Raw genomic sequence first — 72,089 nt, 5'->3', positions numbered from 1 at the left:
GGTGAAACTGCTAGTCAGCTGCACGTGAGGATAAAAGATATCCTCAACGGACTTCACACAATCAGCCACCAAATGGAGAACTGGGATCTTATAAGGTATGCACTAAACGCATTTCCTTGAAATGCATTATGGGCATCCATCGTGGATGCCTATAAGATTTCGAGGAACTTATCCAAGTTAAAGTTAGATGAACTTTTTTGTGAATTGGAGCTACACGAACAGACTAACGCCAAACCCGAGAAAAGTGTTGCTTTTATTGCAGAACATCAAAAGAAAAGACTAGAACCAAACCGAAACCTAAAGTTGAGTCTGACCAAAACTCAGACAATGAAGAATACCTGGTGAACTTAGTAAGGAAGATGTTCACTAGGAGAAAGAAGAATTTCACAAAAAGGGACCTGCAGAAGATCAACTCAACCTCAAACTCCAGCAACAACAAGACGAACGTCACATGCTTTGGATGCAACAGAAAGGGAACTATGTGATGTCCTCACCGCGTGCCGTCCTGAAGCTACCCCTTACGAATCCTAACTGGTTAGACCAGAGTTTATTTATTAAGTTCAGTGAATAGAACTATTTGGAAAACCTCGAAGGCATGATTACTCTAATCATGTCCAGGTGACTCATCATATCCTAGAAGTTTATCTGAAGAATGCATATTTGTTGAACTCAAAGCTAAACTTGAATCTAACATAAAGTTAAACCCCAACCCTAAAAATTCCATCTAGACTCATCTCATAAAATTATAGGATATCCTGATTGAAAACATAGATCAGGTGAGATGACTAAGAATCAAAAATTAAATAAATTAAAATAAATTAGAAATAAACTAAATTAAATAAATTAAAATAAATTAAAGTCAAATTAAATTAAATTAAACTTAAATTCAAGTTAAAATTAAAACAAACTTAATCCTTGATTTAGTTAATAAGTGGCACCTACTTTTTATAGAAAATCAAGTGGATATTGGATAGTGGTTGTTTCAGACACATGACTGGAGATCACACCAAGTTAACTCATCTAACATACAAAAGCTTAGGAATAGTTGCCTTTGGAAACAACGGCAAACTCAAGGTAATTGGGATAGGTAATATCGAACTCAAAACTGACTTTATTGTTAAAAAGGTGTTATTGGTTGATAACTTCAAATATAATCTACTTAGCATTAGTCAACTATGTGATTCAGGATATAAGGTTAAGTTTCTATCATCTGAATGCTTAATCAAGAACTTAGAAAACCCTAACATAAAAGGGTTCAGGAAGGACAACATCTATGCAATCAACCTAACTGTCTCTTCACTTAAGTGTCACCTGACACAAAAAAAAAAAGAAACCTGGTTATGACATAGAAGAATGTCCCACACAAACTTTAGAAACTTAACAAAATTAAATGGCTTAATTAGAGGATTACCAAAATTACTCAACTTAGATTCAATAATCTATAATGCTTGTCAACAAGGAAAGCAACTCAAATCAACCCACAAATCAACTAATCAAACACAAACCAATTCAATACTAGAATTATTGCACTTGGACCTATTTAACTCCCATGGAATCAAATCCATAAATGAGAATCTCTATTGCTTAGTAATAATAGATGATTACTCAAGATTTATTTAGGTAAAATTCCTAAAAAAATAAAGATGAAAAGTTTGAAGTGTTCAGTAAATTCTGCAAACAAACTAAAAATGAAAAAGATTAAAAAATTAAAAGAATCGGAAGTGATAATGAAGGTGAATTTAAGAATCATAACGTTAATCTATTTTACCTTGAAAATGGTTATCATCACAAATTTTCATGTCCTAAAACACCCCAACAAAATGGAGTAGTAGAAAAAAAAAATAGAACCCTACTTGAAGCCTCCAAGACAATGTTAAATGAGTATAAACTTCTAAAATATTTTTGGGCAGAAGCTGTTAGCATAACCTACTATGTACAAAATAGAACCACAATAAATAAAACTTATAATAAGACCTCATTTAAACTCTATTATAATAAGCAACCTAATATTAAATATTTTAAAGTATTCGGATACCTAGTTTATATATTAAATACAAGATAACACTTAGGAAAATTTACCTAAAAAGTAGAAAACAACATTTTTGTGGGTTACTTATTAAACAGTAGGGGGTACAGAGTATATAATAATAATACACTAAAAATTGAAGAGAAAACAAATGTAAAATTTGAAGAATCTAATCTAAACCTAGAACAAACTCATATTCAATTAATTGACTTTATTAGAGGTAGCACTAATCTAGAGGGAGCAAGTGATGAAGAAGAACATCAACCTCAAGAACAACAAACTAGAACCATAAGGGGTAACCCAACCATCCACTTGATCAAGTAATTGGTGACCCAGACCTTAGAGTCCAAAATAGATCATCCTTTATAAACTTAAGTCAAATAGCTTTAATCTCTAATATCAAATCCAAAACAATAGAAGAATCATTAAGTGATCCAGATTGAATCTTAGCCATGCAAGAAAAACAAGCCCAATTTGAAAGAAATAAAGTATAGGATTTAGTTCCATTACCAGAAAATAAAAGGATAATTGAAACCAAATGGGTCTTTAGAAATAAACTAATGAAAAAGGGGAAGTTGTTAGAAACAAAGTCAGATTAGTAGCAAAAGGATTCAGCCAAATTGAGGGACTTGACTATGATGAAATCTATACACCAGTTGCTAGACTCGAATCAATTAGAATGTTACTGAGTTATGCAGCCCATAAGGGATTCAAATTATATCAAATGGATGTTAAGTTAGCCTTTCTAAATGGACTGATTAAGGAAGAGGTGTATATAGGGGGTTTGAAGACTTAGAATACCCGAATCATGTGTTTAAATTAAAGAAATCCTTGTATAGCCTAAAACAAGCCCTTAGAGCTTAGTATGAAAGGTTGACCAGATACTTAATCTCAAAAAGCTTCAAAAAAGATCAAATAGACCCAACCCTTTTTGTAAAAGTAATTAATCAAGATCTATGTATAGCTCAAGTATATGTGGATGATATAATATTTGTATTAACTAACTTAAAACTGTTACAAGAATTCATAACACTAATGGAACAGGAGTTTGAAATGAGTCTAATAGGACAACTAACATTCTTCCTAAGTCTACAAATCAAACAAACAAATGAAGGTAACTATGTTTATTAACAAAAATATACACTTGAATTACTTAAGAAATTTGGAATGGAAAACTCCAAAGTTATTAAAACGCCAATGGCTACCAATACAACCCTAGATGGTGGACCAAGTGGAAAATCTATATACCTCAAATATTAGAGAAGTGTCATAGGAGGCCTACTGTACCTAACTATTGTTGGAACCCCAAGGTTGTTTTGGTGTGATCAACAAGTTAAGTTAGGTCCTGCGTTGTTTTAACCTTGTGTCTAAGTGTGCAGGAGCTTAGGAGCATAGGTACTCGAGCGGAAGACGCAGCTAGCGAGAAGGACGACACGCGGTGTGTCCGAGGGACGAGGCGCTGCGGAAGAGTACCCCGGTGGACGAGAAGGAAGCGTACGATGGTTCCGAGGGACGAAAGCCGGAGTGGAAGATTGCTCGGGGAGCAAGAGACGCAACTAGCGAGAAGGTCGGCACGTGGTGCGACCGAGGGACGAAGACTGCGGATGAGTACGCTGGTGGACGAGAAGGAAACACGCAGCGATTCCGAGGGACGAGAAGCCGGAGCGAAAGGCTGCTCGAGAAGACCGGAAGTTGGGTTCGGGTGAGCCCTTTTCCGGATGGCAGAGATCACTCAAGAGAGCGGATCCGGAGGAGAAGAACCGGACCGAGGCGGGACTGAACCAGAGAAGAAGTCCCGGATGAAAAAGTCAACAACTGTTGACTTTGGGCTCCGGGGCGCCCGGAGCAGTCCAGGGCGCCCGAAGCCCTCCGGGGCGCCCTGAGCAGTAAAATTGACCAGATCGAGTTTTGACTCGATCTGAACGTTGGGGGATAAGTTTTATCCCCCCCAGGGCGGCCGAAACCCTTCCAGGCGCCCCGACCAAGGCTATAAATATAGCCTTGGTCTAGAAGCTTTTCAACGAACTCACTGATTGTAAATCCAGTGCTTGCACGCTCTCTTTTAGTCTAAGCTTCTATTTTCTGCGCTTCAACATTGTAAGAGGCTTCTCCACCTGAAGGAGTTTTATTGAGCTTAATCTTCCTTGGATTAACAACCACATCGTTTGTAACCAAGTAAATACTTTTGCCTCGCTTTTTCTTTATGCTTTTAATTTACCGCTTAGTTTATTTATGCAAGTGTTAGCTTAAAGAGTTCGAGGAGGGTTTGTTTTTCTTTTGTGTTAGCAGGATATCCAACAACCCTCTCCTAGCCGGCCCAATGGTCCTACAAGTGGTATCAGAGCCGAGTACACCTCAGAAGGACTAACCGCCGTCTGAAGCAATAAAATAATGGCCAGAGCTAGCGACTACCCACCAGCATTCGAGGGGGAGCTTGCTTCTTGGAAGCAACAAATGACGGTATTTCTTAACTCTGATATTGGTATTTCTCTAATAATGAAAACAGGTTAGGAAGCACCAAAGACAACGAATGGAGAAGAACTCGATCTACGCCTATGGAACAAGAAGCAACGTGATGAGTCAATGGCAAACGGTCGGGCAGAGTTTCACATTTTAACCGCAATACCAAACGAAGACTTTGATAGAGTTGGCGAATACAACAGCGCAAAAGAACTTTGGGAAAAGTTCTTAAAACTCTACGAAGAACCGATTGAAGCCGTCCCCTCAATAGACATCGAGCCGTCATCAGAAGAATCCGAGACGGAAGAAATTACCGAGACAACCCCAATAGCCGAAGTATATCCCGAGATCGATGAAGGGGGAGAATCTTTGGAAGAAATTAATTCAACAGGGGGAGAACCAACGGCCAACGAGGTAAGTAAGGTATGGTCTCTACCTTCTGAACAACTGGTTAATTCAATAGAAAATTTGCCTGAAGATTTTTGTGATTTAAAAATTGAATTACCGAAAAAGTTTTTTGAATTAGAAAATCAATTGTCAAATTTGTCTTGCAAATTAGAAATATTATCAAAAGAAATTTACAAATTTAAAAATATTTTGACAAAAGAATTATGCAAATTAGAAGAATTTTTCGAATTACAAATTTCTCTCTCGAAAGAATTTTACGATTTAGAAATTGAGTCACCGAAAAGGTATTTCGGATTAAGAAATCTGTTAATAGATTCCTGTAAATTAGAATTTTTGTTGTTAAAAAATTCTTGCAAATTACAAAATATTCTTTTGAACGAATTTTGCACATTGCCGAAAGAATTTTTTATATTGTCGAAAAATTTTATCAAGTTAGAATCTATGCTATTTGAATATTTTTGTGAAGTTGCAATTCAAAAAATAATAGAAATTAACATGATACAAATTATTGCATGTTTAATATCTGTGGCTTTAAATTTGAAAAAGTGTAATTTGAGAAGTTATGAAAAATTGAAATGGAAATTTAAAACTTGTTGATATAAGTATCAGTATAAAATAAATAAATAAATGCATAGAAATTTTTTTTTATGCTATCAATTTTCTTAAATTTTCTTGCATAAATTTTTGGGCTTAGAAAGATTTATTTTTGGTGAAAACTTAGAAATTTTTCAAAAGTCATTCTTTGACATAGAAATTTTTTTCTTTAACTTGGAAATATTTTTTCTCCGAAAAACATTGAAATATATTTCTATAATTTTTCTAAGTGTCAAACCATTAGATTGTTTTTCTTGAAACCTCATTTTTATTGTGATCAAAGGGGGAGAAGGGAAAGTATAAGTCTAGGGGGAGGTAGAAAATTGAAAATTAAAATTTGAAAATTTTGAAATTCAATTTTTTCTATCATGTTGCATGTTATTGCAATAAATTGTTTTTATTCTATGTCTATTTGTAACCCTAGCTTAACTTGGGTTGATCACACTAAAAAGGGGGAGATTGTTGGAACCCCAAGGTTGTTTTGGTGTGATCAACAAGTTAAGTTAGGTCCTGCATTGTTTTAACCTTGTGTCTAAGTGTGCAGGAGCTTAGGAGCACAGGTACTCGAGCGGAAGACGCAGCTAGCGAGAAGGACGGCACGCGGTGCATCCGAGGGACGAGGCGCTGCAGAAGAGTACCCCGGTGGACGAGAAGGAAGCGTGCGATGGTTCTGAGCGACGAAAGCCGGAGCGGAAGATTGCTCGGCGAGCAAGAGACGCAGCTAGCGAGAAGGTCAGCACATGGTGCGACCGAGGGACGAAGACTGCGGATGAGTACGCTGGTGGACGAGAAGGAAACACGTAGCGATTCCGAGGGACGAGAAGCCAGAACGGAAAGCTGCTCGAGAAGACAGGAAGTTGGGTTCGGGTGAGCCCTTTTCCAGATGGCAGAGATCACCCAAGCGAGCGGATCCGGAGGAGAAGAACCGGACCGAGCCGGGACTGAACCAGAGAAGAAGTCCCAGACGAAAAAGTCAACAGCTATTGACTTTGGGCTCCGGGGCGCCCTGAGCAGTAAAATTGACCAGATAGAGTTTTGACTCGATCTGAACGTTGGGGGATAAGTTTTATCCCCCCAGGGCGCCCGAAACCCTTCCAGGCGCCCCGACCAAGGCTATAAATATAGCCTTGGTCCAGAAGCTTTTCAACGAACTCACTGATTGTAAATCCAGTGCTTGCACGCTTTCTTTTAGTCTAAGCTTCTATTTTCTGCGCTTCAACATTGTAAGAGGCTTCTCCTCCTGAAGGAGTTTTATTGAGCTTAATCTTCCTTGGATTAACAACCACATCGGTTGTAACCAAGTAAATTCTTTTGCCTCGCTTTTTCTTTATGCTTTTAATTTACCGCTTAGTTTATTTATGCAAGTGTTAGCTTAAAGAGTTCGAGGAGGTTTTGTTTTTCTTTTGTGTTAGCAGGATATCCAACAACCCCCTCCTAGCCGGCCCAATGGTCCTACAACTATAAGTCAACCAGATATCTCATTTGCAGTCAGTATGTGTGCTAGGTACCAAACTTATGCTAAGGAATCACACTTGGCTTGTGTTAAAAGAAATTTTAGATACTGAAAAGGTAGGTCCTGTTAGAGTGTATATTAAAAGTCTAGCTTTTTGTAAATAATTATTTTAAAATAAGAATCACATTGGTCAAATGTGTACATTTATGTTAAGTGTAGTTGTCCATTTAATTTATATTATATATAACATGGTGTGAGCAGACACACAAAAGATTATGTTATCAGTTCCTTATAAATTATAAATAGTTGCTCACAATCAAGATGGAATGGGACAAACCATTGGAGTGGTTGTAGTGTAATTAGGTATTAGTTTATCTTGACTAATAAATTACACTAGTACACTATGAGTGTATTGAGCAGGACTATCTGAAGTAGTTTCTTTTTATACTGACTATATAAAAGAACAAAACCTCTATTATTATGGAAGTACGTACTCTTAATCATGATATAATAACAAGCATGTATACTTAATATTTATTTTTTTTAATTTATTAAAGGGTGCGATTTAGTTCGTTAAATCAATAGGCCCGATAAGTTGGGAAATGATATTATTTATATGGTGTGTTGTTGATTATAAAATGAAACTGTGTTCTAGTAATCTAGGTTGATGATGTCCCCTTGAGGAGCTCATAAGAATTGTCATATAAACCCTGCAGGTGGACTTAGTCCGACATGACAATAAGGTTGAGTGGTACTACTCTTGGAGCTAAATATTAATTAAGTGAGTTGTCAGTAACTTATTTAATTAGTAGACATTCAATATCTCAAACACAGGGAGACTAACATACTCATAATAAGAAGGAGCCCATATTGTAATATGGGATTGGTGAGGTAGTGTAATAATAACTCTTTAGTGGTATGAGTTATTATTGATGAACTCGAGTTGGGTATTTGGGGTGAACACGGGAAGCTCAAGCTCATCGGGAGACCAGAACCAATTCCTCCTCTAGGTCCTTATTGTAGCCTCTTATTTATAAAGTCTTATATCCACCTAAAACCCAACTTCTTACCCATCTTGAAGTGGTCAGCCAAGCCTAGCTTGGAGCCCAAGCTAGGGCCGACCAAACCAAACCAAGATGGGAGGTAAGTTGTGGCCGGCCACATTGAAAGAGGGAGTTTTAAATTTTGAAATCTTTCCTATTGTGGGAGCCATGATTTTAAAAGAGAGTTTTAAAATTTTTAAATCTTTCCTTTTATAGCCTTCTAAAAAGGATTAAAAGAAAGGTTTTTAATCTTTTCTTATTTGTAGTTTAAAAGGAAGAGATTTTAATTTTTGATAAAACTTTCCTTTTTTGTAATCAACCACATGTTTTAAAAGAGAGATTTTAATTTCTAAAATTTTCCTCTTATAACCAACCATGAAGGGATTTAAAAAGAGAAATTTTTTAATTAAAATTTCTTACTGGAAACAAATAAGGAAGTTTTAATTTTATGTTTATAACTTTCCTTATTGGGAGCACAAGGGTGTGGCCGACCATGACACGTATAAAAGGAAGTTTTAATTTTTTTGTTTTAAAACTTTCCTTTTTAGTTATTGGCAAGGAATATAAGGAAGTTTTAATTATGTTTAAAACTTTCCTTTTTTGCCAAGACCAAGGATTATAAAAGAGAAGGAGGGGGTGCCTCACCCGGATATACATCTTCTAATCCTCTTCTCTTATTCCTTGTGGACGGCCCTTCCTCTTCTCCTATTCTTCTTTGTGGCCGGCGGCATCAACTTCTTGGAGAGACTTTGGTGGCCGGATTTTTGCTTAGAGAAGAAGAAGAGAAAGGAGACATTGTTTCCTAGCATTCCTTGGAGATTGGTTGGTGGCCGAAACTCATCATCCTTGAAGGTTGTTGGTGGCCGAAACATGGGAGCAAGAAGAGAAGGCTTGGGTGGATTTCATCTTGGTAGATCATCGCTCGCACGACGTCCAAGAGAAGGAGAGGAATACAATAGAAGATCAAGAGGTCTATAAGCTACAAAAGGTATAACTAGTTATTAGATCCCGCATCATAACTAGTTCATCTTTTGTATAGATCTTGAAAAACCAAACACAAGAGGTTATTGGTTTTAAGTTATCGTTTTTGTTATCGATTATATGTTTTTGATTTCATGTTTCGATAATGTGTTTCTATTGAGGTCTCTATAGTTAAACCTAGTTTACTGTAAGAAGTTAAATATCCGATTTCTTTGAAAGGCTTTGTCTAGGAAGTGGTGGATGATCTCATACCCAAGAAGGCCTAGTGTCTCGCCATGTTTAACTTGGAAGCCGATCTTTGAAATAGATATTTGATAACTTCTGTAATATGGTTTAACTTAGGAAGGTCACATCGGTTGAGCTTAGAGTAAGAATGTTAAGTTTCGTTCTCAATCCAAGTAAAACTTCTAAAGGGAAATTTGGATTAATAATGTTAAGCATCATTTACAATCCAAAGTTAACTTTAATAGAGCACATGGTTAGCTAGGATATTTCTATGCTTGTACAAATTTTGTACAGGGAAACTAGGACGGTATTCTGAATAGCAACCAACAATTGGTACAGAGCTAGGTTATACCTCTGTGTGTTTGGTTTTTAGTTTAATTATGCACATGTCATACATATTTTAGGCAGGATAATAGTAAGATGTGCAAATAGATTAACTCTGTGATTGCAGGCTCTGACTATTATGACCTATTGTGATTGTGTGTGATTGAACCCTCGGACATGTCGAGGGCATTTTATATGTGTGCATGATTGTATTTATTAAATACAACAGGAGTTGTATTAGATTTAGGATTTTACATTTTGTTCGATCTTGATTTTATGTACATTCCTTTGTGGAATATAGGATCGATATATGTAAAATTTTATTTTTATCGCGGATCGTATCCTTGCGAGGTGTGGTGTTATTTTAGGACTAGAGATGCAGCAAAAAAGGAAGCTCGATGGGCATGACGACATGAGCCCTAGGGCTGGCGGCTAGTTTTGATGACTGCTAGGGTTGGCAGCACACGGAGGACAGTGATGGAAGAGGCCATAATAGTTGGAAAATTATTTTTATATATTTATTGCTTTTATTTGTTGTGATGTGTGTGTGTGCATATTAAAATCCTCATCTTAAATAACTAAGTGGGAGAGGGATTTATAAATAAATTCCACGGTCTCCATTACTGGTTTGTAAGTGATGCAAATAAACTTGTGTGTTGGCTCTGAGTGCCTTCCTCCACATCAGATGAGTTTGTTTACAGATCACTAGATCAAACTTCCTTTATGGATGGTTATAGGAAATTATTTAGGAGCGTGTGATCTTCTCCAATTGATGGAGCATAATCCTATTTAATGGACTAAGTATCAAGTAATGGTATACACTTAGGCGCATTTAATAGTATCCTCCCCATTGGGGTCACTGCTATTATTTGTGTAATCAAAGGAATACCAACTATTAATTTTATTTGTCATAAAGTTAGGTTGACAAGAATAAAATTAATGGGTAAAACCTCCTCTTACAAATGTTTGAATTTGTATACATCCACACTATCGTGGCATACAAAATTCAAGGTGTTTTGAGGTGTTGGTGAATTTAAATAATATTGTTTGAGGACTCAATATTATTCTAAATTCTAAAGTTTTGACCAAAACTTATTTTGTGATTCTTAGGATGACTTTCAACCCACTGGCTATTATTCTGAAAGAGAACAAATTTACTGGTCCTAATTACATAGATTGGAAAAGAAACCTGGACATTGTCCTAACTGCTGAAGGCTATAAGTTTGTACTGTTAGAGGTCTGTCCTAATGAGCCTAATAGTGATTCTAGTAAAGTGGAGATTGAGTATCATAAGAAATGGGTCAAGGTAGATGAGATGACGCGGTGTTACATTTTGACTTCTATGTCAAATGTGTTGCAACATCAGCATCAGTCCATGCCTACTGCCTATAATATGATGTACAATCTCAAGGAACTCTTCAGACACCAGAATTGGGCTGCTAGGCAAGAGGCTATGAGAAATTTAATGACAGCCACCATGGTAGAGGGGACACCCGTAAGGGATCATATCCTCAAAATGATGGCTTACTTGAACGAGATACAAATCCTTAGAGCTGAAATCGATGGGGAAACTCAGGTCGATATCATTCTCCAAACGCTACCCAAAAGTTTTGAGTAGTTCCGCCTGAACTACAATATGAATAAAAGGATTTATTCATTGGCGGAACTACTGATAGAACTTCAGGTAGTAGAAGGGGTATTTCATCATAATTCTCAAATTCACTTTGTTGAAAATGTTTCTACTTCTAAGTCGAAAGGCAAGAAGAAGAAGAAGAAGAAACAAGCTGGCTCGGCAAAGAAAGTGAATCGATCTCTAGGTACTGGACTAAAAGCAGGAATAAAGAAGCCGAAGGGCAAGTGCTTTATTTGCAAGTAGTCTGGATATTGGAAGGTGGACTGTCCTCGTAGGAAAGAGAACAATAAAGGAGCCACAGATCTTATTCTCTAGTAGTTGAAACATGTTTAGCGGTGTTATCTACCAATACCTGGTGTGTAGATACAGGAGCCACTAATCATGTCTGCAATTCATTGTAGGGGTTCCAGGAAACCCGACGACTATATGAAGGAGAGATAACCGTCTACATGGGCAATGCTATGAAAGTGACAGCTGTTGCAGTGGGAGATGTCTACTTATCATTTGATAGGAATAGAACTTTGATTTTGAGAAATTGTCTTTATGTACTAAGTTTTAGAAAGAATTTAATTTCAGTTTTAAACTATTTTTGGATGGATATGTTGTTTCTTTTGATGACAAAGTGGTTATCAAGAAAAATAGGGTTATTATCTGTTCTGGTACATTAGTTGGCAATTTGTATACTCTAAATCCAATAACTCTCGTAAAGCAATAAATGGAAATTAATAACACATCCTCTAATTCAAATAAGAGAAAGGAACCTTCGAAAATGAACCAAACATATCTTTGGCATATAAGACTTGGTCATATTAACTTGAGTAGGATTCAAAGGCTAATAGTCGATGGACTCTTGGGTTCATTAGTGTTGGAAAACTTTCCAACCTGTGAATCTTGCTTGGAAGGTAAAATAACCAAGAGACCTTTTAAGGCCAAGGGGTATAGAGCAAAAAATATGTTGGAATTGGTTCATTCTGATTTGTGTGGACCTATGACTATCCAGGCGAGAGGTGGTTTCGAATATTTTATCTCTTTTATAGACGATTATTCGAGATATGGGTACATTTACTTGATGTGCCATAAGTCTGAGTGCTTTGATAAGTTCAAAGAGTACAAGGCTGATGTGGAGAAACGTCAAGGTAAAAGTATCAAGACACTACGGTCTGATCGTGGTGGCGAGTACCTCTCAGGAGAGTTTAAGAGTTACTTATCAGAGGTAGGGATTCAATCCCAATTGTCTGCACCTGGTACACCCCAACAGAATGGTGTGGCAGAACGAAGGAATAAGAATCTTATGGAAATGATTAGATCAATGATGAGTTATTCAGAATTACCAAATTCATTCTGGGGATATGCTTTAGAAAAGCAGTATATATTCTGAACTTGGTACCTTCTAAATTAGTACCCTCTACTCCCATGGAATTATGGAATGAGCGTAAACCTAGTCTGAGTCATATTCGGATATGGGGTAGTCCAGCACATGTGCTAAAGGGAGATATTGATAAGGTGGAATCTCGTACAGAAGTTCGCCTGTTTATAGGTTATCCCAAAGGAACGAAAGGTGGTTTGTTTTATAGTCCTAAAGATCGGAAGGTCATTTGCCCGATTTTTAGAAGAGAACTATGTAATAAACCATAAGCCCATAAGTGAAATTGTTCTAGAAGAAATGAGAGAGGACACGTCTACTTTAGTACCAACAGTGAAAGATGAAATATCACAAGAAACTACAACACGTATCACAAATGATACACAATTACAGACAGTGCCTTGTCGTAGTGGGAGGGTTGTGAGGCAACCTGAAAGATTCATGCTTTTGGGAGAGTCTTCGGACTTGATCCCAGGTAAACATGAACCTGATCCCCGAATATATGACGAAGCACTCCAAGATAAAGATGCAGCATCTTGGCAAAGAGCAATGAATTCGGAAATAGAATCTATGTATTCTAACAAAGTCTGGGAGCTCGTAGAACCATTAAATAGTGTAAAAGCTATTGGTTGTAAATGGATCTACAAAAGGAAAAGAGGGACAAACAGGAAGGTGGAAACCTTCAAAGCAAGGCTTGTTGCGAAGGGGCATACTCAGAAAGAGGGAATCGATTATGAGAAAACCTTTTCGCCAGTAGCTATGCTTAAGTCTATCCGGATACTCTTATCTATCACTGCTCATATGGATTATGAGGTTTGGCAAATGGATGTCAAGACAGCTTTCCTTAACGGAAGTCTTGAAGAAAACATCCATATGAAGCAACCAGAGGGGTTTATTACAAAGGGCAAAGAGCATCTAGTATGTAAGCTCAATCGGTCTATTTATGAACTGAAGCAAGCTTCAAGGTCATGGAACATCTGGTTTAATGAAGTAATCCAGTCCTATGGATTTATTCAGTGTCCAGATGAGTCTTGTGTATACAAGAAGTGTGATGGAAACGTGGTGGTATTTCTTGTACTATACGTAAATGACATTTTGTTAGTTGGCAACAATATCAAATTGTTATTGGAAGTAAGGGTATAGTTGTCCAAGCAATTCGATATGAAGGACTTGGGAGAATGTGCACATATTCTCGGGATCAAAGTAATAAGAGATTGCAAGAAAAGAATGTTGTGCTTATCCCAAGCTTCATATATCGATACAATCCTATCTCATTTTAACATGTAAGACTCCAAGAAATGTTTTCTACCTTTTAGGCATGGAGTATTTTTATCTAAAGAAATGTCTCCGAAGACATCAAAAGAGATAGAAGAAATGAAGGCAATTCCTTATGCTTCAGCTGTAGGAAGTCTAATGTATGCTATGTTATGCACGAGACCGGATATATGTTTTATCGTGGGCATGGTTAGTAAATATCAAAGTAATCCAGGACAGGGGCATTGGACTGTCGTAAAGCATATATTGAAGTACCTGAGAAGGACTAGAGATTATATGCTGGTTTACCAGGCAGATGACTTGCTCCCTGTGGGTTACACGGATTCAGATATCTAATCAGATAGGGACTATAGTAAGTCAACCTCAAGGTTTTGTGTTTACTTTAGGAGGTGGAGCCATAACAATGGAGGAGTGTTAAGCAGAAATGTGTTTCAGACTCCACCATGGAAGATGAGTATGTGGCAGCCTCTGAGGCAGCCATAGAAACTGTATGGCTCAGTAACTTCATGATGGATTTAGACGTGATTCCTGGTTTGTCCAAAATTATTACAGTTTATTGTGATAATAAGTGGTGCAGTAGCAAATTCGAAGGAACCGCCCAATACGAGACATCGTATAACGAGGAGAAGTTGTTGTCGCCTAGATTGTATCAGTAGATAACCTGGATCTTTTCACTAAGGTTCTTAAGGCAAGAACTTTTGATGGGCATGTTGAGCGGATGGGAATCAGATGTATGGCAGCGTTTATGACAGCATAGTCTTTTAGTATATGTGGGAGATTGTTAGAGTGTATACTAAAAGTCTAGCTTTTTGTAAACAATTATTTTGAAATAAGAATCACATTGGTCAAATGTCTACATTTATGCTAAGTGTAGTTGTCCGTTTAATTTATATTGTAGATAACATGGTGTGAGGAGACAAACAAAAGTTCATGTTATCAGTTCCTTATAAATTATAAATAGTTGCTCACAACCAAGATGAAATGGGACAAACCATTGGAGTGATTGTAGTGTAATTAGATATTAATTTATCTTGACTAATAAATTACACTAGTACACTATGGGTGTATTGAACAGGACCATCTGAAGTAGTTTCTTTTTATACTGACTATATAAAAGAACAAAACCTCTGTTATTATGGAAGTATGTACTCTTAATAATGATATAATAACAAGCACCTATGCTTAATATTTATTTCTTTAATTTATCAAAGAGTGTGATTTAGTTCGTTAAATCAATAGGCCCGATAAGTTGGGAAATGATATTATTTATATGGTGTGTTGTTGATTATAGAATGAAATTGTGTCCTAGTAATCTAGGTTGATGATGTCCCCTTGAGGAGCTCATAAGGATTGTCATATAAACCCTGCAGGTGGATTTAGTCTGACATGACAATAAGGTTGAATGGTACTACTTTTGGAGCTAAATATTAATTAAGCGAGTTGTTAGTAACTCATTTAATTAGTGGGCATTCAATATCTTAAACATAGGGAGACTAACGTATTCATAATAAGAAGAAACTCATATTGTAATATGGGATTAGTGCAGTAGTGCAATAATAACTCTTTAGTGGTATGAGTTATTATTGATGAACTTGAGTTGGGTGTTCGGGGCGAACACGGAAAGCTCAAACTCATTGGGAGACCAAAACCAATTTCTCCTCTAGGTCCCTATTGTACCCTCTTATTTATAAAGTCTTATATCCACCTAAACCCCAACTTCTTACCCATCTTGAAGTGGCCGGCCAAGCCTAACTTGGAGCCCAAGATAGGGCCGGCCAAACCAAACCAAGATGGGAGGTAAGTTATGGTCGGCCTAGCTTGAAGCCCAAGCAAGGGTGGCCGGCCACATTGAAAGAGGGAGTTTTAAATATTGAAATCTTTCCTATTGTAGGAGCCATGATTTTCAATAAGAATTTTAAAAATTTTAAATCTTTCCTTTTATAGCCTTCTACAAAAGATTAAGAGAAATGTTTTTAATCTTTTCTTATTTATAGTTTAAAAGGAAGAGATTTTAATTTTTGATAAAACTTTCCTTTTTTTGTAATCATCCACATGTTTTAAAAGAGAGATTTTAATTTCTAAAATTTTCCTCTTATAACCAACCATGAAGGGATTTAAAAAGAGAAATTTTTAATTAAAATTTCTTACCGGAAACAAATAAGGAAGTTTTAATTTTATGTTTAAAACTTTCCTTATTGGGAGCACAAGGGTGTGGTTGGCTATGACAAGTATAAAAGGAAGTTTTAATTTTTTTTGTTTTAAAACTTTCCTTTTTAGTTATTGGCAAGGAATATAAGGAAGTTTTAATTATGTTTAAAACTTTCCTTTTTTGCCAAGACCAAGGATTATAAAAGAGAATGAGGGGGTGCCTCACCCGGATATACATCTTCTAATCCTCTTCTCTTATTCCTTGTGGACGGCCCTTCCTCTTCTCCTATTCTTCTTTGTGGCCGGCGGCATCAACTTCTTGGAGAGACTTTGGTGGCCGGATTTTTGCTTAGAGAAGAAGAAGAGAAAGGAGACATTGTTTCCTAGCATTCCTTGGAGATTGGTTGGTGGCCGAAACTCATCATCCTTGAAGGTTGTTGGTGGCCGAAACATGGGAGCAAGAAGAGAAGGCTTGGGTGGATTTCATCTTGGTAGATCATCGCTCACACGACGTCCAAGAGAAGGAGAGGAATACAATAGAAGATCAAGAGGTCTATAAGCTACAAAAGGTATAACTAGTTATTAGTTTTCACATCATAACTAGTTCATCTTTTGTATAGATCTTGAAAAACCAAACACAAGAGGTTATCGGTTTTAAGTTATCATTTTTGTTATCAATTATATGTTTTCAATTTCATGTTTCGATAATGTGTTTCTATTGAGGTCTCTATAGTTAAACCTAGTTTACTGTAAGAAGTTAAATATCTGATTCCTTTGAAAGACTTTGTCTATGAAGTGGTGGATGATCCCTTACCCAAGAAGCCCTAGTGCCTGGCCATGTTTAACCTAGAAGTCGATCTTTAAAATAGATATTTGATAACTTCTGTAATATGATTTAACTTAGGAAGATCACATCGGTTGAACTTGGAGTAAGAATGTTAAGTTTCGTTACCAATCCAAGTTTAACTTCTAAAGGGAAATTTGGATTAATAATATTAAGCATCGTTTGCAATCCAAATTTAACTTTAGTAGAGTGCATGGGTAGCTATTGTTGGTGCGGTTAGCACTAACGGTCTAACTCAGGTTTTGGTGCGGTTAGCACCCCCCCTCTATCGAATCTAACGGTCCTACAGCTAGGATGTTCTATGCTTGTACAAATTTTTGTACAGAGGAACTAGGACAGTATTCCAAGTAGCAACTAACACGTCCAACATAGGAATGTGGTACCCTCGGGTAGGAAATTTTGAACTCTTAGGATACTCTGACTCCAATTATGCTGACTATAAACTTGATTGGAAATGTACAAGTAGTGGTTGTCAACTACTTGGATCATCACTTGTCAGTTGATTTAGTAGAAAGCGGCACTGTGTTGTTTTATCTACTACTAAGGGATAGTATATTGCAATAGGAGAATACGTTGCACAACTATTATGGATGATGCACACCTTAAAAGACTACAATCTAAATTTTAAACACAAAGGTGTTAATTGATAATATTAGTTCAATCAACTTAATAACAAATCCGCATCATTCAAGAACTAAACATATTGAAATAAAACACCACTTTATCAGGGATCATGTCGCTAAAGGAGATATTGAACTCAATTATATTGATTCTAAATCCAACTTAGTTAATATCTTCACACAACCACTCCCTATAAAAGTGAATTTAGTAACTTACAATGATAAGTAGGAATGTGTTTCATAGAATAGGACTGCTATTTTTACTTTCTTTAAAACAGTTTGAAAATTCTAAGGAAAAATCTTTACTTTTATTTTCTTAAAATTCCCATTTCCTTAGACTTTCATAATTGATTTTAGCCTTAGTCTAGATCAGATCCATAGAAAGTATGTTCCTATAGATCTAGGACTTGAGCATCTCATAAATACACTAGAACTCCCTTGATTGTGTATTCCAAAACTTAGAACGACATGAGATGCGTAGGCCCTTTACCTGGACTTAAAATGCTTATATTTGTGCATCAATACAAGTCTGGGCGAGAAGTACCAAATTACAGTGATCAGGTTAGGTAATCCATCTTAGTTAAATACTAACTGGACATAGATACTTAAATTGACTAACCAAGTGAACACTGCTATCTTCTGATAGTTAGTTAATAACTACCGGTTAGACATGGAAGGAGACTTTCTAGGTCTTTAGATTATTTTTAATATCAGATTCAGGGGGAGGATATTTAAAACTAAATTTTCAAAATAATTTTAAAATACAAAGTGTCTTTGAAAGACTACTTTAAATATACTTTGAAAAATATTTTCAAAACCACACTCAAACTTTTCCAAAATTCTTTTTGAAAAGTATTTTGAAAAAATTACGTTTCCAAATAATGTTGACTACATTTTACAAGTAGGTTGAGAAATATAATACAACTTATCTTAAGATATCTTGAAGAAATTATAAAAATGTTTTCAAATTCTTGTTTTGAAATTCCTTATTCAAAACTTATTTTAAAATTATTTTTTTTTACAGAAGTACTTTTCAAAACCACTATTATGCTATTTTTGAAAATTATCTTGAAAGTTTCTTCAAAACTATTTGAACTTTAAACTTTACCGTTAGTTTTGTAAAAGTTATCTTTCAAAACCTAGTATAAAATTCTAAACTTTCTTTGCACAAAATTTTGATATTTTTTATATAAAATACAAGTGTTTTGATGAAAGTTTTTTTTTAAAGGTTTATAAAACTCTTTTAACTCCTTTCCCCAATAATCCTAAAAAAAATTTGTTGAAAAATTTTATTATTCTCACTGATTACTTTACTTATCACATATTTTTTCTGTTATCTACTCATTTTTTTTATGAATGCCAAAGAGGGAGGGTTAAGGGTTAAGTTAGAAAACAAACAAAAGAATAACTTAACTCCAAAAATGATAAAGAGAAACGAAACTATCTCATTTTTTTGTGTTGCTTCTCTTAGAATAATTTTGTGTGTATTTGTTGTATATTTTTCCTAACTTAACCGAGGTTGTCATTGCATCTAAAATGGAGAGATTGTTGGTGCAGTTTGTACTAATAGTTTAACTCAGGTTTTGATGAATGACGAGTTAAGTTAGATATTTTGTGATCTAATTACTTTACCTAGTGTGCAGAAATTGACGAGTCCAAAAGACCAGACACCAGGCTAAAATCTAGCTAGGTCCACAGGACCAGATAGCTGTACGAAGTCCAGGTAGGTCAACGGGTCGACCAGATTTCTGACAAAAGGTCCGGTTGGGTCTGAAAGACCGGATAATCGGTAGAAGTCCAGTTACCGGACAACTTACATGAAGACCTGGTGGGTCAGAATACTAGTCAACCAACTGCAAGATGGTAAGTAAAGGTAAGTCACTGGAGGAGAGTGACTTTGTGAGGACGCATCCCGGTTGAGGGATAGTAGGCGTTGGTCCAGGTTAGGTCCATTTTGGATCCCTAATATGAGACCTTGACTAGTTTCTGGTCCTACGAGGACATGAGCTAATTACTACTTCTTATTTTCACTGTGCTAACTTTGTTTTGCATGTTAGATATTTTAGTTTTGGACTAGCACAACTCGCAGGGCAAAAGAAGCAAAAACCCTTCAAATAAACAGTACCCGAAGGCGCCTTCAAGCATTGGAAGGTGCCTTCGCACTGTTCATGGAAGGTGCCTTCAATGGCTTAAAGGCACATTCTAAGAGATAAAATTTGGATTTCAGCGCAGATAAGGCACAACAAAGTCGGGATAAAATTTCTCTCATTAGAGGTGCCTTCAACACTAATGGAAGGCGCCTTCCATGCCCTGTTTAAGGCAGTCTCGACCAAGCTTCATTCAACAACTACTATACGAGCTATTACGCGTCTATTTGAGGTTCTGACTACTCCGGCATCCTGTTGTGACTCTGCTGTGAAGGTGTTGTGCCTGACTACTACTCCGAGGACTTCCAATCACGGCCGGCACATCAACACCAACACTCGAGCGCTCTCACTTCGATTCATACGTGTCGATAACGAAAGCTATTTTTTTGTAATTAATTATTGAAAAAGAACAAGTGAAAGGTGTACCTTTCACTTGTTCTAACTTTCTTTGTACTTGATTCCCTCTTCTAGAGGTACCGAAAGAGATATTTTAGTGGATTATCCATCGATAGGTCCACGGGACCTAGGTCTTGGAGTAGGAGTCGCCAAAGGCTCCAAACCAAGTAAAATCGAACGTGTGCTTTCTTATCTATTTTTATACTTTACTTTCTAAATTCTTTTTCCACTGCATTAGTACTTTGATTTGAAAACTAAAAAAATAAATTTTGAAAATCACGTTATTCACCCCCCCCCTCCCCCCTCTCACGTGCAGTAATTAAATAACATTAAATTCATATTTAATTCACCTAAATGTTTTCCATACAGTAAGCATGAGTTATCTAATTTTAAGGGTTATTATATGCATCAAAAGAATGAAGAAACTACATAAAATGTTAAAACTACAAACCATGTTCCGATTTCATGAAATATGAAGGAACCTAACATTTTCACCAGAAATTTAATGACATTAAATTCATATTTAATTCATCTAAATGTTCTCCATACAGTAACCATGAGTTCTATAATTTTAAGCATCATTATATGCATCAAAAGAATAAAGAAACAACATGAGATATTAAAACAACAAACAATGTTCCGATTTCATGAAGTATGAAGGAACCTAACATATTCACCAACAAGTAAATGACATTAAATTCAGATTTAATTCACATAAATGTTCTCTATATAGTAACCATGAGTTATCTAATTTTAAGGGTCATTATATGCATCAAAAGAATGAAGAAACTATAAAAAATGTTAAAGCTACAAACCATGTTCCAATTTAATGAAGTATGAAGAACCTTAACGTTTTCACCAGTGATTAAATGCCATTAAATTCAGTTTTAATTCATCTAAATGTTCCCCATATAGTCCCTTAATTTTTCATATTGTAAGTAAGATTTAGAGTATCTAGAAGACAAAGAACATGAACAAACTTATAAAGTAGAAGCATTATGGACAACCTTTAACATTTAGTGAGGAAATTATCCCTTCAAGAAATACAAAACCCTCTATTCATAAAAACCATTTGGGGCTTAGGAAAAGAACATAAAGAGATAGTATCATGCTCCCAAAAATAGCCAAGAATATCAAACTATGGTACCCGAAATACACAAACTATAAAAACTAACTAGAGTATTAACAAGGTGGGAAACATGCCTTTGAATCTTTAGCTATTACCCCCACTTCTTGTCTTCCCTTGGAGCTATGGAACCATGGAACTTGGTGAGGGTGAGAGGCTTAGGGCTAGCGGAAATCGAAAAGATCCGGTGGAGTTTTATGTGAGGGTTTTATATAAGGTAGGGGTATTAGGACTTGTTCTAAATCTTATTCACTAAATCATGTAAATTTTCATACTAGATAAATTTTATAAATGCTAAGTCTTATATATTTTACATGTTATACACGTTATGTATATAGCTACATTAATCCTTTATTTAATTTTATGTACACAATATAAATTTAATACTTGACTTCTATATTGATTAGATATAAAATTTTATAAGTCTCTAATAATTTTATACATATTTATATCCTACTATTTTCTTAATATAATTGATTAATAAATTTATAATTAAATGTAAATTATTCTTAATTGAGCTATTGGGTTTCAAAGAGATGGAGCTTAAGACTTTATCTAAATTTTATCCACTAAGTCATATAAATTTTATTATACTAAGTCATAAAAATTTATATTCATATGTTATATAAATTTTTATCTACATACCAAGTCTTATAACTTTTATAATGGTAAGTCTTGTATAATTTGTTTTTATTATATATATAAAAATTTATATCCCTATGTTATATAAATTTTTATCTACACACTAAGTCTTTATAAATTTTATTCATAATAAAAATTTATTATAAATTGGGTTATATAAATTTTTATATATTTATTTAAGTCATATCAATTTATATAAAAATTTATATACATGGATTATATAAATTTTTATATACACATTTGATTTTTAATTAAATTTTATATATTTATATTCAAATTCCATAAATGTAAGCTAACTTAATTAATTAAATCTAACTAACTACATCTATTTAAATTAAATAAATTCTTAATTAAATCTGAAATAATTAAATAAATCCTCTTAATTAAATAGATTCTAAATTTTAATTAAATTACAATTAATCTAATAAATCTACTTAATTAAATAGATCTGAATTCTAATTAAATTATAATTAATCCAATAAATGTCCTTAATTAAATAAATCTAAATTCTAATTAAATTATAATTTAACCCAATAAATCTCCTTAATTAAATAAGTAGTTTTGGACACTACAAGAGGTCAAAAGAAGAAATCTATGGATGAGTTCCCTAATATTATTGATCCTTCTTTAGTAAGAACAAAGGGATGTGGGAAGATAATGAAATCATCAAAGGAAAAGTCAATCTCAAAGTTCAAGTTATGTCATGGATGTGGGCATCGAGGTGTGTCACATGACAAGCGCAATTGTCCAATTTTACAACAAGGGTATACATTGATTAATTCTTCATTTGTATTATAGTTTTATTTGTAAATCAATTACTTTTATTAAATTGTATAAATATGACGATATGTTGATTGTCATATCAACTTTGGATAATCATCATAACAGTGATGATGACACATATGAAGAAGAATTAGCATCAATAATAGTCAAGTACTATCAAAGTTTAATTTAAAATTAGTGGTTGATTGATTGAGATATTAAAATTAATAATTGTCTTTATTATTGTAGGTTATAACAATAAGTGCTAGCCAATAATTCAATGGGGTAATATTAGACAGAGTCTAAAGCTTGGTCAATATAGGAAAATTCATGTTGAAGGTTTCTTTTTCACTTTTGTTAATTATGTCTATTTAGTTCCACATAAGATGTCTGCATAATTTATTTTTGATTTGTTAGCTATAACACTTATGTTAGCTTGATTTGTGCTTATGAATACTCTTATTAACATTTGAGTGAACATTTATTCACTCAATCCTTATAATCTAGAGAACTTTATGAAGCTCACAGAGCCGTTGCAGAGACAAGCATCTAAATCTAAAGTTGCAGCACCTAAAGGTGGAGAAGACGATAACGTCCCAGACCTAGTTGTTGGAGAGACATTTGAACAAGCTTCATATGTTTCACATTTGAGCAGACTGTTGTGAACCCTTTAATACTTTCTATATCTGTTTAAGATTTGCAAATTCTATCATTTTTAACGTGGTGTTCAAGAGTTTGATGGTCGTGTAATCTAGGTTATTGAACTGCTAATATCTTTGTTTGCAATACTCTGAATTATTAAGAACATGAGTTCTTTGGTCTCATTTATATATATATATATATATATATATATATATATATATATATATATATATATATATATATATATATATATATATATATATATATATATATATATATATATATATATATATTTTGATGCAATAGATTGTATTATCTCGTTCCCAATGCCATTCTGATGCTTGGCCATAAATTCTTTCAATAATGATATGGTTGATTGAGGTGTTATACCTATCAGATCAAGATGATCAGGCAAAATCAGGAACTGGATGCATGTCACTGTCTGATGTTAAAACATTATTTGCTAGGAGTTGGATGCATGAGAGTTTGGTTAGGAATGAGGGTAATATGAGGACATGAGTTGGATGGAGATGGTTCCTGAGGAGTTTGATCATGTTTAGTCTTATTTTATGTTTAGCTGAGGTAATAATCTAATGTGTGAGTTTAGCAAGGTTGGTGAGCTTTTAAATGGTTGTGCAATTGATATTGAGAATTGGGCTTCGCTATGCAATGTTCGCTCGGGTAGGCAAACCTGATGCGTGATAATTACTAGCTGTGTTGACCTAGATGGTGAGGCATAATTTAAATGGTCGAAGGGTCATTAACTAAGTGAAACACGATTATTGAAAGAATGTAAAGACACTAAAGTTCTTGCACAAAGAATAGGATCAACTGCACTCTCAATATGCAAAAATCAACTGTATACAATGACAACTTAAGCATTTGAGGAAGCTCTTTGAATATGATTTTCAAGCACATCCCATGTTAGTGCACTTGTAATACCTCCTGCATTTTGCAAAATCCACAACTTAATCATATTACTTGTAACAACTTAGATAAAATAATTTAGATTAAATCATTGTTTTAATTTCGATACAACACTTGCAACCACTCAAAATAAAATCAATGTGTGAAATTCAACTCATATAACAACTTGAAACATGTCTAATCATCATTATCATCACTGATCATAAGAGAATCCAACTTATGTCTATCTCTTTCAATGCATCTTTCAACTTAATAAATGTTTTAGTTTTCAAAAGTTTTCTCTTTAAATTTGAACTTGACCTTGAACTTGAAGTTGCACATGATATTTTATTTTGACTAAAGGCAAAGGAAGTTCGTGCAGATTTTTTGTCTGTGTCAAAAGCTTTTTGTGTCTCATCTCTAGTTTTAAAAGTTGTGTATAGCGCCCTTAAAGCTATTAACATGATCAGAAGCTTCTGCCCACGTTTCATAAATTATCGGTTCATGTCCAACAAATACAACATATGTTTTCCCCTACATTAAAAACAATATCCAGAATCTATATAAACAAAATATTAAAACTTAAATGAAATGATTTACCATGGATTGTATATAAAGAGTCGAAGTTTTGTCAGTTTTCTATAAATTGTAGAACCAAAAGAATATAAGTTATCAAATAAAAAGACGTTCAAATCCAAATTTCACAAATTCTAAAACAAATAGACATAAAAGTAAATTAAAATGATATTTGAGCTTTGAATTCTCATAATTGATGACGGTTAAAATGTTTGTGCACATTTTATAGAAAATATAGTTCGTCACAAAACTCACCAGCCGAGTGCATCAATATTATCCATTAAACTAATAAATTTACTATGTGCATATAAGACATGTCAACTTTAGAGGAATTGCATAAATAATTGATTGGTATAATATTAATGCATCCTATAGACAAAATCATAACCTCTCCCACCTTATACAATTGAATTTCCAACATCTCAATTCCTATAATTAGAATAGTTGCATGGTGTTAATTTTAATTTAACATTTCTCTATTATTAACTAAATTTCATTCATAACACTTCTTTTTTTTAAAGAACATTCGTAACACTTCATTTTGATTAAGGAACATCATTCATTACACTTCATTTGTAGAAGATAAAAATAAATAAATAAATAAATAATTTATAATTTGTTCAGCCAGATAACCTATAAATATTGCAACTTTAACATATGACCATTATATTATATGTTTTAACTAATCAAATTAAAGCACTATGTTGTGACCAACTAATTCATGGTTAAATTATACACAACAAGAAGACTAGTGCCATTAGAAAAATGTAATTATCGTGGACAATCTTTGCTCATGGAGGATTTTCAAGAACATGCTAGAGGAATTCATCCTCTAAAGGCTCATGGAAATAAAAATGAGAATGACCATTTTTTATAAAATACTTTAAGACCAAAGATGGGAAGAGAGAAAAAAAATATGAGCAATGGGAAATAGAAGAGGGACCCAGGAAAGATAAGGAGTCTCACAGAGAGGGGTTGCAGTGGCTAGAGGTCGACAGCCTTGAAGGATGGCATCCCACAGGAAACCCTAAGATGGGGTGGTGAGGGGCGTAAGGATCTAGAAGTTTCGCGTTCGCACGAGGATCTAAGAGTGAGGAACATCAGAGGGGGTGAGGATGGGATCGCAGTGGAGAAATAGTACTGCCCTAGCTTCTCTTCAGAGGTTTGATGAGAGAGACGATGAGGAGCTCGAGAATCTAGAAGCTTCACAACCGCACGAGGATCTAAGAGCGAGGAACATCGGAGGGACGAGGATAACGTTGGACAGTGAAATAGGGTTGCCCTAGCTTCTCTACAAAGGTTTGATGAAAGAGATCGGCTTTGGTTGCGGAGACAAATGTGTTATGTAAAAAATCCAAAAGCAAAAGAAAAGCAAAACGTGTTATGTGAAAAACACAAACGCAAAAGAAAAGCCATGCACACAAGCCAATGGAGTCATCGCGTACAGGCACGTATTATAAGTCCCATATGGTAACGACTGTTATGTGAGGTTGAAGACGCCGATGAAACTTTCCCAACGCTGCTGTGAGGTCCAACAGACGACGGAGACAGAAGGAACGAGAGAGAGAGAGCGAGGGAGGGAGAGAGAGAGAGAGAGAGAGAGAGGGGCAAGGGAGAGATTTTAATATTAACCTTTCCCAACAACTTGTGAGGTCGACCGGACTTTGGACAACGGAGACAGCTGGAGCGAGGGGAAGAGAAAGAGCAGAGAGGGAGATTTTAATTTGGGTAATTTTCACCGCTAAAGTTTTGACCAGAGGCCCATAGAGGAGAAAGAATAAAAGGAATATTTTATTTGTAAGGAAACCGAGCTAGCAACGCCACATCTGCGCGTCGCTCACGGTCGCGCACAAACCATCGCCCAACATATATATATATATATATATATATATATATATATATATATATATATATATATATATATATATATATATATATATCACCATATTTCTATAATTATTATATGTGGATCAGGTTCAGCACAATCTATCGTTTTTTTAAAAAAAAATCTTGGATTTAGAAAATTAAGTCAAATAACTTTTAAGAAAATGTGAAATAAAACTACCATATTTCTAATTAATTCAAATAAAGAGGTGAAGAGACAGATTATTACCACCAATGTAGCTTTAGTGCTCCTAAGAACTCATCCATTGTATTTAAAACTACATTGTTTTGCCCCAAAACCAAGGAGCTTCAGTCTCCGTAAGCATGATCACTCCGACCTTGTTCACAGATTTATTCAAAGATCTCCATGACACATATCTCATCCTCTGAGCAATTGTTCAAGGAGTCGTATATCGAGCATCGGAACCTGTAGGAATTAGGTGCATCCGGATACCTTGTGGCCAACTCATTTCTGTCCTGGTTAAAATGCACATGCTGCTCTGGACTTGCAAGAAACTGGAGTTTATCTACTCGTCCGGCTATTCTGTTCAAAAGCCTCATGGAAAATATAATGTCGAATTCCTCCTCCCCTCTGCTGTTCTCAACCACTTTGATCCCTACATCTGCTCTAAGGGAACTGACTAACCCAAAGAATAAGGGATGTCCACCTGTTGCCCTATCATTCAAACTGCAGACCTGTGGAACCAATTAAACTGAGAATAAGCACTTACTGAATTGTTTTGGTATTTAAATCGCGGACAAGATGAAATTTTTTTTGTTCAATGTATCTAACGAGACACTAGATTCAAATCCTAAGATTGAGCGTCTGCATGAATGATAATAGGTAGGAAACCATTATGAAATATAATCTGAACCAAAGCTAGGAATCCAGCCTCGAACCAGGTGACTCAAAAAGAACAAGAAACTCAAGTTCAAACAAAAATCACACTACTTGGACTGCTTCAGACATAATCCCAGCCAAATCTTTTATTGAATGATGCATGACCGAGCAAGTAAGCAAAGGAACTTAAACATTTGAACAATATGAGTGAATCAACAATTGGTGATTATATAGTACATTGACAATAAGTTTTCAAAACATTACTAAACCAATACCCAAGGATTATAATCTCAGCCAAGTTTCCTTGAAGAAAAAATGATTTTGGCAACCCTATTCCTACTCCAGTGGAAGAAGGCAAAAGGCGAAACATGCAAAATTAAATCTGGGATAACATCGCAAATGGAGTATGTGAATGTTTTGTATGTGAGAGAGAGAGGGAGGAGAAAAGTGTTTTAACATTCAATTTGTTGCTGTAAGTACAGCTTTCTGTTTCCAAAAATGGTTACAGGTTTTAAGGAGACAAAATCCAAGTGGAAGGGGTATATGTGACTTCATATCCTTCCTCTAAATTTTCAGTTATTTTACATTCCTTTCTCCCCTAAAACTGGCCCAAGATTAATTGGTGTGTTTTGTGATTTTTTATTGAGACCAAAATAAATATTTCACATTTCTAATTTACCTTATTCTAGCAACATCAGAATTGCAAACAAGATCCTTATCTCTCTTAGCCACATTATTTGTTGGTACATATCTTTTTTTCTGTCAACACTTGATTCAGTTAGAGTAATCACTTATCACCTTTGTCTCTGTTTTGATTCGTTCCTATTTGCTTAAGTTTCTACATACTAGCGTCAACAAACAGCATATACATGGAACTTTTCTACATCCACTCACCTCATTTAGATCAATTGTACATAGGTAATGATTTGAACACGCCAGTATCAAAAAATCTCCTAAAGCACGCCAGATTGATCTGAACATTGATAATCATGACCTTTCTAAAAGCCTTATCATGGTTTAAGCATCTGGAATTCAAAATATTTTTTTGCAAAATAAACAACAAATGACTCTGGCCTCTATCTTGATCATACTATTGGCAAAGGCATTGGATCTTATTTGAGATCAAGGACCACCTTCTATAAGATACAAAATAATCTCTTATTTGAAAAATAGGAGCAAAGTTCACAAAAGGAATGGTCAGAATCCAGGATAAGCTTCTTGACTGTAGAATTTTCCTCCAGTTTCCTCTCAAAAGGATAGGCTTATTGATATATGATGATTAGGTAAGACAATTGACAGTACTTGGGACTAATATGTTTTAGCATTCAATGTACAATTGTTTGTTTAATGCCATGAACATGTGGCCATTCAGTATATGCCATAGGTGAGTACTTGTCTCTCTAGATTCTATGATTCCAAGATGATTTTAAATAATGATCCAAAAAAGGTTTAAGTATAGCACTTAAAAGGGTTAGAGAAATGATTGTCAAACCTCGACAAATTCAACACCTATTTCACACAGCTGAGCCAGTATATTGTTTGATAACAATAATCTGAAAAATCCTCCAGAACCAATGGGTGCTTCTAGTAGTTCCCATAAAGACTTCAGGAGAATCTTGCTGCCATTTTGATCTACAGGCATGCTTACAATTGGTAATTGTACTTCTTCTAAGAACCAAACCTGAAACCGAGAGAACAAACGTCACCCTGTCAGCACATCATTCATTACATTAACCATACAGTCAAAACTCAAAACCTTTAAACAACAAAAGTGATAACACAAGTCAATACTAAAGGAAAATCTGCCAAGACCTGTGTGGGATACGTTGTGTTAACCTACCAAATTGAGAAGGCCCATACAGGGTCACTAATGGAAAGAAAGGAACTACCTCGGACTTTGGAAATAACCAATCTAAGAAAATTTAATTTTTTATTAACTATGTTAAGAACTTCACTTTTCATGGTTTAGAATGTATTTTTTTTTTCTTTAAGACTGTTACTCGTAAAGAATTTCACTTTGAGTCACGAAGCATGCAGTCAGATTGAGCCAAAGGAATAAGAATGGTAGTCACTTCAGATAAACTGAACAAGTGTGCCGATAAATTTGGTCAAATTGAATGAGTTTCAATCTGTTCAACTAAAGTAAAGAAGAAGAAAAAAGAAATCATAAGGTGCTAACCATAAAGGGTCAACCTCATGAAAATCCTAAGTTCCTACTAAAGCTAAAAGAAACAGTGACGTATAAGCCATAAATGGTCAATCTCATAAACATCCTAAGTTTCAACCAAAGTCAAAAAGGAAACAGTGAGCTATAAAACATAAAGAACCTATCCATAATGATAATAAGTTCCAACTGAAGTAACAAAGAAGCAGGTGAGCTATAAGCCATAAAGAGCTAATCTCATGAAGATCCTAAGAACCTACCAAAGTGCAAAAGAAACAATGAGCTATATGCAGTAAAGAGCATCTTATAAAGATCCTAAGGGCTTACCAAGTGCAAACAAGAGCTAGAAAAGACATTACCTTCTCACTGTTCATGCCAAAATAGTTATTGTCCTGTAGACATTTTTCATAGGAATTGATTAAATGAGCTGGAGAAACCACAATGAGAGGAGCAGTCTTATCTTCTTCTACCTGATATGCAAACAAAAAAAAAAATATCAAACCATCAGTCAAATGTGGTGTAAAAGCATGTTGATATTGATTTTGATTCAATATGATTTCCCACAAAACCGCAAAAAGAAAGGTGCAAAAAACAACCCAGTAAAAAAATAATAATGAATTCAAATACATTTTTCTAATAACAAAAGATTGGTATCATTTCAATATATATGAGAAAAAAGAAAAACAATGCAAATTAAGATGAATGAACTGATCCACCAAGGTTTTGGGCGCATTAATATGGATCAATATATGAATAAGTTAATGCAAAACAAGTTTTGATGAGCTAATGCAATACAAATTTATAACTTCAATAAAGTTTCCTAACCATCAGAAAAATCCAAGTATTTGTCTTTCAAGTATAATACGACCTATTCTAAACTACAACAGATTATTTGTCGCAGTATCCTAATTCAATAACTAATCTTATCTCCTAGAAAGGGGCAGGCAGGCAGGCGATCAATGAATTTAAAAAGTATACCTTCCTGCATTTCTTCACCAATATCAGTGCATACACGTTCATCCAACTTTTCCATTATATCATGTCACATGAGTATGGTATACTTGTGCAGTATAAAGAGAGACAGACAATTTCATGACAAAATCAAAGTTTTTTTCAGACAGGAAACAGCATTTTCTTTACACTACGCAAGTAGGTAATATTATTATTTAAGGAAGTCGTGTGTTTTAAGTCATGCACATAACAAATCAGTCTTTTAAAGGAATAAAGTTATTATTCTTCTGCAAAATTGAATAGGTTTGCCTACAAAACAGTCAGATAAATTAATATGAAAATTTTGAATGTTGACCATAATCCTTTTAACTAAACAAAGTTGAGCAATGAGCACCAACCCAGAATTACATTTTACATAATGGATGTATTTGTTGAATATATTTTTCAGGGCTGCTAGATTCCTGTTAAACATCAATTTTTTTCCAATGTTAGAAAAGTTTCTTGTAGAAATGATTTATTTTAGAGGGCAGAAAAAAAAAGTTCTTAGATTTCAGGTTCAAATTGGTAGATCATACTTAGGCAAACATCATTGGAAAATTCAACTCTGCATATCTCCATGTACAAAAATTTGCACATACCAAAGTTATAACTTTGAAGAGACATACGAAACAGGTCAGCCACAAGAGATGGATATTTTAAGTACTAGTTTAAAGTTTAAACCTTGTTGCACAACATTACAACCAGGACAGAAGTACGCAAAATAATGATAAACTCATGAATAAGAGAATATGAAACAATGGAAATCAAAATGATACATGAGAAAAGTATCAGATATCTCACCTTCCAAAACTTACTGCATCCAAGAAGCACATTCTCAAACTTGCTAAGAGAAGATTTAGAAACTCCATTTGTCTCAATAGCTTCTCTATTGTTTCCCTCTTCACTTACAATAAAAACAATAGCAGTTTTAGATTTTGAGAGTAGTTGCAGACCCTCTTTTTGGAATATATAGTTTGAATCTTCCTTCTCTTCACTTGCACAATTCATGAGGTACTCTAGAGATACCCTGATTGGACTCTTAAGAGAAGTAGCTGAGTTAACACTTCCAAACTCTTGAAAGCTGTAATAAGTTACAAATCAAAATTACAATACTTGAAGGCCCAGTGAGAGTTGACGTGCGCAAATAAGTCAACAGCCCTTGTCAAGAGCATAGATTGAGCAGTGGTCTGCTGATTTAACCTTGGGGAATGTCCATGCATGCTTATATAGAGTAATATTGTTACAGATTTATGCATAACCACCTCTATTTAGGAATGATAACTTGAACGCGTGACATGATTTATTTACAGTCACTATTAGTTGTTATGATCGACCGCTCAAACTTGACTGCGGAAATAAAATGTTCAGTTTGGAATGGAAGAGGTAAACTGGAATGGATTCACAACAAGACAATGCCTGCAAGGGTACAAGGGTGTTGCACAAAAGAGTAAGCCAACCAGAATATTTGCAATTTAGAAGGAATTAAGCCGACTTTATAGTGTGATTGGCGGTACTGGAGCAACACTATTCTTCGAGCTCCTAACTAGATTATTGCAAAGGAAGATAGGAAATATATAGGTAGAGAATTGATCATCAAGAGAATCAACGAAAAATCTACATCATGATAAGTATGCATAAGTGCATGGGTAATGCCAAGTAAAAGATGATATCACTCACCTCAAGCGGTTCAGTATCACTGGCCCCGCGACAAGATACAAAAAGGTAAATCACAGAAGGTATTTTGCCCTAGCAGAGCGGCCCTTTGTATGAGGGAGGTCAAGCACTTAATGAGGCATTTTGCACCCACTAGGAATTGCCCCCAAGACTTATTGAAGCAAACACTCATGTAGGTTGATCATGCTCCAAGATCCTCAAAGCTTACTCGCCGGCTTACTCGTAAGAAATTTGACCATTCATGAAGAGATTGTCGTCAGGGACACCCCCAAAGATTGATCCCCTCTTTAGAAGAGAAGTTATCCTTTTATACCTTTCTTGTGGACTTTTCTTCTTCCTCTTGTTAATGATGTTGCATTAAGTATAGAGGATCTTTGTTTATTCTTCTTCTATGTATTTAATGAAGCTATAATAGATGCATAATTAATGAAGGAGACTATTGTTTTACTTTTCCCCATGCACTAAACAATTAATAATAGGTATTTTGTAGGCGGCATTAACTCACAGAAATAGTGTCAAAACAACATTTTGTTAGTTAGAGCCCTAGAGTCAATCATTTGATGATTGTATTATGGACTTATTGTATCATATTCTTATATATAAATAAAGGCATTTGTTTTGGTTATTACACTTACTTGTATTTGTGCCAAATAAACTAAGTATAATAGCGTCCTTGAGTAGAAAGTTCTCACCTATATCAATCGGTTAGTTGAACCGATAGTGAGATGATATAGGGAACACTACTCTTAATCATTTCTAGTCGTGTATTAACATTCAGGGACAATGTTAATGCAATAAGACTAGCATGTAGGTCAACTCGATGACTTGATCTCACAAGTCATGGATATAGAGATATCAAGTTGACACATGGATATGCATTGGAGAATGTATACTGAATGACCCGCCATGAGAAAGTATCATGGATCGTTATATGAGTGTCATATACTTTCTCATGTGGCTATTAGTATGACTACTAGTCCTTGGACCTGAAGTCATCATGGATCCCTACATAAGAAGTTATGTACTTTGGTTTCGTCAAACGTCACCCATAACTGGGTGGACTATAAAGGCGATTACTGGGTATGTAACGAATTATGTAGAGGGATGTGAGTGATGTAGATGGGATCTATCCCTCCTATATGACGAGAGCGACATCGATATTCTTGATAGAGTGAGACCACAAAGTGCATGGTCATGCCCAAATGAGTCAATATTGGAGTTCAAGATTTAGATTGGTCAGAGGATGACATGGTCTATGCCTCACATTGATCAATCTAGATGTCTAGGATAGAAGGACACTTGTCATATATTGTGAGGAGTCACAATTAGTAGTCACAAGGTGATGTTGGATCTCAACATTCTTGTAACTTGGGTAGTAATGATGTGTTGCTAGATACCGCTCATTACTTATGCTCCTAAATGAGTTTAGGGGCATTGCCAACGTTACAAGAACCTATAGGGTCACACACTAAGGACAATTAGTTGGAGATTGGTTCATATGATGAACCAAGAGGATTAAATTCATATGATGAATCAAATTGGATTAAGAGTAATCCTAATTAGGCTAATTGAGTTAGACTCAAGTTGATTCATGTGTTCAATGAGTCTAATTTATATTATGACTCATTGAATAAATTTAATTAAATGAATTAGATTCATTATATTAAATTGGCTTGAATTAAATGGTTGGATTAGATCAACCATGAGAGAGATTAAGTCAAGTTTGACTTGATTTGAGAGGAAGAGGAAGAGTTAAGTTTGACTTGACTTTATGCCACATCATTTGTGACTTGGCATTAAGTGGCCAATGATGATGTGTCACATCATCATAGTTAACACATGAGTGTGCCACTTAATGGATGTTACATCTTCTCCTTTGCTTTAATGTGGTCGGCCACATTAATGAGAGGAGTTACATTTGATGTGGCCGGCCACTCAAAATGAATGGGAATTCATTATTTTTCATTTAAGGGCTAATTGACATCTTCTTCTTCCTTGAGTTCTTTCTTCTCTCTCTCTCCTCCTACCTTGGCCGAACCCTCCTAAGGTGCTAGCACACTTTAGTTTGGTTTTTCTCCCTCTTTGTTCGTGTGGATACGCATAGAGAGTTGTCTACCTTGACAACTTAAGATCCGACACCTTGGACGAGCGGGATTCGCTAAAGGCACGCATCAAGGGTAAAACTCGTACTCTAATGTAGATCTAGAGTTTATAAACTCGTACTCGTAAGTTTCTCGAAAGTTTTATTCTTCGCACGGATCCGGTGGCGGGGCTTTCGGGGTTTCCGCGACACGAAAAAACTGTTTTCGCGGCCCGAAAAATCCAACAGTGGTATCAGAGCAAAGTTCGAAGAGTTGTACGAGTTTAGTTTGTATTTTTATGAAAAATATAGATTCTGTAACATTCTGTAATTTTATGATTTTTAGAGTTTTTATGGGTATTTTTCTCGTAGAAGCGAAGCACAAGTGTTTCGACACTTGTAGGCTTCGACTACCGAGAAGATTTTTCCGAAACGGCAAAGTTTCGCCCCAAAACTTTTTGGGACAGTGGACTAAGGCGCTGTAGGATCGCTAAAGGACACTCGCGATGGTTAGATCACGGGTAGGGGCGCTGCCCCTGGCCCCGCAAGGCGATTCGTTCCGCGATTGCGCCCGAAAACCGTTAAACGGGACCGCCGGGAAATTTTACTTGTAAAAATTGTAAAAATTAGTATTAAAATTACAGAAAATTATAGAAATTACATAATTTAGAATTATGTATAATTTGTGATGGTCATGGCCCAAAACGACCCAATCTGATTGGAAATGTGTTGTAATTCATATTACGGCCTGCGCGCCGTCATTTGTGTTGTGCGTGTTGTACATTTGATTCGCGACCTGCGCGTCGTGCCTTTTTCTATTTATTCTTGTTGTAAATTAGTTTAGACTCGAATGTAACTCGAGTTTCAAAATTGTAATGTACAAAATTGGAGCCGTGGAAGGTCCACTCGAGACGGAGTTACGAGAAGGGCGCAAGCAACACAAGGTGGTCAAAGGGAGGAGCTTGAGAAGCTGTTGACCCTAGGTTGACCATCCGATCTTCTCATTGGCTTGAGAAGATCGTAGTAGGGCCATGACTAATCACAAATAAATTTAATTAATTGCTTGTGTGTATGTGATGCATGATTAGTAATTAATTAGTGCTTAACGATTAGATTAGATCTAAATCGTGTACAAAATGCACCCTCTCGATTAGATTAGATCTCAATCGCATCAACTCTAATGCCTACCGTGCCGTGATACCTATCACTACCTCGATCACATGTGTTGTTGAATCTGCCAAAGCAGAGCAACACATATTATCTTGGTAGGGTACGGAGGGACAATCTTGGTCCCACTTATCAACGCATGGGCGACTACAAACTCAATTAGATTGAGTATTCCTAGTTAACTCGGTTGGATCCAGTACAACTATAGGCATTCTTCCAATGGTTGGAAAGATAGGGCATAAATCACATTTATATTAATTCTTGGGCGTATTAGCCAAAGCTAACTCAAGTTTTAATATAACTGCGGATAATGATCCTATAAACAAGAGTTGCATAGAGATGTAATTGGTAAATCGTTACCTACCGATCATACTAAGTCTTGGGCGATTTAGCCAAAGCTAACTCAAGGCGTAGTATGATGTGGATCTTGTTCCACATGAATTATAGAATTCAGTGGGAGCATCATTTAGTTAAAGGCCTAATTAAATGATTTAAAAGAACATGATATTTATTTTCTGGATTTTTCTGTTGTAGATAACCATGACGTCGAATACGAACACCTTCTCTCTGCGTTCTGTCCTTGAGAAGGACAAGCTCAACGGAGCAAATTTTCTGGACTGGTACAGGAACTTGAGAATAGTTCTCACCCAGGAACGTAAACTGTACGTTCTGGAGCAGTCCATTCCGGAGGCTCCTCCTGCCAATGCCACGCGAGCAGACAAAGATGCTTATAAGAAGCATCAAGATGACGCATTAGATGTGTCCTGTCTAATGCTCGCGACCATGAACTCTGAGCTTTAGAAGCAACACGAGTTGATGGGCGCTTACGATATGGTTGAACATCTTCGTCAACTGTATCAAGGACAAGCGCGGCATGAGAGATTTGAGATCTCAAGGGCACTATTTCAGTGCAAGATGTCAGATGGGGCTCCCGTAGGCCCATATGTACTCAAAATGATTTGGTACATAGAAAACCTACAGAGGTTGGGATTCCTGCTTGGCCAAGAGCTGGCCACTGACCTGATCTTGCAATCCTTGCCAGATAGCTATAGTCAATTCGTTCTAAACTACAATATGAACGAAATTGACAAGCCGCTGCCCAAGCTGCTTAGCATGTTGAGAACTGCTGAGCTGAATCTTAAGAAGGCAAAGCCCCACTCTGTTCTGATGGTTCAGAAACACAAGGGCAAGGGCAAGCCCAAAGGCAAAGGAAAGTCCCAAGCCAAGGGTAAAGGCAAGGCACTGAAGCCTAAAGGAGGGGTCGCCAAGGATGCTACCTGCTTCCACTGCGGTCAGACCGGGCACTGGAAGAGGAACTGCAAGGTGTACCTGGAAGTTCTTAAGAAGAAACGAAGTGAGACTTCCACTTCAGGTATATATGTTATAGAAGTTAATCTATCTATTTCTTCATCATGGGTATTGGATACTGGATGTGCATCTCACATTTGTACTAATGTGCAGACGCTGAGAAATAGCAGGGCATTGGCGAAGGGCGAGGTGGACCTACGCGTAGGCAATGGAGCACGGGTTGCTGCTGTTGTTGTAGGGACTTATTTTCTATCTTTGCCCTCTGGGCTTGTATTAGAGTTGGATGATTGTTGTTATGTGCCTGCATTAACTAAGAACATAATTTCAGTTTCTTATTTGGACAAGAAAGGTTTCTCTTTTATAATTAAGGACAAATGTTGTTCTGTTTATTTAAAAGATATGTTCTATTATAGTGCACCTCTGATGAACGGACTCTACATTTTAGACCTTGAAAGCCCTATCTATAACATAAATACCAAGAGGTTCAAGTCAAATGACCTGAACCAAACTTATCTCTGGCACTGTCGCTTAGGTCATATAAATGACAAGCGCTTATCCCAGCTCCATAAGGATGGTTTGTTGGACTCATTTGATTTTGAATCTTATGAGACGTGTGAGTCATGCCTACTAGGCAAGATGACCAAGAGTCCCTTTAGTGGGCACAGTCAGAGAGCGACTGACTTGTTAGGTCTTATACATAGTGATGTATGTGACCCTTTCAATGTCGCTGCTAGAGGCGGTTATAGGTACTTCATCACATTTACTGATGACTTCAGTAGATATGGTTATGTGTACTTGATGACACATAAGTCAGAATCCTTTGAAAAGTTCAAAGAATTCAAGAATGAAGTACAGAACCAGCTTGGCAAGAGTATTAAGATACTTCGATCAGATCGAGGTGGAGAATACCTTAGCCATGAGTTTCGTGACTATCTAGCTGAGTGTGGGATTCTATCCCAACTCACTCCTCCTGGAACACCATCCGAAAGGAGGAATCGTACCCTATTAGATATGGTACAATTTATGATGAGTCACACAGATCTTCCGACATTACTTTCGGGCTATGCTCTAGACACGGCAGCTTTTATACTCAACAGAGTTCCATCCAAGGCCGTGATAAAGACACCATATAGGATATAGACTGGGAGAGATGCCAGGTGTCTTTTATGAGGATTTGGGGTTGTGAGGCTTACGTTAAACATCAAGTCTCAGATAAATTAGGACCCAAATCCGACAAGTGCTACTTTATTGGATATCCCAAAGAAACTAAGGGATATTACTTCTACATTCCCAGTCAGCACAAGGTAGTTGTGGCAAAGATTGGGGTCTTTCTAGAAAGGGACTTTGTTTCTAGAAAAACTAGTGGGAGCACGTTCGATCTTGAAGAAGTTCAAGATGCGAACAATAGCACTGAAGCCTCGATGGAAATTGAACTGGAACCACAAAGTGTTGTGGATGATGTTGCTCCACAAGGAGTTGAGGAACAACAACCAGTTCAAGTAGACATACCTCTTCGCAGGTCTGATAGGGTACGTCGTCAGCCTGAGAGATACTCATTTCTCTTATCTAACCATGATGACATTGTGTTCATAAAGGATGAGCCTACCACCTATCAGGAAGCTGTGATGAGACCTGATTCCGAGAAATGGCTAAAGGTCATGAGATCCGAGATGGAATCCATGTACACCAACCAAGTATGGACTTTGGTTGATCCACCTGCAGGGGTAAAACCCATTGGGTGTAAGTGGGTCTTTAAGAGAAAGACTGACGTGGATGGACTTATCTATAAGGGTCGCTTGGTAGCTAAAGGTTTCAAGCAGATTCATGGTATTGACTATGATGAAACCTTTTCTCCAGTAGCAATGTTTAAGTCCATTCGGATCATGCTTGCTATTGCAGCTTACCATGATTATGACATATGGCAGATGGATGTCAAAACCGCGTTTCTGAATGGAAACCTGCTCGAAGATGTGTACATGACACAACCTGAGAGTTTTGTAGATCCACAGCATACTAGCATAGTATGCAAGCTGCATAGGTCCATTTATGGACTAAAGCAAGCTTCTCGGAGCTAGAATCTTCGATTCGATGATGCAATCAAATAGTTTGATTTCATCAAGAACGAAAATGAGCCTTGTGTCTACAAGAAGGTTGTAGGGGATATAGTTATCTTCCTCATATTGTATGAGGATTGCATACTACTCATTGGGAAGGGCATCCCTTTGCTTCAGTCTGTCAAGACCTGGCTAGGGAGTTGCTTCTCAATGAAGGACTTAGATGAGGCATCCCGCATTCTAGGGATACAGATCTATAGAGATAGATCTAAGAGATTGCTTGGCCTAAGTCAGAGTACATATATTGACAAGGTACTCCTTCGGTTTGCCATGCAGAACTCCAAGAAGGGATTTCTGCCGATGTCACATGGCATGAGTCTTTCGAAGACTCAAGGTCCCTCTTCTAGAGAGGAGAGAGACCGCATGGATCAGATCCCTTATACCTCAGCCATAGGATCTATCATGTATGCCATGCTATGTACTCGACCTGATGTCTCGTATGCTTTGAGCATGACGAGCAGATACCAGTCAGATCCAGGTGAAAGTCACTGGATAGCGGTCAAGAATATTCTTAAGTACTTGAAAAGGACTAAAGAATATTTCTTGATATATGGAGGTAATGATGAGCTAGCTGTAAAGGGTTACAGTGATGCGAGCTTCCAGACCGATCAGGATGATTATCGATCGCAGTCAGGGTTCGTGTTTTGCATTAATGGTGGTGCTGTGAGCTGGAAGAGTTCGAAGCAGGACACAGTAGCTGATTCTACGACAGAGGCCGAGTACATTGCTGCATCAGAGACAGCAAAGGAGGCAGTTTGGATCCGCAAGTTCATCACTGAACTTGGGGTGGTTCCTAGTATCGCTGACCCTATTGAGCTCTATTGTGACAACAATGGAGCTATAGCACAGGCGAAAGAACCTCGCTCACACCAGCGGACCAAACACATACTACGGCGCTTCTATCTCATTCGAAAGATTATCGAGAGAGGAGATGTGAAGATATGCAGAGTACCTACAAAGGCTAACATCGCAGATCCCTTGACCAAGGCTTTGGCACAGAGGAAGCATGATGGTCACACTAGGTCATTGGGGCTTAGAGCCTACACTGATTGGCACTAGTGCTAGTGGTAGACTGTTAGTTAGAGCCCTAGATCCAATCATTTGATGATTGTATTATGGACTTATTGTATCATATTCTTATATATAAATAAAGGCATTTGTTTTGGTTATTACACCTACTTGTATTGGTGTCAAATAAACTAAGTATAATAACGTCCTTGAGTAGAAGGTTCTCACCTATATCAATCGGTTAGTTGAACCGATAGTGAGATGATATAGAGAACACTACTCTTAATCATTTCTAATCGTGTATTAACATTCAGGGGCAATGTTAATGCAATAAGACTAGCATGTAGGTCAACTCGATGACTTGATCTCATAAGTCATGGATATAGAGATATCAAGTTGACACATGGGTATGCATTGGAGAATGTATACTGAATGACCCGCCATGAGAAAGTATCATGGATCGTTATATGAGTGTCATATATTTTCTCATGTGGCTATTAGTATGACTACTAGTTCTTGGACCTGAAGTCATCATGGTTCCCTACATAAGGAGTTATGTACTTTGGTTTCGTCAAACGTCACCCGTAACTGGGTGGACTATAAAGGCGATTACTGGGTATGTAACGAATTATGCAGAGGGATGTGAGTGATGTAGATGGGATCTATCCCTCCTATATGACGAGAGCGACATCGATATTCTTGATAGAGTGAGACCACAAAGTGCATGGTCATGCCCAAATGAGTCAATATGAGATATTGAGCTCGTTTGATTTACTGAGTCTACTTGGAGTTCAAGATTTAGATTGGTCAGAGGATGACATGGTCTATGCCTCACATTGATCAATCTAGATGTCTAGGATAGAAGGACACTTGTCATATATTGTGAGGAGTCACAATTAGTAGTCACAAGGTGATGTTGGATCTCAACATTCTTGTAACTTGGGTAGTAATGATGTGTTGCTAGATACCGCTCATTACTTATGCTCCTAAATGAGTTTAGGGGCATTGTCAACGTTACAAGAACCTATAGGGTCACACACTAAGGACAATTAGATGGAGATTAGGTTTATATGATGAACCAAGAGGATTAGATTCATGTGATGAATCAAATTGGATTAAGAGTAATCCTAATTAGGCTAATTGAGTTAGACTCAAGTTGATTCATGTGTTCAATGAGTCTAATTTAGATTATGACTCATTGAATCAATTTAATTAAATGAATTAGATTCATTATATTAAATTGGCTTGAATTAAATGGTTGGATTAGATCAACCATGAGAGAGATTAAGTCAAGTTTGACTTGACTTTAGAGAAAGAGGAAGAGTCAAGTTTGACTTGACTTTATGACACATCATTTGTGACTTGGCATTAAGTGGCCAATGATGATGTGTCACATCATCATAGTTAACACATGAGTGTGCCACTTAATGGAAGTTACATCTTCTCCTTTGCTTTAATGTGGCCGACCACATTAATGAGAGGAGTTACACTTGATGTAGCCGGCCACTCAAAATGAATGGGAATTCATTATTTTTCATTCAAAGGCTAATTGACATCTTCTTCTTCCTTGAGTTCTTTCTTCTCTCCCTCTCCTCCTACCTTGGCCGAACCATACTAAGGTGCTAGCACACTTTAGTTTGGTTTTTCTCCCTCTTTGTTCATGTGGATACGCATAGAGAGTTGTCTACCTTGACAACTTAAGATCCGGCACCTTGGACGAGCGGGATTCGCTAAAGGCACGCATCAAGGGTAAAACTCGTACTCTAATGTAGATCTAGAGTTTATAAACTCATACTCGTAAGTTTCTCGAAAGTTTTATTCTTCGCATGGATCCGGTGGCGGGGCTTTCGGGGTTTCCGCGACGCGAAAAGCGATTTTCGCAGCCCGAAAAACCCAACACATTTCCCCTAATTAAAGAAGGTATATGTCTCCTGGTTAGTGACTTAGCTACAAGAGATTGGTCATACCAGCGCCTCAAGAATTTCCTTTGGGCATATGAGAACATGTTGTTCATGCCCAAGCAAACCAATCAACTTGATGAACGCCCAATCGGGAGGTGTAACTAGCAATCGGCTAGAATCCCGATCTACTTGAGGAACACCTGATCGAACAGTACAACTACCGATCGGCTAGAACCAGGGCTTGTATTAATCGTGACCTTGATGGCCTTAATCAGGAGGCACTATAGCTAGTCGGCTGAGCAAGGTTTACATTGACCGCGGTCGTGATTCTCACTGTCAAGTCATTCCTTATGTTGATTGCCACGTCATCTGACGTCACAAGCCTCTCCCTCTAGTCCAGTCGAAGGAGGTGTGAATCTACTTGAGATATTGACTTGGTCTAAAACCTAAGTACACTTACCATGTGGAGAGAGAGAGCGCGCGGAAACCTTCTGTATTTATTGAAGCACATACCGAAGGATTGTACATTTATGAGGTGTGGCACTTATTAATGAAGCGTGCCACGCTTCGTAAGTGATTTGTGACGTCAAATCCTAGTTGGGCCAATAGCCTTACTAGGATTGTGTACTTGATTGAGGTCACATCTGTTGGTATCCCAAGATAGTTTTGATGTGATCAAACAAGTTAAGTTAGGTCCTATTGTGTTTAACCTTGTGTCTAAGTGTGCAGGAACTTAGGAGCACAGGGAGTCGAGCAAAATGCGCAGCTAGCGAGAAGGACGGTACGGGAGAGAGCCGACGGGCTCGATGAGTCTGAGAGACGAGGTGCTGCGGAAGAGTACGCGGGCGGACAAGAAGGAGGCGCGCGACATTTCCGAGGGACGAGAAGCCGGAACGAAAGGTTGCTCGAGAAAGCTGGAAGTTGGGTTCGGGTGAACCCTATTCTCGATGGCCGAAATCACCCAAGCGAGCGGAAAAACCCGGACCGAAGCAAGCGGAGCTGAAGCTGGAGGCCTAGAGAAAGTCAACAAAACCCCTTCGGGGCTCCGGAGCAGTCCGGGCACCCGAAACCCAAGTTTTAACCATTTCGATGTAGTTTTTGACCGTTGCGTCGGGGATAAGTTTTTATCCCACTCCAGGCGCCTGGAACCTTCCAGGCGCCCCGACCAAGGCTATAAATACAGCCTTGGTCCCAGAAGCTAAAAACAAGCATCTTGAGAAACAATACTTGTACGCTTCTAATTTCGTTTAGCTTCGTCTTTTTGTACGATCATTGCTGTAAAGAGGTTTCTCTGTCTGAAGGAGATATTAGTACGCTCCACTTCCTTGGATTAACAACCTCCCCGGTTGTAACCAAGTAAAAACTTCTGTGCCTCTGTCTTTTTGGTTTCCTTATTCTTTTTTATGCAAGTGTTTGTTTAAGTTATAAGTTAAGGAAAGTATTTTTATTTAATTTGTGCAGGGGCTATTCACCCCCCTCTAGTCGACCGCCAAGAGTCCTAACAAGTGGTATCAGAGCAAGGATGCTTCAGGAGGATTGACCGTCGATCGAAGCACTGAATCGATGGCTGGACCAAGTATTTACCCACCGAACTTCGAAGGGGAGTTAGCGAATTAGAAAAAGAGAATGCAGGTATTCTTTCAAATCGATTTTGAATTGCTTTTAATAATAAAGTTCGGTTTTGTAACACCCGAAGGTAAGGAAGAATACCAGTGGACAAAGGAGCAGGTCGACTTTGTGGCAAACGGCAAAGCAGAGTTCCATCTGCTGAGCGTCCTACCACCACAAGAAGTCAACCGGATCGACGCCTACAACTCAGCAAAAGAACTTTAAGAGAAGTTCTTGAGCTACACGAAGGGACGTCCAAAGCCAAGCTCGCGAGACGAGATCTGCTAAGGAACCAACTGAGTAACATAAAATTGGAAACAGAAGAAACCGTTGCACATCTTCACTCGAGAATGAAGGAACTAATCACCGGGCTCATAAATCTCGGAGAAAAGGTAAGCAACCGAGATTCGCTAAGGTACGCTCTAAATGCTTTCCCTAAAAATACGAAATGGGCATCATTAGTAGATGCCTACTATATCTCTAAGGACTTAGAATCTATTATCTTAGAAGAGTTATTTTCAACGTTTGAAGTCCATAAATCGAGATGTGCAGATTTAAAAAAAGAGCCAAAGCACAATATTGCCCTCAAGGCGAAGATGGATGAACAAGAGTCAGAATCTTCTTTTGACGACGAGGAAACGACGATGATGGTAAATCAATTTAAAAAGTTATTTAAATTTATAAAAACTAACCATCTGTAGGGTAGAAAGAGAAGAAAAATCAGATGCTACCACTGCAATGAAGAATGGCACGTTAAAGACAACTGCCCTAAATTGAAGAACAAGACAAAGGCAAGAACAAAAAGCCCGTCCAAATGAACAAACACAAAAACCTGAAGACGACGTGGGACAAAACGTCGTCTGAATCAGAGATTGAGGTTTTCTCTGACTCGCGTTAATGGCAAGCTATCAAGACGATGAAAATGAAGCAAACTCGTCTGAAATGAGCATCGAGAGCATTGATGAAGGGAGAACGACATCGGAAGAAAGCAGCACTTCAGGGGGAGTTACGGATAACGGGATCGACAAGGTAAATCAGGTACGATCTCTTCCTCCTGATAAGTCATTTAAGTTTATAAAATATTTATCAAAGAATTGTTGCAAGCTAGAAAAAGAAATTAAAGAATTAAAATTAATTCTGGCAAAATCTTGTCCATTAGAACAATTTCATAAAATAAAATTGGAAAATGATAATTTACAAAATGAAATAAAGAACTAGAAAAATCATTCATGCTTGAATGTTAGAACTCAAAATTATAATAAACTAAGCTGGCATCCTAGATTTCATAAGGGGCAAATTAGAAAATTTTCAGAAATATGTTCCTAAAAAATTCTTAATTAATCCAGTTGGCTGGAACCTATATTAGGTTCCGAAGTCTTGTCTAACTTGAACTTTAATTAGACTTAGCGCTTTCGGCGAGAAAATTAAGCGTTTGAATTTCTTTAAAAGACTTTGTCTAGAAAGTGGTTGTTGCTCCAATAACCAAGAAGGTCTAGTGCATCGCCATAACCTGGAAGTCAATTAATGAAATAAAATATTTAATTGACTAACTGATAAAGCATTTAATTGTAATTAATGCTTAAAATAATTAATCAAATTTTTTTAAAAAAAAAAACTTAAAGTTTTTTTACTTTACCAAAATTATTTCTACAAAATTAGTTTTTGCAAACTTAGAAAATTATTGATATTTTTTTTTTGGTGATATCAAAAAATTTTTTACTTAGAAAAGTTTTTCTAAAAATTATTGCAATTTTTTTAGTGCTATCAAAATTATTTTTTAAAAGTTTCAAAAACTTGATAAGTTTTTTCAAAAATATTTTTTTAAAAAAAATTTACTATTTTTTGAAAAAGTTACCCTTAGATTTTCTTTGGTACCCTATTTTTTATGTGATCAAAGGGGGAGAAGGGAAGATTAAGTCTAAGGAGAGGTAGTTTAACCTTTTTAATTTTTTGCACTTTAATTGCAAATTTATTACTTTAACTTTATGTTGGTTTACCCTAACTTAACTTGGGCTGCTCACATCAAAAAACGGGAGATTGTTGGTACCCCAAGCTAGTTTTGATGTGATCAAACAAGTTAAATTAAGTTTTGTTGTGTTTAACCTTGTATCTAAGTATGTAGAAACTTAGGAGCATAGAGAGTTGAGTAAAAGATGCAGCTAGCGAGAAGGACGACACGGAAGAGAGTCGACGGGCTCGGTACGTCTGAGGGACGAGGTGCTGTGGAAGAGTACGCAGACGGAAGAGAAGGAGGCGCGCGACGTTTCCAAGGGACGAGAAGCCAGAGCGGAAGATTGCTCGAGAAGGTCGGAAGTTGGGTTCGGGTAAGCCCTATTCTAGATGGCCGAAATCATCCAAGCGAGCGGAAAAACTGGGACCGAAGCAAGCGGAGCCGAAGCTGGAGGCTCGAACCCCTTTGGGGCGTCTAGAACAATTTCGGGCGTCCGGAACAATTTTGGGCGCCCTGAACAATCCGGGCGCCCGGAACCCAAGTTTTAGCCATGTCGACGTGGTCTTTGACCGCTGCGTCGGGGATAAGTTTTTATCCCACTCCAAGCGCCTGGAACCCTTCCAGGCGCCCCGACCAAGGCTATAAATACAGCCTTCGTCCCAGAAGCTAAAAACAACAAGCATCTTGAGAAACAACACTTGTACGCTTCTAATTTCGTTTAGCTTTATCTTTTTGTGCGATCATTGCTGTAAAGAGGCTTCTCCGCCTGAAGAAGATATTATTGCGCTCTACTTCCTTGGATAAACAACCTCCCCGGTTGTAACCATGTAAAAACTTATGTGCCTCTGTCTTTTTTATTTCCTTATTCTTTTTTATGCAAGTGTTTGTTTAAGTTATAAGTTGAAGAAGGTATTTTTGTTTAATTTGTGCAGGGGCTATTCACCCCCCTCCCCCTCTAACCGACCGCCAAGGGTCCTAACAACATCAAGTGATATGACAAATGGAGGTTTGATTTACAGATAAGAATAATGTTTAAGGGAAGGTTCCTCGATAGCCACGCCAAATCCAACAGACCCAAATTAATCCCGCACACCATTGACCCCTAATCCTACAGTTACCATCGAAGAACCAAAGGTATATTAGTTTTTTAGGGCATTCTCTTCTCCCCTTCTCCCAATGTCAATCTTCGGCTACAACTTCAGCAATCCTTTCCTCTCCATCTTCCTTACCCCTGTCTTTAATCCTCGCGTAAGTCTCCTGTTTACTCTTCTTATTTCTATAGCTTTCATCGCTTAGACTACATTTAGCACTCGCACCCTTCCGTATTCTCTAATGTCCTTCATTCTGTGGTACAAATCCACCCATTCACCCATGACTAGGGAGCTTCGAGAGGGGCTTAGGCTAGATTACGGCATCCCCCTGAATATGTAATCCGAATACCTTGAGGGGACTAAGTACCCTCTGTTAGGACGCTTGACGGTCGGCTAAGAGGGGGGAGGGTTGAATAGCCCCTGCACAAATTAACCAAACAAACCTTTCTCGACTTATAACTTAATTAAAATAACACTGGCATAAGAATAATAAAGGAGACTAAAAGGAAAGAGACACGGCAAGTTTAATTAGTTACAACAAGGGAAGTTGTTAATCCAAGGCAAATGAAGTCGCACTAATTTCTCCTTTAGGCAGAAAAGTCTCTTTACAGCAATGAATGCATAGAAACAAAAGCTAAACAGAAAACTGAACGAGTACAAGTGTTGTTTCTCTTTTTCTTATTGTTTTTAGCTTCTGGGAGCAGGGTTGCTTATATAGCCCTGCTCAGGGCGCCTGGAAGGGTTCCAAGCGTCTGAAATGGGATAATATTTTATCCCCAACGCAACGATACGTGCCACGTCGAATGTGGCTAAGTTTCGAGTTTCAGGCGCCCGACTCCGAGCACCCCAGACTGGTCCAGGCGCCCCGAGCCCCAAAAGTCAGCCTTTGATGACTTTTGGTTCCGACCTCCTACTTTAGTTCCACTCGCAACGGTCCGGACCTTCCGCTCCGGCTCCACTCGCTTGGGTGACTTCGGCCATCGGGAATAGGACTCACCCGAACCCAACTTCCGACTTTCTCGAGCAACCTTCCGCTCCGGCTTCTCGTCCCTCGAAAACGCAGCGCGCCTCCTTCTCGTCTGCTCGCATACTCTTCCGCAGCACCTGTCCTTCAGGCGCACCGAGCCCGTCGACTCTCTCTCGTGTCGTCCTTCTCGCTAGCTGCGTCTTTTGCTCAACGTCCTGTGCTCCTAAGTTCCTGCACACTTAGATACTGTGTTAAATACAACATGACCTAACTTAATTTGTTTGATCACATCAAAACTACGTTGATCTCCCCCTTTTTGATGTGAGCAACCCAAATTAAGTTAGAGTAAACCAACATAAAGTAAAAGCAATAAATTTTGCAATAAAATGCAAAAATTAAAAAAGTTTAAACTACCTCCCCCTAGACTTAATCTTCTCTTCTCCCCCTTTGATCAAATAAAAAATGGGGCACCTAAAAAATCTAAGGGTAACTTTAAGAAAGGTTTTAGTTTTAAAAAAAACTCTGATTTTCTGATAATTTTGAAAAACTTATCAAGTTTTTGAAACTTTGAAAAAATTTGAAAATAATTTTAATATCACTTAAAAAATTTGCAACGTAAATAAGTTTAGAAACTTTAAGTTTTGAAAAAAAAATTCTAAGTAAAAAAAAATGTTTGAGTAACTATTTAAAACATTAATTACAATTAAATACTTTAACAGTTAGTCAATTAAACATTTTATTTCATTAATTAACTTTCAGGCTGTGGCGAGGAATTAGGTCTTCTTGGTTATTGGAGCAACACCCACTTTCTAGACAAAGTTGCTTAAGGAAACAAACATTTAATCTACTCTCAGAAAGCCCTAACTTTAAAGTTTTAATCCAGGAATAATTTTGGAACCCAATATAAATTCCTTCCAACTGGGTTGATTAAAAATCTTTTAGGAATATATTCTTAAGAAATTTTTCTAACTTGTCCCTTGTGGTAATTAAGGTAGCAATTTAGACCATTAAATTTTCTAATACTTGTATTATATGAGCACGTATGATTTTTCAAGTTCTTTATTTCATTTTGCAAATTATTATTTTCCAATTTTATTTTGTCAAATTCTTCTAATGGACAAGATTTAATTAGAATTAATTTTAAGTCTTAGTTTTATTTTTCTAGCTTACAGCAATCCTTTGACAATAATTTAACAAACTTGAATAATTTATCGGGACGCAGAAATCGTACCTGACTTACCTTGTCAATCCCGTTATTCGTAGCTCCCCCTGAACTGCTGCTTTCTTTCAATGTCGCTCCACCGTTATCGATGCTCTCGATGCTCATTTCGGACGAGCTTGCTTCGTTTTCGTCTTCTTGATGACTTGCCACTAACACAAGTCCGACGATGGCTTTAATTTCCGATTCGGACGACGTTTCGTCCCATGTTGCCTTTAGCGTTTTGTACTTGTTAGATTGGACAGATTTCTTATCCTTGCCCTTGTCCTTGTTCTTCAACTTAGGACAATTATCTTTAACGTGCTCTTCTTCATTGCAGTAGTAGCATTTGATTTTTCTTTTCTTTCTACTCTGCAGATGGTTAATTTTTCTAAATTTAAATAATTTTTTAAATCGCCTTACCATCATTGTTGTTTCGTCATCGTCGTCGAGAGAGGATTCTGAATCTAGTTCATCCATCTTCGCCTTAAGAGCAATATTGTCCTTCGGCTCCTTCGAATCTGCACATCTCGTTTCATGGACTTCAAATGTTGGAAATATTTCTTCTAAGATGACAAATTCTAAATCTTTAGATATATAGTAAGCATCTACTAATGATGCCCACTCGGTAGTTTTAGGAAGCGTATTAAGCGCGTACCTTAGCGAATCTCGATTGCTTACCTTTTCTTCGAGATTTGTGAGCCCATTGATTAGTTCCTTCATTCTCGAGTGAAGATGTGCAACGGTTTCTTCTGCTTCCAATTTTATGTTACTCAGTTGGTTCCTTAGCAAATCCCATCTCGCGAGCTTGGCTTCGGACGTCCCTTCGTGTAGCTCAAGGAACTTCTCCCAAAGCTCCTTTGTTGAGTTACAGGCGCCAATCTGGTTGACTTCTTGTAGCGGTAGGACGCTCCTTCTTCGTCCACTGGTATTCTTCCTTACCTTCGGGTGCTACAAAACCGAACTTCATTATTAAAAATAATTCAAAATCGATTTTAAAAAATACCTCCATTCGCTTTTTTCAGCTCGTGAACTCCCTCTCGAACTTTGATGGGTAGATGCTTGGTCCGGCCATCTCATGTACTTCGTTTAGCGGTTAGTCCTCCTGAAGCGTCCTGCCTCTGATACTACTTGTTAGGACCCTTGGCGACCGGTTAAGGGGGAGGGGTGAATATCCCCTGCACAAATTAACCAAACGAACCTTTCTCGACTTATAACTTAATTAAAATAACACTTGCATAAGAATAATAAAAGAGACTAAAAGGAAAGAGGCACAGCAGGTTTACCTGGTTACAACCAGGGAGGTTGTTAATCCAAGGCAGATGAAGTCGCACTAATTTCTCATTCAGGCGGATAAGTCTCTTTACAGCAATGAACGCACAGAAACAGAAGCTAAACAGAAAACTGAACGAGTACAAGTGTTGTTTCTCTTTTTCTTGTTGTTTTTAGCTTCTAGGAGCAGGGTTGGCCCTGCTTAAGGCACCTGGAAGGTTCCAGGCGCCTGGAAGGGTTCCAGGCGCCTGGAATAGGATAATATTTTATCCCCAACGCAACGATACGTGTCACGTCGAATGTGGCTAAGTTTCGGATTCCGAGCACCCCCGGACGGGTCCAGGCGCCCCAAGCCCCAGAAGTCAACCTTTGCTGACTTTTGGTACCGACCTCATGCTTTGGTTCCACTCTCAACAATCCGAGTCTTCCGCTCCGGCTCTACTCGTTTAGGTGATTTCGACCATCCGGAATAGGGCTCACCCGAACCCAACTTCCGGCCTTCTCGAGCAAGCTTCCGCTCCGGCTTCTCGTCCCTTGGAAACGCCGCATGCCTCCTTCTCATCCGTCGCATACTCTTCCGCAGCATCTCGTCCCTTAGATGCACCGAACCCGTCGGCTCTCTCCCATGCCGCCCTTCTCGCTAGCTGCGTCTTTTGCTCGACGTCCTGTGCTTCTAAGTTCCTACACACTTAGACACAGGGTTAAACACAACACGACCTAACTTAATTTATTTGATCACATCAAAACTACCTAGGGATGCAACACCCTCTATGCCTTTGTCGGGATTTACCACCCTTTTCCACAAGCAAATTGACAGTGGACTTCGATTCTCCGTTCTTGAATTTTTCCATGATATTTCTGTATATTTTGGCATCTCCTTGCACCAGTTAGCTCCCAATGTCAATAGGATATTGTACGGTGCCGCTGTAGTTTTCCGATTGTATAACATCCCTTTGACTCCTACCTTTTTCCATTACTTTTTCCACCCAAAAAGGGTAAAATTAACGGTATTCTTGAGCAGGATGCAAGTTTTTAGACAGAAACTCATCCTCACACAAAGGCTGGAAAAATATATTCTTTTATCTGAAACCTTCAACCCCCTTCACTTTCCCAATCGGCTGGAGAGGAGAGCTCCCTGATCAATCACCACTCGAGAAGAATAAAAAAGACCCAGGATATTTACATGTTATGGAGACATTGATTGGCTTGTGCTTCAATTGCACTACCATCGTCTAGAATGAAGGTTTGCTCTACCAAGCTCATTTAAGCCCTACTGCGACCTGTTGGGGTTCAATCAAAGTCCCACATTGAAAAGATTTAGAAAAGATCATGGGTTTAAAAAGGATGTAGGATATCTCCATTGACATAAGGCCTTTTGGAGAGAGCCCAAGAGCAAAGGCATAAGGGTCTAGGCCCAAAATGGACAATATCATGTCATTATGGAGATATGTGGACATCCTTTGGGCACAACAAATGATATCAGAGTCATGATCCAGACTCGATGCAATGTGGGGTGGCCTTGAACGAAGTTGAGAGTGGGCCCGGAGTAGGTCAGGGTGACCGGATGCTTACAAAGAGACCCAGAGTAAGTCAGGGTGACTGAATACTCGCGGGGAGGCTCAAAGTAGGTCAGGGTGACCGGATGTTCGCGGAGAACCCGGAGTAGGTCAAGGTGACTAGATGCTTACAGAAGGCCTAGAGCAGGTCAAGGTGATCGGATACTTGCGGGGAGGCAAGTAGGTCAGGGTGACCGGATGCTCGCAGGGAAGCCCGAAGCAGGTCAAGGTGACCGGATGCTCACGGATAGGTCCGAAGCAGGTAAAGATTGACCGGATCCAGCTGCTTACGGGGAGGATCGGAGCAAGTCAGGGTGACTGAATGCTCACGGGGGGCAGATCATGAGAGTAATGGTGGTCCTTCGTTTGAGGGGAGGATTGTTGGGGTTCAATCAAAGTCTCACATTGAAAAGATTTAGAAAAGATCATAAATTTAAAAAGGATGTAGGATATCTCCATTGGCATGAGGTCTTTTGGGGAGAGCCCAATAGCAAAGCCATGAGGGCATAGGCCCAAAGTGGACAATATTATGTCATTGTGTTGATATGTGGACATCCTTTGGGCACAACACGGCCGACCTAGAGAAATCGCTCAGTAAGTCTTCCTTTTTACTCATTTTTTGTGAGAACTAACTCAAGTTTCTTGTTTGCTTGCAGAGAAGAACATATTGGGTGCCTCAATGAGTAAACTGTCGAAGGTGGAGCGAGCACCGTTTCGGGCGTTAGCGACAACTGAAGTTTCCTTAGATGTCGCTGATGGGGCATCCACTTAAATCGATCTACCCCCTCCTCGAGGGCCCATGAGTGTGGGCGTGGAGGTGGGATCCTCTAGCCGAGCGAGAGCAATTGAGGGAGGCTCTTCAGTGGTGTCTCCTTCAGCTGAAAGTGCTCCTCTGATCGAAGAGGTGACAAAAGAGCCAATCGAAGGGGACACCGAACCGCCACCTCCTCTTCCACTAATAAGAAAACATAATGTCTCACATTGTCCGATCGAGCAGTGGTCTCCCCCGAAGAACCATCTTACCAACCAGGCGTAGGCATTATAATCAGAGAACCTTCGGCAAGCTCTCCACTTACAAGTCCTATACAATCAACTTCTGAGATACCAACCGACGTACCATCGAACTCCACAGGAGGCGAGTCTATTCCTAAACTAGAGGTATCCGCCTGATCAGCCTTTCCCTGCATTCCCCCGAGTCTAAGTCGATCTAAAGAGTTGTCACGCCAAGCCGGTGCTAAAGCTTTTTAAGACTGGTGATTATGCTAAGTCTCTGTAGAATTTAGATGTAATCAAGGTCAGCCGCGACTCTAATGCATCCATGCTTAAGCTACACATGTGAATTTAGCGCCACTAATTTCGTTATGCGTCAATTTAACTAACGTATCCTTTGTAGCTATGGACAAAGTAGCTACACGTCCATAGCTGCATCCCAAACCTAGTGAAACAGATCGAGCAATTGCTGAAACGAGTTGCCAATCTGGAGGAACGATTATCAGAATCATCCCGTTCATTGGTGGAGGCCACTCGAGATAAGGAAAGTCGTTTACAAGCAACCTTAGCCGCCAGTCTCCATGAAAAACTAGAACTATCCAGAGCACAAGTATTCTCCATACAAGCTGAGCTAGACGAAGCTACGCAGAGAGGAAAAGCCTCTAACTTACAAATAAATTCGTTGACAACTGTACGGGATGAACTTTCTACAAGAGCTACTGCTCAGGAGGCTCGACTTGCTAACCTGGGCAGAGAAATTTCCAACCTGCACGGCCAACTAAACCAAGCGAAAGAAGAGGCTACCTCTTCTCAACAACAAGCAGCGGTAGCCATCCAAAGTTAAGTAATAGCACAGAAGAGCAACTTGAACTGTCCTCCTACAAGGATTAAGAGGAAGAACGTCGAGCGAGCTTCACAGCAAAGTTCCTAAAATTAGAGGAGTGTTATGAGTTGTTAGTTGCTCAAATTTTGAAAAGAATGAAACAGGGCTTTGAAGGAGCTACTCGTCAGTTTATCCAAGTCGGACTAGTACCCCAAGGTAATGAACTAGAGTTCTTGGACTTAGGCAAAGTATGGGAAGAATTGCCCGAGTCAGAGAAGACTTTGTAAATGCTTGATAACTCTCTCGAACTTGATAAGCCATAAGGCTTTTTGATTTTTTTGGTAGATCAATTGTTGTTTATCTACTGATCTATTTATTGGGATTTTTCATTCAAATATGTCGATAAATTGTTGTTTCATGCATCTTAATGTCTGATTGGGAATAGTACAATATTCTTGATCAATATCACAGCCACCATCCTGAGGGCAGAACACTTAGCCACATTTGGGCCTTATAGGAGAATCCTGGGAGGGTTGAACCCTCGCGTAGGCGGATAACTTTGTTAGCTTCCACTCGGAAAGGTTGAACCCTCGCGTAGGAGGATATCTCTATTAGCTTCCGCTCAAGAGGTTGAACCCTCGCGTAGGAGGATAACTTTATTAGCTTCCGCTCGGGAAGGTTAAACTCTCCCGTAGGAGGATAACTTTATTAGCTTCCGCTCGGGAAGTTGAACCCTCGCGTAGGAGGATATCTCTATTAGTTTCTGCTCGGGAGGTTGAACCCTTGCGTAGAAGGATAACTTTATTAGCTTCCGCTCGAGAAGGTTGAATCCTCGCGTAAGAGGATAACTTTATTAGCTTCCGCTCATGAAGGTTAAACCCTCGTGTAGAAGGATATCTTATTAGCTTCTACTCGGGAAGGTTAAACTCTTGCTTAGGAAGATAACTTTATTATCTTCCACTCGGGAAGGTTGAACCCTCACGTAGGAGGATAACTTTATTAGCTTCCGCTAATCTATATGTTGATTAACCCAATAGAAGCTTTTATTTTCATATGATCAAACATTCTTACAAAAGTAGACAATAAAAATAGGATATTAACTCTTATGAACCTCTGTAAGGCAGCAAATGATTAACACTAGGGTCGAGGTATCTTGCTCGATTAAGCTCTTCCAGATAATAACTCCCCGTGCTCAACTTCTTGGTAATTCGGTAAGGGCCTCCCCATTGTGACTCTAGCTTATTGACATTGCCAACTAGCTTAACCCTTTGCCACACCAAATCCCTGACTTGGAATAATCGAGGAATCACTCTTTTATTATATGTTTGCATCATCCTCTGTCTATAGGTTGTAAGCCGAGTGACAGCTTTATTTCTGACTTCAGTTACTAAGTCAAGGTCGATGAGGCACTATTCGGTATTATTTGCTTCCTCAAAATTTCGTCGCCGAACAGACTCTTCTCCAACTTCTACTAGTACAACAGTTTCTCCTCCATATACTAAGTGAAAAGGCGTTTCATCAGTACCTTCTCGTGGAGTCATACAATATGCCCAAACGATGCTTGGGAGCTCCTCAACCCAGCTGCTTTTAACCTGATCCAGCTTGATCCTGAGACCTCTAATGATTTTCTGATTTATCACTTCAGCCTACCCATTGCTAGTAAGCTACAGATGTGAAAGCTTATTGAATAGCCAATCCCTCACACTATTCTCGGAGCTTAAGTCCCTAGAATTGTCTTCCATTATCTAATACAAGTTTGTGAGGAATTCCGTATTGGCAAAACTGCTTCCTCTGCAATTCACGCTAGAGCTTCCGCTTCTACCCACGTTGAAAAATAATCCACTATGATCAATAGAAACCTTTTCTGCTAGGGGCCGATCAGGAATTGTCCCACTATATCCATTCCTCACTGATTAAAGGGACAAGAGAAAGTGGAGGTTTTTAACAGTTCAGTAGGGCAAAGGGATAATGGTTGATGCCTTTGACAATGTTCACAAGTAGCAACAAATTTAGCTATATCTGCCTACAACGTTGGCCAAAAATACCCGGCTAATAGAACTTTCCGAGCCATAGCTCTTCTGCCTAGATGATTGCCACAGATGCTTGCATGAATCTCCCGCATGACATAATCAATGTCATTGGGCCCGAGACATTTGAGAAAAGGGCGAGCAAAAGCTCGGCGGTATAAATGCTCCCCTATCATTGTGTATCAAGGGGCTCTTCTTCTTAATAAACGAGCTTCAAACGAATCAGCTAGTAATGCTCCATGTTGGAGGAATAAAATTATAGATGTCCTCTGGTCTTCTTCCTGTCAGTTTGGTCTATGTGCGCGACATATAAGGTGTGAGCGATTGTATCCTCTAAAGTCCAAGTGGCCAAGGCACTTGCCATCTTTGCCACTCATCTTCCTTGAGGTTGTTCGACGGGAGTATTTTCTTAAGGATTACTCCTTGAAAACCAGTCTTTAACAGTTCATAAACTTCCACATACCGTTTCAGTCACTCGTTTCATATTTCGAACGTACCCTCCAATTGTTGAGCTACCAGTTATGAATCAGAGTGTATAATTACCCAAGTGGCTCCCACTCTTTTTGTTGCTTGAAGACCGACCAATAGGGCTTCATATTCTGCTTCATTGTTGGATGCTCGAAAGGCAAACCAAACGGCTAATTACAGAATGTCCTGTCGAGGAGAAATCAGCAATACTCCCACACCACAAGCCAGCCGATTGGAAGAATCATCCACATATACTTTTCAAGTTTTGTTTGAGTTGGTATTGGAATTTCTACCATAAAATTGGCTAGAGCTTGTGCTTTGCTTGTCATACGGAGTTGATATTGAATATCATATTCCTCGAGCTCCGTTGTCCATTTAACCAGCTGTCCCAAGACTTCAGGGTTTACCAAGATTCGACCAAGCTGACTATTTATAAGGACAATTATGGGATGAAAAAGAAAATATGGCTTCAGCCGCCAAGTGGTTAAGACCAATCCTAACACTAACTTCTCTAACACAGGATATCTACTCTCTGCATTTTTTAATAAATGATTAATAAATGACTATAAAAATAAATAGGGTATTGAATCATACCTTCTTCCCATAATAAAGCTGATCCAACGGCTTGCTCCGTTGATGATAAATATGAGAATAATGTTCTCCCACTATAGGCTTGGATAGTACGGATAGACCAGTTAAATATTCCTTGAGCTCATTGAAGGCTTGATCACCTCTGGCGTCCCACTCAAACTTAGATGCTCTATAGAGGACTTTGAAAAATAGTAGACTCCGATCGGCCATTCAGGAGATAAATCTAGACAGAGCTATTATTTGGTCCACTAATCTGAGTTTCTTGAAGATTCTGTGGAGGAGTCATACGTTGCAAAGCTTCTACCTTTTTTGGGTTAGCCTCAATGCCCTGTTCGATCACCATATACTCCAAAAAAAATTGTCTGCTCTTTACTCCAAAGACACTTCTTTGGATTCAATTTGACCATGTGTCTCCTCAGAGTATTACAAATTTCTTGAATGTCTGCAATTAAATCTTCGCCCTAGATTGTTTTATGAGTATGACATCCACATAGACTTCCAGTTCCGGTCGATCTGGTTTTTAAACACCCAGTCTATCATTCTTTGATAAGTGACTCCTGTGTTTTTAAGACTGAACGACATAATAGTGTAGCAAAATGTTCCGTCTACAGTGACGAAACTTACTTTTTCTTAATCACTAGGGGCTAACGGGGCATGATGATAGTCCTGATACGCATCCAACATACAGATATACTCACATCCAAAGGTTGAATCTACCATCTGGTCTATGCAAGGGAGGGAATAACAATCTTTCGGGCACACTCAATTGAGGTCCCGAAAGTCAATATAGACACGCCACTTGTCACTTGGTTTTGGTACCAACACGATGTTTGCCAATCAGGTTGGAAATTGCACCTCTCATATGTCCTGCCTAAGGGTTTGTTTACCTCTGCCCGCATAATCTTGTTTTACTAAGCACTAAAATGCCTCCTTTATTTGACCGGTCGGGAATCGGAAATATATTTAATTTATGCTCCATCAACTCAGCAAAAATACCCTTGATTTCATTTGCTGACCAGGCAAAGACATCATAGTTTTTCCTTAGGCAATCTTCTAGCTTTTGCTTTAAGCTTGGTTCTAGATCGACAGAGATTTGGGTGACACCATCTTCCCACTTAGGTGGATGCAAATCTCCTCTTGTTCATCTTCCTTCAGTCGGTGAGGTTTCTCCTCTTCAGTCGGTCAAGGTCTTGGGCAATTTGCAAAGTTTCTAGAGTTCTACGAGATTTTCGGATTCCAACCGCATAATATCCATGTAACATTTTCGGGATGCTAGTTGGTCACCCCTCACTTCCACCACTTGGTCTCTCATTAGAAACTTGATCTTCTTGTGATAAGTGGAAACGACTGCTTAGAAAGCGTTTAGTGCAAGTCTCCCCAAAATTACATTGTAGGAGGAAGCGATGTCGACCACCATAAAAGGTGTTCTCTTGGTCCTCTCCAAAGCAGCATCTCCAAGTGATACCGAAAGGGAGATCATCCCGAGCGGCTGTACTTGATGTCCGGTAAACCCGATCATGGAGTAGCTAAGGGTTGCAATTATTCATTATCAATTTGCATTTGATCTATCGCCTTCTTGAAGATAATGTTTATGAAACTCCCTATATCCACAAAAATCCTTTTACAATATAATTTGCAATTAAAGCTTCAATTACCAAGACATCCTCATGTGGTGCTTCAATGCCTTCAAGGTCGTCTGGCCCAAAGAAGATGGAAGGACCGACTCTTTTATCCCGGCTAGTTCCCACCACATGGACTTCTAATCGGCGAAAATGAGTTATTTTGGATTGGTTGGAGTCACCATTAGTCGGCCCTCCCGAAATCATCCCAATTAAGCCTTTTACAGGCCCCGAGCGATAGCTTTTCCCTTTTCTTGTTTCCTCTGATCTTTGTCAGACAACTGTGAAGCTTCTCTTTGGCGTTTGAGGGGTTCTTGTCCTTGTTGTTCTTACTGTGTTGATCGACCATTTTCTTGGGTCGGTTGAGTTGACCAAGAAGAAACATATCTTGGCTTCTTGTACCACGTCCGAGAGGTAGCTCTTTGCGAGTGATTGTTATAGTTGTAGCAGTCTTCAGTGGCATGCCCACGGGACTGATGGTAAATGGAAAATCTCTCCTTCTTTGTGAGTCTGGGCCCCAAATGTTGAGCTGAAGGGGTGGCTTCTATGTTATCGACGGCTCCCTTCGCTCGGCAATCCTTATGTTTGTATGATTAAGGATCTACCACTTTCAAAGGAAGAGGTGCCCTTCGCTCAGGTTGACTCCAAGGTCTTTTCTTCAAGCAAATTGAACTTCCTCGACGTTAACATATTTGACTGACCCACCAAGTAAATCATCAAAACTAGTAGGTGGTTTTCTTACTAAAGATTTGAAAAAATTCCCCTCAAGGAGGCCTTGTGAAAAGGCGCTCATGAGTATCTTTGAAGTGGCTGAAAGAACATCTTGGGTCATCCTGTTAAACCTTTGAATGTAAACCTTCAATGTCTCTTTTGGCTTATGTTTCAAGGCAAATAAATTCATGGAGGTTTTGTGATACCTCCTACTGCTGACAAAGTGATGTAGAAAGAGTCCGAAATTCTTTAAACGAGTGAATGGAGTTTACTGGGAGTCGGGAAAATCATCTTTGTGCTGGTCCTGAAAGCATAGTAAGAAATACCCACATTTCACCCCATCTGAATATTGATGCAGCAATGACATATTCTCAAACTTGTAGAAATGATCTTTGGGATCCATAGAACCACTATAGTCTCCTGCAGTTGGTGGTTAAAAATGATGGGGCAATGGATCTTCTAGAATGTCAGGGCCGAAAGCATAGATGGCTAGATTCCCTGATCGATATTTCATAGATGCCTGTGCTCGAGTGGAATCGCATGGGGGAGTATTCCTAGCGGATGATTCGATTGATCGAGCACCCCAGGGTTCTCGATCGAGTTCAATCTCACGCCGCTAATTTGCCTCGAAGTCGATCGAGATAAGTAGGGTTGTTCTGTTTGCACGGGAGACCCCATTCTGGGTGGAGGAAGGTTTTCTTGCTCTTGAAGCCTTGTCCCCTGTTGATATTGTACTTAGTTCACTTAAAGCTGCAACAGTGCATCTCTCACAGCGTCCGCTACGATTTGGGTAAACTCTACTTGAATTAGAGTAATACGCCTGATGTCTTCCATGAGTACATAGTTCAGGGGTAGATTCCGACAGGTGACGCCAATTTGATCATGCTCCAAGATCCTCAAAGTTGACTCGCCGGCTTACTCGTAAGAAATTTGGCCGTTCTTGAAGAGATTGTTGTTAGGGGCACTGCCAAAGATCGATCCCCTCATTAGAAGAGAGGTTATCCTCTTATACCTTTCTGGTGGACTCTTCTTCTTCCTCTGATTAATGATGTTGCATTAACTACAAAGGATCTTTGTTTCTTCTTCTTCTATGTATTTAATGAAGTCATAATACATGGATAATTAATGAGGGAGACTATTGTTTTACTTTGTCTAATTGTTCCCTTTCCTCATGCACTAAACGATTAATAATAGGTATTTAATGTAGGTGGCATTAACTCACAGAAATAGTGTCAAAACAACATTTCCCCTGGTTAAAGATGGTATAGGTTTCCTGATTGGTGACTTAGCTACAAGAGATTGGTCATACCGGTGCCTCAAGAATATCCTTTGGGTGCATGCGAGCATCTCATTCATGCATGAGCGAACCGATCGACTTGATAAACGCCCGATCGAGAGGTGTAACTACCGATCGGCTAGAACAGGGCTCGTATGCCCAATCGACTTGAGGAACGCCCGATCGAACAATACAACTACCGATCGGCTAGAACCAAGGCTTGTATCAATCGTGACCTTGACGGCCCCGATCAGGAGGCACTATAGCAGGTGAGCAAGGTTTACATTGACCACGGTCGTGATTCTGACTATCACTTCATTCCTTATGTTGATTGCCACATCATCTATGTTGACTTCTTGATCCCACGTGGCACCTTTTTTGAACCGCCGCATCATAGGTACCAACTACCCATGGGGGCATGGATAATGCCAATCTAGAAGATAGAGTAAGGATTTCTTAATAAAGAGTGAATTCATTTAGCACTGCCCCAATAAGGTTTAGAAAAAGTGCTTGAATTGCAATAACAATTGATGATAACCGATGATCAAATGAATGATAGTGGCACTCCTATTTTACTCCTTTAAATTGTTGGATCAATCAACAATAATAATAACAATCAAGCCTTATCCCACTAGGTGGAGTCGACAAATTGTTGGATCAATCAAGAGAGTAAAATGACAAAAGTTCTTGTTTCCAATTACAAAAATAAACCACAAAATTATGGCTAGGGATGGGGAATAAGATACTCAACCTCTTAGATGGATTGTTGATACTTTGAATAGCATGCTGGAGCATTTTAAAGTCAATGTTTATAATCTGTCTAGCAAGCAAATTCTTTTGAGCCTTCTCTCCAATTCTCAGTCCTTCTAGTACATGCGTCTGACCTATTTCAGCTAGCTTTCTTTTAGCTACAGCAAGATGTCGCTCTAACTTCTTTCTTTCTTTCCATTCCTGTAATTATATAAAAAAATGAATTGCCAAAAAAATAACCAATGGGTAGCCAACCATAAAACAAACTCTACGAAACTCCAGAACAGTCTTTACACTTTCTATGCTATGCACTTATGTTCACACAAGTTATTTCAGTAAATGTTTAATTAAACTTTGCATCTGACCTGATCAGAGCACATGTAGAAACATTGTAATAGCACATTGATAGCAATATTGAGAGGAGACACAGACGAAGCGAAATAGAGACTAAGATGTAAATAAATAAAACGATCTGAACCCAGAAAAATAAGGGGCAATTCACTTCAAGAATACAAATTTAAAATAACAAGGTGCAAAGACTCATGTTTTTGAGTTTTGACTCTAAGGCAGAAAATATAAATAATTGGCGCACCAAGGTAAAAAAAAAAAAGAAGAGGCAACCCCGAACACACTGCACAAAAAGAAAATAATTCCAATGGGACCAATTTGAAATTTTGTGTATTTGACCTCCAAATAGCATAGATTTAATGCTGATGTAATTACTCTGAACCTAGTGGAAGGAAAATATTCCTATTCCGAGATACCAAGGAAGCAATTGGTTTCTAAGATATCCTGCTTTATGGACTGCCAAAATTTTCCGACATGGATGGCCATGCGACTTAGTTGGAACTGCTTGTTAGCTCTCAAATAAAACTTTAATAAATTTTCCAACATAGTATGATCCAAGTGTGAACTTTTTTTTGTTTCAAACATACAAAAGTCTTCAGTCATTTGTCTCAGTAAGGGATCCCTTTCCTTTTCCCGTTTATTGATTCTGTGTTGCATTTTACTAAGTGGACTGCTTGACAATATATATATATATATATATATATATCCAAAGATATCAGGTCTTGTGAATCCATTGATGATTAAGTAATATGTAACTACCACATATGCATACACAGCATACAGGCGGGTATAGGCAGGTAAATACGTGCCCGAATGAACCACATTTTAGGACAATGTTTCTAGGGTAACAAATGTCAGAAAGTTTTTAAACAACAAATACAATAAATCATAATCAAATGCTACTGGGATAATAAAAAAGAGCAGACCTAACCAGCTGTCGTCTTTCTTTTTTTGGTCTTGTATCTGGACGCAAATTCAGCTCCAAAAGACCTTTTGGTGGAGTTATCAGCATTTCTCTCTTATCCATGTCAACATCAGGAACTATTGCTTCCACAAATGGAACCCATACATGTTGAACATGGGAATTCAAATCTGGTTCTTCAGATAAATTACCCCAATCTTGGCTATCTTCAGTTGCAAGCATGACATGAAGAAGATCACTAGCACCATAATTGACAACCTTAGTCACCATACCCACAAGAGTTCTTGATTCCTGAAAGAAAATAGGGAAAAGTTTTAGTTGGCTAGGAATGAAGATGTCCTCAAATTATAGCCAAAAAAACAAGCATAAAAGTGAATTTCACATAAAGATTAAATAAGGGGAAAGGTATAGTACACCATATACCAAAGAAAATAGATGAGACTCACTCAAGATGGTCATTGGAAACACATCCAAAGATGAAAAGTTTCAAAAAAAAAAAAAAAAATCAAATCAAGACCTCGCAGATTTCCTAAAAAATAGTAGAATTTGAAGAAAGAAAAAATCCTTTGAACTAATATCCACGTTGAATAGTTGCTTAGTCTAGCATCTATTTGTTCTGTTTTATACTTCTAACAAGTAAATATAAAATCATATTGCTAAATTAATAAGACAATTCAGAACTCAACCTTAAGAGCAACTCGCATCCCAACAAGATCACGAGTATAAAACTCGCCTTCTTCCAGGTCCGGTCTGTCTGATTCTCTTACAAGCAAAGTTGAGCCAACAATTTGTTTAGCCTATATCAAATAATAAGAACTAGTATGAAGAAAAAATAATGAAAACCAAAGGTTTATAATCTCACATTGGTAATACAACAACAGATACTTATCAAGAATCAGTATGGTACTACATAACAATGAACCATAGCATATTTTATCAACAAAGAGAAAGAAATAATAAATAATGGTTTTGAGTTTATCTTAGTATGTTATAGAATGAATTTCACTAAATATATTAACTAAGCAGAAAATACTCTGCTCTGGGAAAGAATAAAGAATTGTAAGAATATTATGGCCTTTGAAGAAGTATTTCCAAACTACCTGAATATCAGTTCATATCTAAGAACTTTATCGACTAGTTAATATAATTGATGGGTCTTTGTTTCACAAAAGAAAGTTCTTCCCAAATGATTCATGTTTCACATCAAAGAAGTTAATGTACACATCCTGTAAAATTTAATAATGAAGTAGAGTCAAATAGTAATGATAATGTAATTATCATACAAAACAATGCTTTGTGTTTAACTTCCAACCTAGTAGTTCGCACTGTCCACTTGGTTTATGAGAATGTGAGATTGTTGTGTATAACGCTACAATATTAATCTGGATTGTATTTTATTCCTCCAACCTAGATAGACAACTTCCATATTCTAATCATTCTGCAATTATTTGCATTCCCAGGTATTAAGTCCACGTAACTAACTACTTGGATCTTGTAGCAGAGGTTTTTTAGGATTAAACGTATTTAATTTCTTCAAGACAACACCTATACAAAAAATTCAGAAAGAAATCCTTACTTTGTCCATTGTGTCAATCCCACTAAAACTAACAATCCAGCTCTTCTGACCAGAATGACCTCTCCCACCAGTAAGTTGCACTTGCGATATTAACTCCTTCCCTGAGACGCGGGTCTTTAACCATCGTATTCCAGGCTATAGTAAAAAATATAAAACAGTAAACAAACTCAAAGGTTATATCAAACCACAATCCAATAAAGCACCAAAATCCAATCTTTTCTGCAAAGCTTTGCCAAAGCTCGGATCTTATACCGTGCAAAACCTAATTTCCGGGAAGTCCGTCAACGGCGTCACTCGCACCTCGCCTTTGATCCCATGTATGCTACTTATGTACCCGACTTTAACAAATTCGCACTCTTGGAAATCTCCACCACCTCCTTCTCCTCGTCCTCCTTCCCCTCCTCCTCCTAAGCCAACAGCATCTTCAGCAGAGACGGCTACCGCTCCTAGTAAATAAAGTCAAAAGACAAGTTCAGCAAAGAACTTGACCCAAGCTACAACAAAGGAAGAAACTTCTTCGTACTGAGGCCGGCAAGCAAGACAGGGACGATGCAACGAGAGGCGGAAACAATGGAGGTAAACGGGAGTCTGTCCACAATTTCGGGGTTGGCCAAGAATCTCCGACGGCTCGGGAGAAGGGGGAGCCGACAAGGAGTTCCAACCAGGATCGAAGGCTTCATCGAAATCCAAATGGCCTCAAAGCAGAAAAAAAAAACAAAACAAAATGGATAACGAGATGTAAGCGATCAAGTCAAGCCCATTAGCGACTATATAATTTCTAAAATTTAACATTTTTTTTTAAAGAATAAAAAAACTACCTTAGCATTTATAATAAATCTTGGTCGTTGATGCTTAACTATGATTAAATCCCGATCGGAAAAGAATCCCCCGTAAGAAATCTAATGCACAACCTCTAAATAAATTTTGCATCTAAGATATTACACCGCATTGAAGATAAACTCATTCACTTGTTAGAATTCCATTAATATTGTATATGATTTAAAATTTGTGTCATGTTGATATGTATATATATAATGTTTATAATATGTCTTTGTTAAAAACTAATTGTATTATTATTGACAGTCCAAGTACAATATAAATTCATGGAAACATATGTAGATTGTTATTTGTGATTGATGAAAGAAAAGAATACGATACATTGAAAATATAATGATGCATCAATCGGATCTAATTATCATCAATTTTTACATCTGAACATTAAAACCAAATGAAATAATGGCAAATCGAAGGGCGGATCTGAATTAAGAGCCAAAGCCATTGAACCTGAATTGTTGCTGAACGAACATGTGATCCTAGCAAAAGGGTCTTCTATAGGGATGGCAACAACCAAAGAGTTCTCTCAATGGAGAAGACAGGAGAGAGTCGATTAAAGATGTTCAATTGATTTTGACTTCCTTCTTTTTATATTCAGCTAATCATATGACGATCATCCACATAAAGTTTATGATTCATTAATAATTTATTAATATTAATAAATCAGATAATTAAATCTACCCATCCAATCTACATTTAATAATCTAAACTCTTTCATGATGGTAAAAAATGAATACGCTCACCCTCAGCACCCCCCGCCAACCCGTCCCAGGACCAACATAGAGAAGGTAAATAATCTAAACCCTTTCATTGTGACAAAAAGATGAATACGCTCGCCTAGCACCCCGAATCTAAACTCTTTCATGCACCATACATTAGATATTTAATTGGGGCTTAATCCTAATGGCAAATGTTATGTATTATTAATTCAAGTATTAGCCCACCAAATGAAGACTTAATCGTTCAATTTCTTACTTGAGTTATATTTAACATCATATACACCACACAGCACCTTAGTTAAACTTAACATATTAAAAATTTATGGACTAAATACCCCTTAAACAATCTATAATTGTAACACAATAACTAAATAAGTTATAATTACTATAATTGTAACAAAATCTAATAGTAATAATAGTACTAATTTCATTAACAATATAAATCAAATATGGATGTGTAATATGAAAATGACACAAAATTATTGGTACCCCAAGGTAGGTTTGATGTGATCAACCAAGTAAGGTTAGATCCTGTTGGTTTTTAATCCTGTGTCTAAGTGTGCAGGAACTTAGGAGCACAGAAAAGTCGAGCAAACGACACAACTAGCGAGAAGGACGACATGGGAGAGAGTCGACGGACTCAGTACGTCTGAGGGATGAGATGTTACGAAAGAGACGCGGATGGACGGGAAGGAGGTGCACGGCGTTTTCGAGGGATGAGAAGCCGAAGCAGAAGTTTACTTGAAGGTCGATAGTTGGGTTTAGGTGAGCCATATTCTGAATGGCTTAGATCACCCAAGTGGAGCCAGAGTTAGAGTGGAAGACTCGGACCAAGGCGAGCGGAACCGAAGATGAAGACCGGGACCGAAAGTCAACAAGAGGTTGGCTTTCTTATTTCGGGCGCCCGGACCCAGTTTGGGTGCCCGGACTCTATAGGATCGAAAGCGCTAGAGGGGGGTGAATAGCACTCTTGGATAATTCGTTGGTTTCGAGTAAACTCAAAGTAAATATGCAGCGGAAATAAGAGAGAGACAAACAAAACACAAACACCAAGGATTTACTTGGTTCGGAGCCTGTAGTAACTCCTACTCCAAGGCCCTCACGTGAGAGTGCTTTCGATGGGCAATCACTATAAGCTCGAGAATCTTTTACAAATAAGTAAATACAAGTATTAAACTTAAAAGATTATACCGACACTACAAAAGATGATAGAAGTAGTCGTCAATTGTCGGAACAGCAGTTGAGCGTCGTTAAGTCATTCCGGCGTAGAGCACAGCTTCGAAGATTGCTTGTAGAATTGTTGTTCGAAGTAGCTGGCTGAGACCCCTTTTTATAGTAGCTTCAAGCCTGATCCAGATCCACTGATCTTCAGGATCAAGCCTTAACTCGAGCCGGATCGATCGACCGATACCTACTGAACTTGCCTGACCTTCTGTCCAGAAGCAGCCTCTCTGGATAGCGCCTGTGATCCTGTCCGAAAGCTGAATCAACGGAGCTGGGCACGTGGTGCTCTCCGTGTAAAATACCGGAAAAATAGGGAATATTAATAAGGGATTTTTCTGGAATTTTTGGAAATTTTCCGGGTATTTTTCGGAGCTCGTACGGACGAGTTAACGGGGACAAAAATGGGGCCCGGAAAAGCCTGTTTAGGCTACCCGATTTAAGCGAGGAAAAGATTATATATATATATACTTTTCATTTTATTTTCTTATTTCTTTTTCCTTTGCTTTTGTCGTCGTTTCTTCCCTTGCCGAGCCATCCCGACGCCGCATTCCTTCTTCCTCCCTACCCTAACCGCCGGCCGGCGGTTCCTCCTCTCCGAGAGCACAAAAACGCCGGCCACTTCTTCTCCCTCTCCTCCTCTCCTCTGCCGGAGCCCTAGCACCACCGCCCGACCGCCTGCCCGAGCCAAACTCCTCTTCTCTGCTTGCCCTAGCCACCCGACGCCGAGCCACTGCCGTCGGCGACGCACAGAGCAGCGCCGGTCATCTTCCTCCTTTCTCCCAAGTCCGACTTCTCTGTGCCCTTCTTCCTCTCTGCCGCGTCTTGGCACAGCGCCGATCGCCTCTCCCTCCGCCCGGAGCAGCGCTGCCGCCGGCCTTCCTCAGCCCTAGAGCTTTCCCTCCGATCGTCGAGCAGAGCTTCTGCCCTAGCCGAGCCCTGCTGAAGTTGTGCCCTTGCACTGCCGCCGGCCACAGGTTCGTTTCATCACAAGACTTAGGCTTTGTACCCTAACTGTGATTGGAATTAGGTACTCTTTCGATTTGAGGTTAGGGTACAGATCCAATCAGTAGCGTTTGGGCCTGTTGGATAACATCAAGTGTTGATTTTGAGTATTTTGATTTAGGAATCAGTAATTTCTGAGGTAGCTGCAGCTAGGAATTTTGGCAGTAGGTTCCTCAGGATTGGAGCAGTTGTTTACCTTGAAATCCAGCAGCAAACGACTTGTTTTTCAGCAGCAAGCAGTGGCTATGATTTGAGGTAAGGGGTAGGAATTTGATATATTTTGTAGTTAGGTTCATGTGTAGTAATTTTGATACGTGATGTTGATGAATTAGGTTTATGTATCAAATTGGAGATAAATTGGATTTCTGGATGGTTAGATTGATCAGGGTTTTACCCTAATTTAGCCTTAAGAATTTTATTTAGCTATACATTTGGATTGGTTAAATAAAATATAATTGTATTGGATACAGGATTTTGACGCGAGACGAGTATCTCGATGTCGGATTTGGACATTCCTATTGGAGGCGGGTACTTTTGACTTATGTCATTTGATATGCTTAGTAATTAAATTAACATGTTGCATTAATTGTGTTTATTATCTGTTTCGGTTAATCACTACCCAAATCTTACATGCTTGATTGATTGATTGGTTTTGCATCTCAGGTATATTTTACCTGTTTATACATGCTTATAGGGGTAGTGATATACCATGCTTCACCATGTTCAGGACCTAGGTTTTTATACCTTCTGTGTACCTTTGATTCGATATGATTCGTTGACCTAGGGTGCACTTTTCTATATACATGGATTAGGTCAGGATGTTTATATGGTTATTGCCATGCATCATTTGCATGATTGCATGCTGTGCGATAGTCCGCTCCATTATTGTTGAGCACATCGCCAGTTACATGGATCTGCACACACCACCACTCATGGGTTAGTGGTCGATTCAGGCTGAGTGTGTTGCAGCAGGGACTCTGTTAGGCACCGTTGGTCCGCTCATGGGTAGTGTGACACAACGTGTTGTCCGGCAGGGATTCCTCCCCGTCTTTGAGTACCGGGAGTTGAGAGCATTGCGCTCCCCCATCTATGATTTGGGGTAGGAGGATAGGTGTACTCCGACAGCATCCCGTCCACTCGGTCACTCATCAGGAGTAGTGACGACAGAGTGCACGGTTGTCACAACCCTACCCACTCGGCCTCACTTTTGTATGAGATGATCGACTGGCGTCAGGGGTGACCAGGACGCATCATTGGCATCATATGCATGATGCATTTATTGCTTGTGTTTGTGTTTGCTGCATTTATATGCTGCATATTGTTTGGATACCTATGTTTGACATGCATACAGGATTTCCTTATCCCTCGGACTGTTTGACCTTATACTCAGGACCTGGTTAGTACAGTATTCTCCTGTTTATTTCAGATGCATTCTTATCTTTCTTATCAGGAGACTGTACGCATGTTGTTTATTTACTTTGCATATCAACCTGCTGAGTGTTGGACTCACCCCGCCTCCATTGTTGTTATTTTCAGGTTGATGCTGTCAGGAGGGAGTTCCAGTCGCTAGTCCCCACTGCACGTAGTGCTACTCCGCTGCTGGTTTTTGAGTTGTTTCATTTTAGCTTTTCGCTATCAGACTTTATTTTAGTTTTGTTTTGGACTTACATATGGATATTGTATGGAATCTTTCCGTTGGATGGACTTTTCGTATGATTTGGATTTACTCTACTACATGCTTGCCTGGACGGCAGAAGAGGTAAGAAAAATCGGATTTGGGCTTTACGAGTCAGAGTATTATTACTGCGTGGTTGTGTCAGCCAGAGGCTGAATATATATATATAAACTGCGTGGTGATTGATTTTTATTACTCTTATTATTCCAGCCGCCTGTGGCTGAGTATTTAGTGCTTGTAGAAAATTTTGATTGTCCGCCGTACAGGGGGGATATTGCCGAAAAGACTCTTCTGGGGCGTGACAATTTTGTGGTATCGAGCAGTTTACGATATTTTTACGTATTTTGGATTTTGGGATGTATCGATACAATTTATTTGGTATCGAGGCGGGTTATGATACACCTTATGGTGTTCTCGAGATTTATCGGATACTGTTGTTGGTATTCGGATATTTGGGTTAGTGTGTGAGTCAAACTGGGCATTATCGGATTTTCGATATGGTTATGTTTGGTTCCGTTTGGTTTATTTGGATTCCGTGATATATGCGTTGAATTTTGAGGTCAAATGGGACGGAACATCTCCGACAAATAGGTATGTTGTTATTTTATGTTGGTTATATTGGTATTGATATCCGTAATTTAATTTAACAGATATGAGACGATCTACTCGTATTCTTGCGAGACGTGGTGCTGGACGACCACGTGCGAGGACCACGGGATCACTGATAGTGAGCCTGTTAGTCAGGGACAGACTCGGGATGCAGCGGGAGCATCGGGCTCTCAAATCCCGATAGCTCCTGTAGAGATACCTACTTTGGCCACACCGAGCGGTATCCACGCCTACCCCGTTTACATGCATACCATCGAGTACCATTGGTGTACCCGACATCCGCTCCGTAGCGACCTACGGCGTATTCGGCCACCACCACTTGGACCTCGGTGTGCACACACCATGGCACTGTACCCCAGTGCCTCTGATGGCAGCGGTACACCATATCCGTACCTTTTCCTACCTCCAATTGCCACCACTTTTGTTCCCCAGGCAGTACCACCGATCCGGTATATACAGCAGCATTGGGAGTTCCTCCTCCGGTTTATTCCGCGGTACCACCTGTAGTATCAGCTCCAGTGTTTCCGCCAGTTCCTGCAGCCACAGCTCACTGATATTGTCGCTGCACGAGCTAGGATTCCAGCATTGGCCGAGTCGATGAAGACTCGTTTCACTCTTTTCCGCGGAGATCTCGATCCGAGTATAGCTCTGTCATGGATAGAGACTATGGAGCAGACTTTCTTCTATATGGCTTGCTCCGAGTGGGAGAAAGCGGTGGCCGCTACCATTCTGGGGATGAAGCTAATGCAGGTGGGTTACTCAGTTATTATTGGTGGCGCAACGTCACATGGACGAGGTTCAGAGGCTTTTGAGAGTCGTTTCTTTCCATTGTCTATCGATGTCTCGACGATTTTATGAGTCGAGGAATAACCGCTCAGTGACCGAGTATAATCTTGAATTCCTCCGGTTGGCTCGGTTTTGTCGAGTTAGTTGCGGAGGACGAACTCGCATGATGCAGTTTATACAAGGATTGGATGGTTATCTGCATATACTGCTTGCCGGACTAGGGATTTCATCTTACTCGATGCATTGAATCGAGCTTTGATGATAGAGTTAGCTCGGCGGGCGCATATCCTGACAGGAAAAGAGCATACTGGTCGACATCAGGCGAGGTCCAGCAGACTCGCGGCAGTGACAGCCTCGAGTAGTCGCAGACAGTCGGTCGAGTACTCCGGGTGTCACGAGGCCTCAATCGTGGACGGTCTTCTTCAAGACGCGTTCCGGTTTTCTCAAGCCAGCAACCACCTTCCTGATACTCATTGTTTGAGATGTGGATCCAGATCACTCACCCCAGCTTGCTCTGCGGGATCGGTTTGCTTTTATTGCAACCGCCAGGCACCAGAGCCAAGATTGTCGGTGAAGGCTCGACACGCCTCCTGGAGGGTCGTCGAGAGGGATAGTCTAGTCGATCGTAGGCATATCGAGGAGGGCGAGCCCAATCTTCACAGTCGGCGGAGTAGCTCCCTCCAGCAAAGATTTGGCATGCTTGGACGAGTACTCCAGGCTTAGCACCCAGTTTTGCTCCAGACCTTATTATCACTCAGGGCGATGTCGGACTCGAAAGGCAGGTACAAGATCATCACCATCCTCTCGCCTTATCTCGCACATAGTCCGGCGCCTCGATGGCGAGCTTTGCCCGGCGGCGAATACCGGCAAAGCATTACCACCTCCTCCTCCGCCAGGAGGTGGTCGTGTTCATGCTATTACAGAGAGGACGCTCCAGCGAGCCGACGGATCCGCTTTCCGCAGATGCGATTTCCATTTATGCATTCTTCGCGATATTTTGATTGATCTTGTAGTTCGCACTCTTTTATATCCCGTACTTTATGGAAATTGGTAGATTACCTCGTAGGTTGCGCGATTGATTTGTCTCCCTCATGCGGTGATACTTTAGACGTCACCCAGGAGATCAGAGGTTGCCCGTTAGACTTTGGCAACATGATACTTACGGTAGATCTTCTAGTATTGGAGATGGTCGAGTTTGATATCATTCTTGGTATGGATTGGCTGTCAGTGTATCATGCTACCGTTGATTGCCAGACGAGGGTGGTCACCTTCCGGCCTCCGAACCAACCCTCGTGGAGTTTCACTGGCATTAGAGACGACGGCATCTCGATTATTTCGGCGATACAGGCGCAGAAGCTGCTGTCTCATGGCTGTCATGGTTTTCTGTTGTCATTGATCAGTACTGAGGACAGTAGTAGTTCGCAACTCTCCGACGTTCCTGTTGTCCGGGAGTACGCAGATGTATTTCCAGAGGAGCTGCCAGGTTTGCCTCCTAGAAGGCCAGTGGAGTTCGCTATTGAGCTGATTCCGGGAACCTCACCGACATCGAAAGCTCCGTATCGTATGGCACCAAAAGAGTTGAACGAGCTGAAGGTTCAACTCCAGGAGCTTTTAGACAGAGGATTCATTTGCCCTAGTGTTTCACCATGGGGTTCTCCAGTTCTGTTTGTCAAGAAAAAGGATGGTACTATGAGGTTGTGTATTGACTACAGACAGCTGAATGCAGTTACCATCAGAAATAAATATCCATTACCACGGATCGAGGATTTGT

At 38.7% G+C, this 72,089-nt stretch overlaps 1 protein-coding gene across 2 annotated transcripts; it reads right to left on the bottom strand.

The window, feature by feature from the left end:
• Positions 1 to 26,643: 26,643 nt before the first annotated feature.
• LOC122009831 lies at positions 26,644 to 64,200 on the bottom strand. 2 transcript variants are annotated; one of them, XM_042566138.1, is made up of 10 exons: positions 63,993 to 64,200; positions 63,722 to 63,915; positions 63,470 to 63,604; positions 62,580 to 62,690; positions 61,903 to 62,184; positions 60,625 to 60,824; positions 31,275 to 31,554; positions 29,843 to 29,953; positions 28,812 to 29,000; positions 26,644 to 27,174 (listed from the first exon to the last, which is right to left on the bottom strand). In XM_042566138.1, exons 1-10 carry the CDS (start codon positions 64,147 to 64,149, stop codon positions 26,830 to 26,832), a joined length of 2,004 nt encoding a protein of 667 aa, XP_042422072.1. In that variant the 5' UTR covers positions 64,150 to 64,200; the 3' UTR covers positions 26,644 to 26,829. The 2 variants fall into 2 exon arrangements, with proteins under 2 accessions (XP_042422072.1, XP_042422073.1); XM_042566139.1 differs by having other exon boundaries at positions 31,275 to 31,377.
• Positions 64,201 to 72,089: the final 7,889 nt, after the last annotated feature.

Source organism: Zingiber officinale, chromosome 8A (assembly GCF_018446385.1).
Source record: "Zingiber officinale cultivar Zhangliang chromosome 8A, Zo_v1.1, whole genome shotgun sequence".
NCBI classification, from domain to species: Eukaryota; Viridiplantae; Streptophyta; class Magnoliopsida; order Zingiberales; family Zingiberaceae; genus Zingiber; species Zingiber officinale.
This window is presented reverse-complemented; position numbering and strand designations above follow the sequence as displayed.

What these genes read in the sequence shown, in the direction of transcription:
- LOC122009831 (XM_042566138.1), bottom strand. Translation starts at nt 64,149, where the DNA reads ATGAAGCCTTCGATCCTGGTTGGAACTCCTTGTCGGCTCCCCCTTCTC. An exon ending in CGGAAATTAGGTTTTGCACG is followed by an intron (nt 63,605 to 63,721) that starts GTATAAGATCCG and finishes TTTTTACTATAG; the next exon opens with CCTGGAATACGATGGTTAAA. An exon ending in GGATGCGAGTTGCTCTTAAG is followed by an intron (nt 62,185 to 62,579) that starts GTTGAGTTCTGA and finishes ATTTTCTTTCAG; the next exon opens with GAATCAAGAACTCTTGTGGG.